The sequence below is a fragment of the Ammodytes marinus genome (genome assembly GCF_949987685.1).
Source record: "Ammodytes marinus genome assembly, chromosome: 19".
Lineage (NCBI taxonomy): Eukaryota > Metazoa > Chordata > Actinopteri > Uranoscopiformes > Ammodytidae > Ammodytes > Ammodytes marinus.
In genome coordinates, this window is record NC_137223.1 from 17511418 (window position 1) to 17583506 (window position 72089).

Genomic DNA, 72089 nt, shown 5'->3' on the forward strand with positions numbered 1-72089 from the left:
AGGTAATAATCTGGCTCATAAACCCCACTGAAGGAAATGTAAGACTCTGATTTCACATTAATATTATCAGCAAGGTATTCTGGTGGCAAAGTACGCCTCATAAACAATTTATCATAATTTCTAATCAAATTCTATTATTTTCTAAATGTATTTTGCAGAAATGATCCTACCCATGGTAAAACCTATAAATGTCACATTTTCTTTGCATGCGGTGACTGGCAAATGTGATCAGTAATGAGAGCACTGCTGGGCGCTGAGAAATCGCCTGAAATATACATAATGCTGCGTTCTCTCTCTTCATTCATCATGATGTCTCTCTGTTTACTCGCTCTCTTATCAAGTCCTCACATGCCTCTCTCCCTCTCCCTTTCTTGCCAACTTTTGGGCATTGATCCACTGTTGGAGACAACAGAAAAATTCGGGCCTATATACACACACTCTTAACGAGCTGGTGGGACAGAGAGCAGTGATTTTCAGCATTTTCCTCAGGTCAGACGGATAACTCTCCTCCATCCTGAGTGATGCCCCAGCCTCTAGGTCCCTTTGGTGTTTGATAACAGAGCCAGGCAAGAGAGGAGAACAGACTCCATCACTGAAATGAAAACCATTGGATTCTTATGGCACTCATTAATACTTTGCAGCAGTGTCTGCCTTATCCAAAACAAGAGGGAAATCCCTAAATTCTTCAAAAAGATGCCATTGTTTCCAAATATGTGGGATTCTTATTATGCGCCTGTTGTATGTTAGAGATGGGGTATTGCAAGGTGAGGAAGATTTAGTCCTGGCTGTTTATTTACTTCAACAAATGTGATTAACTTTCACTTTTTCACCCTGCAATGTATCCCCTCCTTGCCTCTCTATGCTACAATTTGAACACTGGAGGGCGCTCCAGGCTAAACCTTGCTTTTTCAGTGTGCAGAGCTATGGTGCAGAGAGAGGCTCAAAACCTCACCTAGGCCAATTTTTTTTTTCAAACGTTATTGCTTCAATCATGTAAAAATGGTTGGAGGTTATTTCATAAAAGATGTTCGACCAAAACATCCTCAATCCCAGTAACATCAATCGGTTTAAAGACCCTACTATGGTATAAAGGGCCGGGGTATGTCAGGGTTTCAGGGAAATGACAGACAAGAACCCAGTTGCAAGACACATGGAAACATTTCAGGTTCACAAAAGGTGTTTAATGAGAATTGGATGACAAACCAGGTAGAAAGACAGCGTGGCAAACAAGTCCAGTTGGGGCAGGCAAAAGGGTAGTCCAAAGCAAAATTCCAAAAGACAGGTAGAAACACGAACAGGCAGGCAGGATCGGAACACAGGATGCTATCTGAATGCTGGAGCGCTAGGTTAGACACTAGGACATCAGACAATCTGGCAACTGACTGAGGGAACTGAACAAAGATATATACTGGGGCTGATTAACTGATGGGGAGCAGGTGAGTGTGGGGCAGACCAGGTGAATGTAATTAACAGGGAGTGCAGAGCAGTTGGGAGTGGCCGGGTCTGAAATGACATGAGAGTTAGAAAGGAAAACAGACATATGAAAACAAACTAAATACTGGCTGAAGTTGTGACAGGGTATCCTTCATGCCATGCATTCAGATAAAAATACTGGCAGTTCCACAAATGTGTTAATGTGTAAAAATACCATAACTTGTTAGTCCATCTCAATGAAAATTGTAGCAGTACAAAAAATAAATTGAATATTTAAAAAAAAATAATAATTAGCCTATTTTGCCTATCTTCCTTAGGCGACAATGTATCAGACTTGTATGCAACAAATTGTTGAAATGACATTGAAATGAAATTATAACATACAGCCTATACATGTTATTGTAGCCTATTTATTTGTTTATAGAGTGGCTGAAGTTCCCTTAAGCAAGGCACTCTATCCCATTGTGTTGCCCCCAACACATAATTCATTACATGTATCAGCCACAGGGAAAATGCTTTGCATTAATTAACAATGCCCAAAGAACATGATACCAGGAGGCTATGCTATCAACTGCTCTTTGCAAACATAGTTTCTGAGGATAAAACCTGAGCTTTCCAGTGAAAGCGCTTTAAGTCAGGGAGGTGAAAGAGAAAGAACCCTTCAGTGCTTGAGGACATTTGAGCCTAAGGCAGTCACCTGATCCCTGTCCAGCCATACTAGCCTAATAGTGGGAAAAAAAGAAAAAAGTATTTTTCTAGATCTGGACTCTATTATTTTGTGTTTAGAAAATCACTTCCTAGTTGGGGTGCCAAGTAACTCTCTTGGGTGGTACGGCGTTCATGGCGTAGGCCTATTATTGTTATGTCTATTAAGGTCCTGCCCCCTGCCCCAGCTTGCCAAAACCACTCCTACTTTCGAAGAAATTGTGCCGCCTCGATTTCCGCTTAAGCCACGTTCACATTGCATAACTTGTTGACATGCTGTCAGCTGCTATACCGCGAACTCAAGCAGATCCGGAGCAGGCCAGCGGGAGCCAGTTTCTTCCTAGAGTGTGCTGCTGCCCAGAGCCGCATTCAACAGTCAGCAGAATCCAGGAACCATCACGAAATGCGGAAATGATTCATTCAAAATAAAAGTAGGGGAGCCCGGGGTTGGTTGGAAGGTCACAGAAACCAAAATGTCTGTTTTCTTTACTTGCACTCATCTATTATGTTAAAACAAGTGAAAGTCACCAACTTTTTTAGTGAGGGTAATATTTCCGTTTTATGGTAGCGAAAGGAAAAAAGTGTTTTTTTTTACTAAACATGTAATAAAACTGTCAAAGATAGAGATATTATTAATGTGTTATAACTAGTTTATAAACAAAGGAATCAGCTACATTTTACTGTAAGATTTCTTAGTTTGTGATGAGGAATGCTAGTTAGATTATACAATTTCATCTCAAATTTGGTTAAAATGTGAGCGGGGTAGGTTGGCACACCGATTTCTGGGTTGGTTGGCACATGACAAAAACTGTAAATAAATATGGTAAGCCATGTAGGCTATTATATGAAGGTCTATTTGTTTCCTTATGTGTGTAAAGGCTATGTGTCTGTCTGTGTGTGTTTTTTTGTTAATGTGTTTCGGGGGTACTGACCATCCCCTTAACAATATTGTGACCCTGACATCAAACAAAATTGTTATTTCTGCTTTGTCATCCTGAGTTAAAAGCAGGCCTTAGTTTTACACCTTCTTATTATTTTTATTACTAGGCCTATATATGGTGTTTTTCTTATTGTTCCTACCCTATAAGGATACAATTGAAATTTGAAATGTAATCGTATTGCATAATATTGAATTATATTTGTAATAAAGGCTAATCAAGTTAATATTTTCAATCTTGACCGCGGCGCTAGCAGTTGCTTAATTTACCTGGCTATCACACACACACACAAAGCACTAATAGTAGGTATATTATTGTATTTTGTTAATGAATAGACTTCAGACACATTAGGGCAAATAAACAAAACAATAGTCCTACTGATATGTTGCTTCAAATTGTTGTTTGGTTCTAACATATGGGCTGATAATCTCTTAAATGTTCATGTTTTCTGTTTATTGGTTGAATTAAATGATAAAACTCTTAATTTCGTTGTTTAATTCTTTTTAACTGTCACATTTTAACATTTTGCCAACCAACCCCATCACGTGTGCCAACCAACCCCTCGATGGGGCTGGTTGGCACAAATGGAAAACATTGCTTTAATCATATACCATCTTATTTTACAAAATATGTGTGAACAATACAACATAATAATGTATAGCTGAGACTTTAACCTTTCATATTCTGCTGGTAAGAATATTGAAATAAAAATTATGTCAGAGAAATACGGCAGTGAGTAAAAAGTGTGCCAACCAACCCTGGGCTCCCCTACATACCTGCAATGGTAGACCAAAGCTTCTTTTGGAAGTTGTATCAACATTGATGATTTTAAATGTACTCAGACTACCCCCCCACACCACCAACCCGGTGCTATTGTAGGCCTACCCGCTCAAATAGCCCACTCAATATCTTTTTAATATTGACTTCCATAATAACTGTGAATCTAAATTAAAATACATTTCCTCAATGTATTTCTTCATTAATCAATTCTGTGAATTTTTATTTCCATGTAGGCTATTTTACATTTTGACAATAAACAACCTGATCTTGAACTAATTTAAACCATCAAACCAAACCCTAATTGTCTTTGTGTGTAGGCTACTGTAGGCTGTTGCATTGTATTGAAAAAAAAGTCTAGCCTCACGTTACTTTATGATGATTAGCCTAATATAAACTATACAAAGGAGTTCAATCCATAGTTGCCTTACTATATAGTCTACTCTAAATCATGGACTATTTTAGTCCTTTATACAGCTCTAAAGAATGTTGGTCAATAAATGTTTTACTTTGAAAGTATACCGGAAGTCTTGTATTTTGTTTCGGTGAACTTCGCTCAGTTTGTTTTTAGCCAGCTAGCTAACACTCCCAAGAAGCTGCGGCTTTGTCAAAGCTTATCAGTCATCCACCGTGAGATACTCTTGATGGGATTGTACCTATCGCTGGAGAGTGTTGGCAGGTTACTTGTTGTTACGCCAGGCGTTATTGATATTTTTTGTAATATTTAGCGTCGATGAAGGCTGTTTGTTTCTTACAAACGGTGGAGCGATGATTGGCGGGGAACCGTCCGGTTGGTCGGCTTTGCTTTCTCTCTGACTGATGCCTCTCTGAGGGGTAAGGGAACCCTGTACAGTACACTGTGAACCTCGAGGCTGCCAAGAGCCGAGGGATAGCTGCCAAAAATCACTAAGGTATCAGTTATGATTTCCGATTTAGCTGTTATGTTGTTTTCCTTCTTACCAATGTTGTAAGACTTTAAGCTAGGTCTTAGACGTGCAACTTAACGATGGATAACTCGGTTATTTTTTCTCTCTATTAAAGACCGGCGGATGTGTGTTTCTTTCAGCCATAGGTTTCAGCTCCTTTCTCCTTGGTAATCTTTCTGTGTGCCACTGTCAAATATGGAGACCACTCAGGTGACTTTGGCTGTCAGAGGAGAAACCTCCCCAGGTACGTGACAGGGGTCTACACTTTATGACATGGCCTTTGACGTTGCTATGCAGAATTTTTTTATACAGCTTTTTGTAAAGTGTTGAATTGCCCCAAAAATACTGCATTTTCTCATTGTTTGAGTTGTGATGTGTTTCTGAACACATTGTCCAAACGGATAAGATAAGCTTTTGCACACATTTTTTATGTTTGGTATGTCTTTAAAAAATATATATTTTCATATTTTCCCTAAGAAATTCCCCCCGGGTGTAACATGTAATGTGATAAGTGGCCAATGTCAGCATTTCCTTTGTGTAAGAAGCAATCCCAAGTATATTTACATCAAAATATTCTCTATAAACTTTAAAGGTTGTTGTAAATGTCAGTCCCATTTGGTCTGTATACACTGACTTATCCATGCCAATTTGAACACATCTAGGGGAGGTGATTGCACTCGTTGGTAGTTGCAAAGCTCTTGGAAGCTGGAGCCATCAAAAAGCTGTGACCTTATCTCCCGATGGCAATGATGGGTGAGTTAAACTTTCTGTGCATTCATTTCCTCTCCCGTTTAAAAACATGATGTTAAAATCGTATGGCGTGTGCACTTTTCTCACTATTCTTGTCCTTGACTCCCTGTCAGAAATACGTGGACTACAACAATTGCTGTTCCCAAAGGAGTCGTTTCCAAGTACCGCTATTTCAAAGCCTTCCTTCTGGAGTCAAAGGTGAGATAATATTTGCTAATAGCTGTCAAAGATAGATAGATAGATAGATAGATAGATAGATAGATAGATAGATAGATAGATAGATAGATAGATAGATAGATAGGCCATTGCTTTAAAGGAAGTTAAGATTGGTTTGCTTTGCTGCATGCTTTGTCATGATTTAAGGTATTTCTTGCTGTATAATAGAAATCTTTAGTTAGTTTTTTTCCCCCACTGACTTTGGGACAGCAGACGGCAGATTTGCTTAAGTTTAAGCAAGGATCACTCACAAGAGTTGCGTATCGCATTCTTTGTATCTATGTCCATGTCTTAAGAAACTGTCTAAGGTCAGTGTTGAGGAATAGCTAGTCCCGGGCAAAGTGCCAGCTGGCTTGCTCTAATCAAAGCATGCAAGCATCCGCTCAGCCCATCTGTATATAGATGTACACAAACATACCAGGGATCACATTTCCCCAGAAAAGGGAAGGAAGATTCGTCAGACCTTGAAAGTATATTTTTCTCGCTTAGTATTCCCTCCCAGTTTTGGTAGGTTGTTATTTCTTTATGCGAAGGGTTGTGTTCAGGTACTGTGTCATTTATAGCCTCCCCGACCTGTTTCCTCATGTTTGTATACTGTGTTGTTTGTCAGAAACCTCACCTTGATAATTGCATAGTCTCGACTTGCTCCTTTTTACATGAATGAGATCATTGTCTTTCAACAATAGATGCAAGGTTAGATAAGGTTACATTTTCCAGTGTGCTGAGGCATTCTTGAAATTTAAGAAAGTTGAAGTCACTCCTATGTCTATGGGAAGAAAAAAAAATTCATCAGCTATCTATACACTTTTAAAAAAAAACTAATTGAAAATGTTTTTAAAATATAATTGTAGAAATTGGGATTTTTGAAAATAATTTGAATATTGTAAAAGTAAAACTGTAAATCACTAAGGTCAAAATATAATGCTACAAACATATTCTTGCTATACTTCAAGGTGACTTTATTACAGATAAAGACAGCGGCCTGATGTGTTACCGACAGAAATATTTCCGATTTCTTTCCTCATTAACAAATCCACTTTTCTGATTTTGTACTATACCGGCTCTAATTCCTTTCCCACACTCTGCTCCAAAAACCAGCCGTGAGACCAGGCTGAAAAGTGGTTCCGTGTATCTTGATATGAAAACCCTAACATTGTACCAAACATTTGGCATTGCAGAGTGCAGGTGGGCCCTGTCAAGTGATAGTCAATAAGTGGGAGACCCACCAGCAGCCCCGCACGATGAGCCCCACAGGTATAAAACAAAAAAACAATGCACTGTATGGTTGGTTATGTGTGCCATACACTAACCACCCTATAGACTCATTCCCTGCCCTAGCACAATATGATGTATCTGACAGCCGGTCAAAGCTAATGTAGGTCACTTCCACGAAAGGAGGAGGTTCATATTTCAGGTTCAAAACTGACCTTAAGACTTGGTTTGTCAGATGGTCGTTGTGTATGTTAAATTTAACATGCTGCCTTTAAATACTGCCTGTAATTTACTGGTAGCCTCTGGAGCTTCTTGCTTATTTGACTGAGTGTGTATGCTCTGTCAAAGACCAGGGACGTCACCGGCTGGAATTATCCTTGGCCATAGAGGGCACCGTAATCACCTGATAATGTGCCTCTCTAGTTAAAACACCATTGTTTTGGCCTAACGCATGCATGCAGTATGGCTAGTGCACGCAGGCATGCACACACACACACACACAAACATGTCTGCACTCAGAAATATTCTCTTTTTCTAGCAAATCCTACTTAAAACACTTCTACCACTTGCATTTTGTTACAAACATGATTTTTTATATTTCTTTTTTTTTTTTTTACATTTGATCCATGAATGCTAAATTTACCTCCATGACCACAATTTGTAGTTAAAGATATTTTGCGATCTAATCAGTCGACAGTCTTAAGGTTGAGGCAAATCAAGTTCAGAGCAAACCAGTGAACGCTTGGATTCGGCATCTTGTTTTTAAAAAGAGTTCCAACTGAGATCTAAGGCTTCCCTCTCCGTACATAGGAAGTGCTCTGGTTTGATCTGATCTTAACCTTTGTTCTGTTGACATTCTCCATGTCCTGTTTCTAATACGTCTTTCCTTTTATTGCAGCATCCCACCAGAATATTGATGATGGACAATTTGGATTCAACAGTAAGTTTGTTTAAAAAAAATTAAATTAAATAAATACGTTTTGCCAAAGAAACACAACAAAGACACTATTTACTTTTATTGCCACATTCAGGGTTACTGTATGTAAATGTCATGTAAAACCAAAGTGCTTACTGATGTGCTTAATCCAAACACATTGCTGTCACTTCATTTGAGGTTTTTTGGCTAATTCACTGTAACAGAACAAACGGTTGTTTCCTCACTGCTACTGTCGCTGCCACCAGTTCTCCTGTCAGCAGTCATGGGACACAAAAGGGGATAAACATTGTCCTAAGTTGCTTCCTGTCCCCTCCCTCACTTTTTTGTTTGTTTTGTAGATGGGGTGAATTGCGTTGACTCTGGGTGGCTGACGTGCCAGACAGAAATTCGCCTGCGGCTGCACTTTTCTAAGGTGCCTCCAGTGTCCATCACCAAGAAGAAATACAAGAAGTCACGCTTCAGGTAGGGACCACACAAGGGTCGAATTTAACACTACCCAGAGAAAGCTCTGCTTGAAAGCGACATGAGGCGGATCAGTGGATCGTTACAGTGTTTCTATTACCCTACCTGTTACCTAAATGCAACAGACATCATGCATACAGAGTTAGAATAATGCCCTTATTCTCACTCTGTATGCATGATGTGTATGCATGTTCAGGGTAAATACAATGTGATTTAGCCTATTTATTTTTGTTTTGATGCAAAGCTTATTTTTACAACAATCATTCTCCAGAATCTCTGACTCCACCTTTTCTTTAATTTTTCATTTTGCTACCTAAACAGAATCAAGCTGGCATTAGAGGGCTTTGAAGAGGAGGAAGAGGAAGAGGACGAACATCTCAGCACTTCATCTTGGCACAAGATGACCCCCACTCTGGACATCAGTATACTCAGTGCCAATGGCTATAAGTCCCGGCACTCGCAGCCTGAATGTGGCTATGCACTGGAGGCCGCCCAGTGGACTGAGTACAGCATTCACACCATGGACCCAGACAATCTAGAGCTCACCTTTGAGTTCTTTGAGGTAACGCTCACAGCACCACTGCTTCAGCCATCATGGCTAGATTTTATTTCTGTTTCCAGTCTGATCTGAATTGTACGGTACTCATTTCATAAATGGATATCCTATATATCTACAGGAGGATCTGGGGGAGCATGTAGTCCAGGGGGATGCTCATCCAGGATATGTGGGCACAGCTTGCCTCCTCTCCTCCTTTTTTGTGGAAAGTGGTAAGGACATCGGCATAGCCACACTTCCCATAATGGGTCGAAACTCCAGACAGACCATCGGGAAAGTCAGAGGTAAGATTTTTTATTTGTACAAAAACAACTCCACACTGGTTGATGATGATAATCTGAATGTATGCAAAAGTCTGAACTTCAAGTCCTTTGGCGTTAAAGTCTGCCTCTGCTTATCTGTTGACACAATGGACATGGTACCAGCTTTTTAAATTTTTTTAAAAATTTTAAACTTTTTTTTTTTTAGTTGATTACCTGGTGATCCGGCCTATCCAGAGTCTGCAGTGTGACATGAGCTTGTCGTTCACCAAGTATTGGAAGAAAAGAAGCACCCTGGATGTGGGTCACAGAGGGGCTGGCAGCTCACACGCAGCCAAGTGAGTCACAAAACCTGTGTCTTGGATAGCGTGGAGTGCCTCGCATAGAAAGCAAGATTGTGTTGATTGCGTCACAGTGTATGTCAATAGGGATGCATACTATTGTTTTTACAGGCACCACAGGGTCAGAGAGAACACGGTCGCCTCTTTCAAAAGTGCTGCAACCCATGTAAGTTACGCAGATGAATGACACATTCATTTATATTAACCTTTTTACATTCCTCCTGCCATAATTATGCCTCACTTGTGTCCTCGCAGGGTGCTGCCTTTGTAGAGTTTGATGTCCACCTCTCCAAGGATAATGTTCCCATTGTGTACCATGATCTGACATGCTGCATATCCACCAAGAAGGTACTATAAAGGCTCTTAGAAAGTGTTCACATTTGATTGTGTCTTTTGTCTGTCAATTTATTTACTTTCAATTAGTCAATCAGAAATCCCTTCACAATGGTGAGCATGCACACATTTGTGTCACTAACTACTTCAAACATTTAATAATAAATAATAAATTTTATTATTTAAAAATAAATACTACAATTTTGTGTGATTTTAAAATATTTAAAGTTTAGTGTGATTTCCTTCTATCTACTTGATAGAAAAATGACAAGACTTCTCTGGAGCTTATTGAGGTGCCAGTCAAGGACCTGACGTATGATCAGCTGCAGCTTCTTAAGGTAAAAACTATGCAAAGAAAAGAAAAGTAAAAATGAAACCATTGAGATAAAATGCTTTTCCTGCTTAAAGGCCTACTTCACCGGTGGGAATATGAAGGTGTATTGAATTCTGAGATCCTATGTAGTATACATAGAGTATTTCTCTTACTGTGACGTCACAGTAAGAGAAATGTAGGGTTAGACAGTGAGACCATAAAACACTCTTTCTGCCTTTTCTCAGGCTAGGATGAACCAATTTAATTTTTTTTTGCACATTTATACTACATAGGATCTCAGAATTCAATACACCTTCATATTCCCACCGGTGAAGTAGGCCTTTAAGTCAAAATGTCTGTTGGATGGTGGCTTCCTTATACTTATGACTGTATTTCAAGTCAATCTTTTTCTATACATTTATATATTGTTGCTCTGTTACACATGCCGACTGCTTATAACATTAACTGTCTTCCAACAGCCAATTGAGCATTTCTGGGATTCATTCTTTCTCCCAGTAGTTGAGGAGGTAGTGGGCAAAGAATGATTGCTTAATGCAAGTTATTGTTGAAAATGTCAGCCCACTGCAGCATGCTTAACAGAATGTGTAACAACATAATCATTTGTTGATATTTGGTGTAGATAGATAATGTATGCTCTGTTTTTTTTGCACAGCTGGCCCATGTCGCTGCCATAAAAGAAAACGGCCACACAGGTATTGTGTGTGTTTGCTCTAGAGCCATCACCATAAAGTTGAATGACATGTTGAAAAGCCACGTGCTTTCATTTCAATTTTGTTGCGTGCGGTATACACCGTCCCTCATACAAACTAGTTCAAAAGACTGGCATGAATTCAGTTTTGAACAAAGCTTGTTTTGTATGCCTCACTTTGCTGTGATGTAAGCTGAATGTAGAAGGTCAGTAGTTAATTAGTTTGATGCCTGTTGTTCACTAACCGAAATCTGTTCTGTTTGGTGTTCAGATCTGCTGGACGACGAAGAAGAAATCGACGAGCATCAGCCATTCCCCTCACTCTCCCAGGTAATTGACTTTATGATAAGATAATCTAATCGCTAGGAGCTGTTCCCTTTTTTAGATATATAGATAAACATTATGAACTAGGCAATTGATAACTCATTGGTTATTTATAAATGAGCGCTTTCCTTATAGCTTTTTTTCCACCCTCTTTTATTTTTTTATTTTTTAAGATTTAAAGATTATTTATAGTGCATCACATGCAAAGAACTGACCACGGGTCGGATTCGAACCGGTTCTGCCGCAAGGACTGAGCCTCAATGGGGGGGGGGGGGACACTCTAACCACTACACCACGAGAGCCCCCTATTTTCCACCCTCTTTTATCATGTTAAAGTCCCAGTAAAATAAAAAGGCATCCTTCTTGTCTTTTCCACAGATCTTCCATAGTATTCCTGAGCAAGTGGGCTTCAACATTGAGCTCAAATGGATCTCTCAGATGAAGGTTGGTATACTGAATCAAAAGGTCCAATCAATTACATAATCATTACCTCAGTAAAGCAATTAAGGAATGATATTATTTTTATGATGGCTGACTTAAAAAGTTATTGTAAGACATATTTTGATTGTAGTTTAAAATTAAATAAATTAATTATGATGATAAACTCATGTGCGTAATGTCTTTTAATTGACAGGACGGGTCATGGGACGCCAACCTATCATCGTACTTCAACATGAACACCTTCCTGGACATCGTGCTGTCCTGTGTGCTGCAGAAAGGGGGAAAAAGACGCATTGTCTTCTCCTGCTTCGACCCCGACATCTGCACCATGTAAGCACAATCAGCGACCGAGTGAATGAAGTATACCCACATTCCACTATGCTGTAGAAACCGGTATACTGTGCGGAAACGCAATCACATATTTCATACTTTTTTTTTTAATAAATCTTAATGGAGGATTAAGGTGGTTACATCATACAGGAAGTAAAACAGTACAGTAGATCCTGACCTCTCACTCGGGGTAAACGAGCCGTGAAGCATCCTGACGTTTCAGCTGCTGAGCCATCAATCGACTTGCTTTTTCTCCGTACTCGTAATAAGAGCTCCGGGTTCCGAAGTGTTAAATACTCAGCCTGGTTGGTGGATAGAAGATGAAACTTAGATTGTAAGGCTATCCGTTATTTATATAATTCAAGGGAGGGGATTTCGGAGTATCTGCATTCTAAATTGAATGCGTCAAGTCTGGAATTTCTTTTGACATGTGCTACATATGAGATGATTTTTCCTCTTAAGACTGCCAAAGTAGGGAACATGATGTACTGTGTACCTTCCATCTTGTTTACTTCCAGAAAAGTATCCATGTTAGTTGCCACATGCTTGCAGAATTTCTCATAAGAAAGCTGCAATTAAGTAAGTCACCAGAAGGATTGCTCTCTCACATTCAAAGTGAAAGAAAGGTCTAAGATCAGTGGTGCATATTCAACCGATTTCACCGCAGTGATGAAAGAGCTATCTATGACTGGGTCAATTGTACACTTAAGATCTCCTGCCAGGATTAATCTATGTGTATCTGAATTAGGGAGGGATGACAGAAGCTTATTGGCAAATTCAGCATTGTTGCAGTTAGGGACATAAATGTTCACCAAAAGAACAGGTGTTTGACATGACGACAATGACATTTCGACCTTTAGGGTCTGCAATTATATCTTTAAGTCAGAATTTAGTTCGGACTTTTCATATATTTTTAAAGGTATGAAAAGTGAACCATAGACTGTCTTTTATGGTTCAAAAAACCACAGCCAGTCTTCTCTGAAACGGCTCACAAATCCTATGTATTTGCACAAATAACAATATCACACATTAACTAGAAACAAACAGAAAGCCTCTGGAAACCTGGACTTAACTAGTAAAACTCAATAATACATGATATCAAAGTTGGGTGTCCCAATAAGCTTTTACAAATATCTGATTCAAAATAAATGTTCAAAAAAAATATCATACAACTTTGAGAAGAAGCTTTTTTTACTGTATTGTCATTTGGAGTGATACATATGCCTACCTCTTTTTAGATGCATGCAGTTTACTCTCCAAAATACACAGTTAGAAGGATTTTGTGGATTTGAGTTTACATGTGGGTCACAGAGTGCATGTTAATCCACCTTTAGTCAGTGTAGATAAGGACATATGAAGGCATCACGCATATGAAATGACTCTCCAACTGCTGCTGACATCTTCCTGTTTTACCTTCAGGGTGCGTCAGAAGCAGAACAAGTACCCCATCCTCTTTCTGACTCAGGGCATTTCAGTCAGGTATCCTGAGCTCATGGACCTCCGTTGCCAGACCACTCAGATCGCCATGAGCTTCGCCCAGAGTGAGAACATTCTGGTGAGCAGTTGTCATGTATCACAAAGTATCCACTGGATTATCAAGACTTTGTATCACTTCTTCTAAAAAAAGAAATATATATATATATATGTAATAACTTACAAAGGCCTCATATTTACACTTTGTAAGCACTTCATTTAGATAGTAATAGACCACCAATGAAACACATGTAATGCTTCAATGGGAATGCAGGATTTAAAGAAAAATGGGTAACAGTCTTTCTGAATAAGCAGACAGTGCCCTTGAGCAAGGAAACTATAGCCCACTACTGTATGTCGTCAGTCAAAACAACAGTCCACGTAGCAAAAAAGTCAGCCAGCCTATCAATTTGTGACGAGGACAAACACACTTTACCACTGTTGAAAACAAAAACACGAGTGTGAGTAGTTTAGAAGTATAAGTCATTTGAGGAGATTTTAACAAATTTAAACCACTTCTTTCTCGCTCACCTACTCCTTTTAGGGGATCAGTGCCCACACGGAGGAGCTGCTAAAGAACCTCAAATTCATTGAGGATGCCCAGTCCAAAGGCTTGGTGGTGTTCAGCTGGGGAGAAGACAACAACGAACATGACAACAGACAGAAGCTGAGAGAGAAGGGAATTGATGGGCTCATCTATGATAGGTAGGTTGAAATGCAGCATGCTTATCTGCAACTGCCGTGCTCTGGGTTTTTTTTAGACCACAAACACCTATTTTCTGCTGATGTTAAGCTTCAAGCAGCAACTTGTTGTTCAAATTCCCCCAGTCAAAAGTGAAAGGTGAGCTTAAATAATTGCTACTTCTAAACCCATTTTTCCTGTTCTGCTTATCATTATAATATTGTTGTGTTTGAAATAGCCTTTCACCCAGCCACCTGCGCACTAGTGCAAACTGTTCAGTACACCCTGGGCTGTTTGGTCTCTGTTGTGACTACACCACATTCATTTGGGGATAGTGTTTGTTGGTAAGCCTTCTTTAAAAAAATTAAATAGAATTGGTACAGTCGTTCATTCTGGGTACAAGGTTATCTAATAAATCATGGCCACATGTTAATCACTTGGCAACTGCCATCGCTGTTGATAACAATTATTTGATTATTCATTAAATATGCTATGCGTGAGTGCTAATGCCGTTGCATAAGGTTTGCTTGCAGGATGAAAGAGAGTGTTGCTCTGGTGGAGGCAAAGCTGTGTTGTCAGCAGTGTTGTGTGTGCTTGTTCAGCCGGTTCACTTCTGTGTTTCGCAACACGATGACCTTTGCTCCATATTAACATTTGCACTTTGGCTCAGACTTTTACACACACCCTGCAGAGAGCAGACTTTACGCTTTGAAACCTATAATATGACGCATTCCCCCCGCAGATTGCAGATGTAACTTCATTCAACTTCTCAAATATAACATCTCCAGGTTGTTGTTATAACTGTGCCCCTCTTTCTTACAGAATCTGCGACTGCTCTGTGCCAATATTTGACCCAAGTTCTACAGATACCCGTAATTTCTCTCTGATTCCTGGCTGCGTTTTGTTCATTTACTCACCGACTTAACACTCCGTGGCTGGCTTTTAGTCCTCCCCCAACCCCAACCCCTTATATACAGCTTGAAAGCCTGTACCTCCTCATTAATAAGGAGCAGGAACAAAGTCAAATGTTCTTTGACAATGATGCAAGACGGCTGACTTCTCTCATATCCTACACCTTAATAGAACTTGATGTTTCAGTGGCAATGATAGTTTTGTAGTGTCGGGTGGCATGTTTGTCTGATTGGTCAACTGCCATGTTAATAATTATTATGGCTGGTTTACCTGCAGCAGCAAGGTCAAGTCCTCGTTTTAATGCATGTGTCTGGTTTTGGGTATGCGTTGGAAGGCCTCTTTATGTTATGCTTGGTATGATATACTGGTTAAACAAACTGTCTTAAAGCCTATGAGTGCAAGTTTTATAACACTGAACCAGCTTGACAACTAGTATCCATATTTTCTTTGAAAGTGAATGGGATGGATGGTCTCAGACAACGTTGATCCAAGAGACACCTGCACTCGAACCTCATGTTTGGATTATCACCTCTTAATTTGTTTGTTTTTATAAATATGTTTTTTACATTTATATTATTTTGCACCTATTTTGGTTTCAGACAGTCTGCTCGTTACGCACTTAGGATTCTTTACAAAAAAGGGTGATTGCACTGGACTCTTTGTGTGCCTGAAAAATAGCTGTATTACTCCGCCTTCAAAATCCTCTTATGAGTGAGTTTGTTCACATTAAAAGATAAGGTTGATACCTCGCACTATGAGTGATTGATTGAGCTCATTGTGGAGAATACGTGCTCAATGACTTGGAAATTATTTTGTAGCTTATTTAATGTCATGTAACACATGAAGGACATTCGTTAAAATAAGCCTTCAAGTGAGACTCCCTGAATGTCAAGATGGCATCCGTTCAACTCCTTAAAAACAAAAACAAAAAGACTCCTTATCACTGCCAAAAATGGCAACCAGTACAATCATCCCTGTAGTCAAAATGACTGCAGCGGTTTTCATTAACAAGAATGCATGTAAAGATCAGTATGGAGCTACTTTTATGGTATCATAACAACTTTGCCAGTTAGGTTTGTGCACTGGAGCATTATTTTTCTTTGCATCTTGTCCAATGGATATTCTACAATTTTTTTTATTTTACTTAAATATCAGATTTGATCTTTAAAAAATGTCAAATGAGAATCTTTTTTTTTTTATGACTTATTGACTGAAAATTGCTGTCAAGTGTTTCTAACTGGAGGATGTCTTTTTCCTGTAGTATCTGTGATGAGAAGGCGGAGCAGCCAAACATTTTCAAGGTAGAGGGGCAACACACCCTGGGGGAGGTGATCACAGAGGAGACCATGAAGAGTTGCACCTGCTCCAGCTACTCCATCCCCTGCGCCATCACTCCCTGCGTCACCTCCAATTGCCACAGAGGCAGCGCCGAGTCCGATTCTGGCCTCAGCTCCTCATAAAACATCACTCAACTTCTACCATTGTAAATGGACATCACTACTCACACACACACACACACACACACACACACACACACACACACACACATACAGACAATAGGACTAAGGTGGGACCTTCAAATAGAAAACCCATATGTGCTTAAAAAGAACTTAGGGTTGTGTATATATTTCCCAAAAAATATTGAAGATTGTGAAAATTCATCGTCATGCATGAGTAAAACCACTTAAATCAGCTTTACTCAATTACAGTTTTTTTTTATGTATGCTTTTATTGAAATAGCAGGATCTTTCAACCAAACAATAGGGCAGCATTTTTTTTATTTGTTTTTCTTCTAGTGGAACATTGTCAGGCTAGGTAAATTTGAGTTTATAGTGGATATTCATTTAGCCAGTATGTTGCATCAGGGTAATAGTCTAAGTGCTCTTTTTTTATGGGTGTAAAAAGTGACATAACAGATGTTATGTATAAAGTTTTATGATGATGCAGGATAATGCTGTTTTTTCTCTTTCTGCTGTTGCACCTTTAAGTGAGCATGTAGCCATTTGATCTAAGTGTCATTTTCCCCGTCTCACATCACAACAAGTAATAGTTACTCATCGCTATTTCAGCTTTAACCCATTGATGACTATGGCAATCTAGGATGCATGTCCTTAATGCCTGATGGTTTTCTGGAAAAATACTACGAACTGTCAACGTCTACCAAAACCTTAAAGGCCTACTTCACCGGTTTGAATATGAAGGTGTATTGAATTCTGAGATCCTATGTAGTATAAATGTGCAAAAAAAATTAAAAACGGTTCATCCTAGCCTGAGAAAAGGCAGAACGAGTGTTTTTTTAACCCTATATTTCTCTTTCTCGTGACATCACAGAAAGAGAAATATAGGGTTTAAAAAAAACGTACTTTGTAAATATTACTGTGATGTCACAGTAAAAGACATCACAGTAATATTTACAAAGTCATTTATTTTTATTTTTTTTTATTTTTCACTACGTCGGGAAAACTGTGTCAGTCACCAAAACATACTCCTCCTACAGTTTTCGCCCGATTTGGACGAAACCAAAAGCATTATGCTCTACCGACTCCCACGAGCAAAAGTTTTATAAATAATTTGTCTACGACCATCGGAAGACCAAATGGTAGCGCTTTAAAGATTTGCACATTAGCTACCATTTTTGCCTTTTGGTCTACATCGCAAAAACTGTGTCAGTCACCAAAACACACTCCTCCTACAGTTTTTGCCCGATTTGGACGAAACCAAAAGCATTATGCTCTACCGACTCCCACGAGCAAAAGTTGTATAAAGAATTTTATAAAGAATTTTTCTACGACCATCGGAAGACCAAACGGTAGCGCTTTAAAGATTTGCACATTAGCTACCTTTTACCAAACTGCTCCTAAATCCAAAACGATTCATCCTATTAACACCAAACTTCACACGTGTTTGTCCTATGGTTCTTAGGTTGGTTCTACTTTTTCCTTAAATTGCTCCAAAAGGGGGCGCCATAATCACACTTGAGCATCTTTCTCTGCGATTTTTTTGCCTTTTGGTCTGTAACTCCCAAACCAAACATCCCACATTCAAAAACTTTACATTCCCGGATTCCGTGAAGCGAGGGGCCGGCGCCGCGGACGACACCCCGATCCCGAGTCGCGTGGGAGGCTTGGCCCCCGTTCACAACTGCTTGCAGTTTTAGTTTATTTTTATTATTTATTTAATTTATTTTTTGATTGACGTGATTTTCGGCAAACCACACAACTTTTGGGTGGTCACGTGGTCTTAAAAATCAACAAAACCCACCTCATGTGTATTTGAACCAATGACGGTGCATTCTATGCTGCACACGTTATGAAAATTAGCTAAAGTAACAATGCTGCGCTACGCAGCAGCCGGCAGGAGATACAATGTGGCGTCGCACAGCAGCCGTCATCAATGGGTTAAGAATCACAGAAATCAGAGCATCCATCGTTGCGTTAGTTTAGCATGCTACACACAGTACAAGAATATGCTCAGTTGTATGACGAAGCAGGTTGACATAAGTGAATGCTCATCACCTAATGGTGGTTAAAACAAACTTTTTAAAAAAACTATATGATAGTTGTCATATTGAATAGACTATTAAACGCACTTCCCCATCCTCTCCACAACCGCTGCTTGTAGTCCTTCAAGGATTTAGAGCTGTTATTTTAAATTGCATACTTGATGTACTGTATCCTTTTCTTCTTTTTATCTACTTGAATTGAGGAAAATCAAAAGAATGTTTTATTTGTACATAAATACCACAGCCTTATCGGGAACAAAAAGAATCATGTATGGTTCAGTTTCTTGCCTTCTGTTTCAAAATCACCAATTACCTCACTCATTATTGATTAGAATAGAATAGAGTTGAGATGTCTTCACACAATGAACCAATTTCCTGCCATTACATGTTATTTAATTTCACAACACCCATTCTTGTTGATGTATGGCTGAAAATGCAATGTAATGCTGCATTTTAATCACAGCGAAAACAAATCCATTTATAGCTTACCGTCTGTATATCGGTTTCATTACTCAAACTAATGATGGAATCATGCATGAGTGTGTATATCTGTCTAAATGAAAAACCAGGGGACTGACTAAATTCAGTGTTATATTAACTGAACTGCCACTTCAGGACTGGAAAGCAAATGCTGTTGTAAATAAAATCCAAACCTATATTTGTTTATGTTGTCCATTACTTTTTTCCTCTTTCACATCACTTGAGCATTTTGTCTCTTTTGGGTACTTTTTTTTCTTTTTGTCACAGGCTCTTCTTGCTTTTCAAGAAATACATTATGAATGTTTCGAATAACTGGGAAATTGAAGTTCTCTTGCCGAACTTGTTTCATGCTGAAACTACTAACTAATCTGGACAGAGTGACAGAACATCCGAGTTATTCATGAAGAGAATCCATAAAGGAAAGAATCCCAATGTCTTAAGTCTTTCTGAGTCAAGTGTTCATGTGGTCCATGTTTACACCAACCTTTGAACTGCTGTGAAAGGACTATAAGCTTTTGATAAGATACATTAACTTGATTTGTATGACTCAAGACTAATACAAATCTTAAACAGATAAACCTTTGAAATCATTGCTGCACCAAACAAGAACATTGGAATTTGTCCCCCATAAACTACATTGGAACCACGAAAGTGAGGGATTTTATAACAGCGACTCCGGACAGGAGGATCACAGTAATAACCTGTTTCAAGTGCTCAAATGGCCAACTGACTATTGTTTTGACACAGACTTGTGTGAACAAACTGAACCTATCCTTTAATCAGTGACGCATTTAAATCAGATTTACCCTGCTAATTATAGCCGGCTATTTGGTGTGTCTCTACAAGCCAATAGCCGGCTACACCCATTGCTAAGCCATTCGTTAACCATTAATAAGTAAAACAAATGCACCCTCCTTTGTGGCACAGCTGATGATGTTGGTGTTCTTTCTATGGTGAACGCCTTGGGAACTAGTTTTTAGCACGGACCATGAAACTGATATACGACTCTTAGGCCTAACTGATCAATGTTTTTATTTGCAACAGTGTATGCTATTGAATTTGTGAAAACTGCACATTGTAAGGCAATTCAACTTTGAACTTCACACAGCCGATTCAAACAATAAACTCAAGAATTGCATTTAGTTCTGATGCTTTCCTATAATGAAGGGTGGGAATCACTTCAGTTTTTGACCATTGAATAATATCTCTGATAAATACCAATGGACTTTTTTTTATTTCAAAGCCTGTGCTGTGGGAGCATTTTTCGGACAAATGTGAAGTCGACTGTGCAGCAGCTTTAGTGAACCTGCAGCAATGTCCCATGTTTCACCCATCATCTGATCCGACAGGAATGAGTCCCAAATACTTTAACTGAAAATTGATGCTGTGAAAGAAACAACATCGCCCTCATGTTCCCCTAAGGCTCTTTTGAAGGTATGTGGATGTCCCGGTGTGACCTTATCAGTCTATGGGTGTGCCCAATACTGCAGTAAATGGAGACCTCTGCACCTGGCTGTGACATCATAGGATAATGTAGGTCACAGAATGGGAGAAGAGTTCAATCTCTTATGATACATCCAGAATACAAGTGAAATTTGTATTCTGAGAGAGAGGGAGAGAGAGGGTGAGGGAGAGAGAGAGAGAGAGAGAGAGAGAGAGAGAGAGAGAATTCAAATTGCGTTAACTCAGTAATTTTTCATCCGATAAACTTCATTCCACATTTTACATGTTCAGCTCCTACAGGACATTACATGGTAATATCCTGATTGAGCTGAACACAGGGCTGGGGGTTTGAATCCCCGTTCCAACACCAAATTTTAGACTTCACCGGATTTTCTTAAAAATTTGCACAGATGTTGAGTATGACTCAGAGATGACATCACAAGAGTTTAGAGGTCAAAGGTCAAATTTCAAGGTCACTGTGACGTTGCCTTTTGTGACTGCATTATCTCATGAAGGCTTCCACGGTTTTTCTTCAAATTTTGCACAGATGTTTATTATGACTCAGAGATGACATCACAAGAGTCTAGAGGTCAAAGGTCAAATTTCAAGGTCACTGTGACATTGCCTTTTGTGACTGCATTATCTCATGAACGCTTCCACGGTTTTTCTTCAAATTTTGCACAAGTGTTGATTCTGACTCAAAGATGAACTGATTACATTTTGGAGGTCATAGTTCAAGGTCATAATTCATTACTCAATTCAGCTAGAAAGTCCATTCAAACTTCCAAATATTCCACATTTTTCAAACATTCAATTTTTCAACCATTCTGTTGATTCAGATATATTCATCCTTCGTTCTTCATCAACATTCAGCAGTGAAGCTTCAGCTGCTTCAACATCAGCGTCAGCATTCACACCACAATTTCTTCAAGGAATTGCAATTCTAGTTCTTTTCAATATTGTGTTTTATAAATGAATGATTTGTACATTAATTATAAAGTTTTCCTTTGAAACGTAGAAGAAAAGTATTTTGCATATTTGGTAGGCCTAATATTTAATAGCCTATGTAATTTATTTATTTAAGTGGGAAATCAAGATTGGAAAGAATCCCAATGTTTCAAGTCTTTCTGAGTCAAGTGTTCATGTGGACCATGTTTACACCAACCTTTGAACTGCTGTGAAAGGACTATAAGCTTTTGATAAGATACATTAACTTGATTTGTATGACTCAAGACTAATACAAATCTTAAACAGATAAACCTTTGAAATCATTGCTGCACCAAACAAGAACATTGGAATTTGTCCCCCATAAACTACATTGGAACCACGAAAGTGAGGGATTTTATAACAGCGACTCCGGACAGGAGGATCACAGTAATAACCTGTTTCAAGTGCTCAAATGGCCAACTGACTATTGTTTTGACACAGACTTGTGTGAACAAACTGAACATATCCTTTAATCAGTGACGCATTTAAATCAGATTTACCCTGCTAATTATAGCCGGCTATTTGGCGTGTCTCTACAAGCCAATAGCCGGCTACACCCATTGCTAAGCCATTCGTTAACCATTAATAAGTAAAACAAACGCACCCTCCTTTGTGGCACAGCTGATGATGTTGGTGTTCTTTCTATGGTGAACGCCTTGGGAACTAGTTTTTAGCACGGACCATGAAACTGATATACGACTCTTAGGCCTAACTGATCAATGTTTTTATTTGCAACAGTGTATGCTATTGAATTTGTGAACACTGCACATTGTAAGGCAATTCAACTTTGAACTTCACACAGCCGATTCAAACAATAAACTCAAGAATTGCATTTAGTTCTGATGCTTTCCTATAATGAAGGGTAGGTGGGAATCACTTCAGTTTTTGACCATTGAATAATATCTCTGATAAATACCAATGGACTTTTTTTTATTTCAAAGCCTGTGCTGTGGGAGCATTTTTCGGACAAATGTGAAGTCGACTGTGCAGCAGCTTTAGTGAACCTGCAGCAATGTCCCATGTTTCACCCATCATCTGATCCGACAGGAATGAGTCCCAAATACTTTAACTGAAAATTGATGCTGTGAAAGAAACAACATCGCCCTCATGTTCCCCTAAGGCTCTTTTGAAGGTATGTGGATGTCCCGGTGTGACCTTATCAGTCTATGGGTGTGCCCAATACTGCAGTAAATGGAGACCTCTGCACCTGGCTGTGACATCATAGGATAATGTAGGTCACAGAATGGGAGAAGAGTTCAATCTCTTATGATACATCCAGAATACAAGTGAAATTTGTATTCTGAGAGAGAGGGAGAGAGAGGGTGAGGGAGAGAGAGAGAGAGAGAGAGAGAGAGAGAGAGAGAGAATTCAAATTGCGTTAACTCAGTAATTTTTCATCCGATAAACTTCATTCCACATTTTACATGTTCAGCTCCTACAGGACATTACATGGTAATATCCTGATTGAGCTGAACACAGGGCTGGGGGTTTGAATCCCCGTTCCAACACCAAATTTTAGACTTCACCGGATTTTCTTAAAAATTTGCACAGATGTTGAGTATGACTCAGAGATGACATCACAAGAGTTTAGAGGTCAAAGGTCAAATTTCAAGGTCACTGTGACGTTGCCTTTTGTGACTGCATTATCTCATGAAGGCTTCCACGGTTTTTCTTCAAATTTTGCACAGATGTTTATTATGACTCAGAGATGACATCACAAGAGTCTAGAGGTCAAAGGTCAAATTTCAAGGTCACTGTGACATTGCCTTTTGTGACTGCATTATCTCATGAACGCTTCCACGGTTTTTCTTCAAATTTTGCACAAGTGTTGATTCTGACTCAAAGATGAACTGATTACATTTTGGAGGTCATAGTTCAAGGTCATAATTCATTACTCAATTCAGCTAGAAAGTCCATTCAAACTTCCAAATATTCCACATTTTTCAAACATTCAATTTTTCAACCATTCTGTTGATTCAGATATATTCATCCTTCGTTCTTCATCAACATTCAGCAGTGAAGCTTCAGCTGCTTCAACATCAGCGTCAGCATTCACACCACAATTTCTTCAAGGAATTGCAATTCTAGTTCTTTTCAATATTGTGTTTTATAAATGAATGATTTGTACATTAATTATAAAGTTTTCCTTTGAAACGTAGAAGAAAAGTATTTTGCATATTTGGTAGGCCTAATATTTAATAGCCTATGTAATTTATTTATTTAAGTGGGAAATCAAGATTGGAAAGAATCCCAATGTTTCAAGTCTTTCTGAGTCAAGTGTTCATGTGGACCATGTTTACACCAACCTTTGAACTGCTGTGAAAGGACTATAAGCTTTTGATAAGATACATTAACTTGATTTGTATGACTCAAGACTAATACAAATCTTAAACAGATAAACCTTTGAAATCATTGCTGCACCAAACAAGAACATTGGAATTTGTCCCCCATAAACTACATTGGAACCACGAAAGTGAGGGATTTTATAACAGCGACTCCGGACAGGAGGATCACAGTAATAACCTGTTTCAAGTGCTCAAATGGCCAACTGACTATTGTTTTGACACAGACTTGTGTGAACAAACTGAACATATCCTTTAATCAGTGACGCATTTAAATCAGATTTACCCTGCTAATTATAGCCGGCTATTTGGCGTGTCTCTACAAGCCAATAGCCGGCTACACCCATTGCTAAGCCATTCGTTAACCATTAATAAGTAAAACAAACGCACCCTCCTTTGTGGCACAGCTGATGATGTTGGTGTTCTTTCTATGGTGAACGCCTTGGGAACTAGTTTTTAGCACGGACCATGAAACTGATATACGACTCTTAGGCCTAACTGATCAATGTTTTTATTTGCAACAGTGTATGCTATTGAATTTGTGAACACTGCACATTGTAAGGCAATTCAACTTTGAACTTCACACAGCCGATTCAAACAATAAACTCAAGAATTGCATTTAGTTCTGATGCTTTCCTATAATGAAGGGTAGGTGGGAATCACTTCAGTTTTTGACCATTGAATAATATCTCTGATAAATACCAATGGACTTTTTTTTATTTCAAAGCCTGTGCTGTGGGAGCATTTTTCGGACAAATGTGAAGTCGACTGTGCAGCAGCTTTAGTGAACCTGCAGCAATGTCCCATGTTTCACCCATCATCTGATCCGACAGGAATGAGTCCCAAATACTTTAACTGAAAATTGATGCTGTGAAAGAAACAACATCGCCCTCATGTTCCCCTAAGGCTCTTTTGAAGGTATGTGGATGTCCCGGTGTGACCTTATCAGTCTATGGGTGTGCCCAATACTGCAGTAAATGGAGACCTCTGCACCTGGCTGTGACATCATAGGATAATGTAGGTCACAGAATGGGAGAAGAGTTCAATCTCTTATGATACATCCAGAATACAAGTGAAATTTGTATTCTGAGAGAGAGGGAGAGAGAGGGTGAGGGAGAGAGAGAGAGAGAGAGAGAGAGAGAGAGAGAGAGAATTCAAATTGCGTTAACTCAGTAATTTTTCATCCGATAAACTTCATTCCACATTTTACATGTTCAGCTCCTACAGGACATTACATGGTAATATCCTGATTGAGCTGAACACAGGGCTGGGGGTTTGAATCCCCGTTCCAACACCAAATTTTAGACTTCACCGGATTTTCTTAAAAATTTGCACAGATGTTGAGTATGACTCAGAGATGACATCACAAGAGTTTAGAGGTCAAAGGTCAAATTTCAAGGTCACTGTGACGTTGCCTTTTGTGACTGCATTATCTCATGAAGGCTTCCACGGTTTTTCTTCAAATTTTGCACAGATGTTTATTATGACTCAGAGATGACATCACAAGAGTCTAGAGGTCAAAGGTCAAATTTCAAGGTCACTGTGACATTGCCTTTTGTGACTGCATTATCTCATGAACGCTTCCACGGTTTTTCTTCAAATTTTGCACAAGTGTTGATTCTGACTCAAAGATGAACTGATTACATTTTGGAGGTCATAGTTCAAGGTCATAATTCATTACTCAATTCAGCTAGAAAGTCCATTCAAACTTCCAAATATTCCACATTTTTCAAACATTCAATTTTTCAACCATTCTGTTGATTCAGATATATTCATCCTTCGTTCTTCATCAACATTCAGCAGTGAAGCTTCAGCTGCTTCAACATCAGCGTCAGCATTCACACCACAATTTCTTCAAGGAATTGCAATTCTAGTTCTTTTCAATATTGTGTTTTATAAATGAATGATTTGTACATTAATTATAAAGTTTTCCTTTGAAACGTAGAAGAAAAGTATTTTGCATATTTGGTAGGCCTAATATTTAATAGCCTATGTAATTTATTTATTTAAGTGGGAAATCAAGATTGGAAAGAATCCCAATGTTTCAAGTCTTTCTGAGTCAAGTGTTCATGTGGACCATGTTTACACCAACCTTTGAACTGCTGTGAAAGGACTATAAGCTTTTGATAAGATACATTAACTTGATTTGTATGACTCAAGACTAATACAAATCTTAAACAGATAAACCTTTGAAATCATTGCTGCACCAAACAAGAACATTGGAATTTGTCCCCCATAAACTACATTGGAACCACGAAAGTGAGGGATTTTATAACAGCGACTCCGGACAGGAGGATCACAGTAATAACCTGTTTCAAGTGCTCAAATGGCCAACTGACTATTGTTTTGACACAGACTTGTGTGAACAAACTGAACATATCCTTTAATCAGTGACGCATTTAAATCAGATTTACCCTGCTAATTATAGCCGGCTATTTGGCGTGTCTCTACAAGCCAATAGCCGGCTACACCCATTGCTAAGCCATTCGTTAACCATTAATAAGTAAAACAAACGCACCCTCCTTTGTGGCACAGCTGATGATGTTGGTGTTCTTTCTATGGTGAACGCCTTGGGAACTAGTTTTTAGCACGGACCATGAAACTGATATACGACTCTTAGGCCTAACTGATCAATGTTTTTATTTGCAACAGTGTATGCTATTGAATTTGTGAACACTGCACATTGTAAGGCAATTCAACTTTGAACTTCACACAGCCGATTCAAACAATAAACTCAAGAATTGCATTTAGTTCTGATGCTTTCCTATAATGAAGGGTAGGTGGGAATCACTTCAGTTTTTGACCATTGAATAATATCTCTGATAAATACCAATGGACTTTTTTTTATTTCAAAGCCTGTGCTGTGGGAGCATTTTTCGGACAAATGTGAAGTCGACTGTGCAGCAGCTTTAGTGAACCTGCAGCAATGTCCCATGTTTCACCCATCATCTGATCCGACAGGAATGAGTCCCAAGTACTAGCCTACTTTAACTGAAAATTGATGCTGTGAAAGAAACAACATCGCCCTCATGTTCCCCTAAGGCTCTTTTGAAGGTATGTGGATGTCCTGGTGTGACCTTATCAGTCTATGGGTGTGACCAATACTGCACATTGTTCTACTAGTACCAGGTTGAGGTTAACTTATTTTACCTATAGGCGACTGTTCATTTTTCTTTTCAATATTGTATTTTATAAATTAATGATTTGTACATTAATTATAAAGTTTTCCTTTGAAACGTAGAAGAAAAGTATTTTGCATATTTGGTAGGCCTAATATTTAATAGCCTATGTAATTTATTTGTTTAAGTGGGAAATCAAGATTTATCTTTACAGGGATGTCGAGTTGTAATGTTTTAGCGCCCTCTGTTGTACATAAAAACAAAGTACACTAAATGTGTTTTTTTTAGGATTTTTCGGACAGTGAGATATTTTATTTTATCTTTAAAGAAATAAAAATAAAACGTGATTTGATACTGTTTAAAAAAAGAAATGACAGCAAATAAATAAACGTCAAATAAACGTTTTCGCGACTCACGGGATATAAAAATAGTCTCACGTTTCACTGGGAGTTGTAGTTCCTTTTGCCCGGAAGCCAACCGCGCCGCTCCTGTGCCGCACTCAAACTCCCGCGATGCCTCGGTGCTCAACTAAGCCACTGGCAGGGGCACGCCCACACTAAATAAACCCGTCGACTGTAATCCTCTCTGTGTAGGCAACATAGCACAATTCTCTGCGGGTATTTTCTACCTCGCCACACATTTGTTCCAAGTAAAAACGAAGACATGGACAACTCTGGGAAAGAGAAGGAGGCCATTCAGTTAATGGCCGACGCTGACAAAAAACTCAAATCCCAAGGCTCTTTTTTGGGAGGGATGTTTGGAGGGTAAGACAGCACTGCACCAAAGAGCAAACAGCTAGCAAACGTTAACGTCAGCTGCACAGCTGGCACGCAGCCTATTTTTGTGTTGACGCCACACACATTCGATTAGTTATCTAACTGTTTACCAGCAGGTTATTGTTGTTTAGTTAGAAATGAAACCAGTGGGAGACACGTGGCGTAGTACAATAATCCATGCATAGCAGTTAGCTAAATTAGCTGTTACTGTTATTGTAAACTAGCCTGCAGATCACGACTCCCCATAGACCAAAATGTAGCTTAAATTAGAGCTACGCAGTCAAAAAAACTTAACAGATGAATGCAATTTTAGTGAGATCTGATATCTACTTTGACCGTGTTTTAAACCTTTCCAATAGTGAAACCCAGTCGTCACTTTATGCAAGCTAGCATCTATATTAATGTGGGCCTACATGATTATGAACGGTCAATTCATTAAGGCCTATGGTTATAACATTTCATTTACATTACAGGCAGAGAAGCCAGTTAAAAAATATATACTCTGGGTGAAAAGCCACACCATTTCCATTGTCAGAATCCCCATGGCAGTGGCCTAGCATTTACTGTTGGACACAGCACAACAGTGTGTATCGATAAGATTCGTAGAGGATAGAGATTGAGGCAAACCTCCACTTCATCAGATCATGCTTCACTTTGTTTCAGATTGAGATTTACGATTTAGATTCAATTTGGTTGTCGTCACAATGGTTATAGACACTCTTACTCCTATGGTACAAGTGACCTTGGGGAGATCATTAACATTTTGTTATACTGTATATATCTAACAAATGCATGTAATTTATATTTGAATGTTTGATCGTGTTATACTTTGTTGGATTTCACTGATTATTTGTTTTATCCATCTTTACCTTTGTATGCCGGTAATTTGGTACCTTTATGAAAATGTGTACTGTAATCACTTGTGATTCCCCCCCCCCCCTCCTTTTTTTGTCTAGTGGACCACACAAAGTGGAAGAAGCATGTGAGATGTACTGCAGAGCAGCCAACATGTTCAAGATGGCCAAGAACTGGAACGGTGAGATGAGAAGCTTTTTCTTTTTCTTATTTTTTTTTACTGAAGATATTTTATAATCAATGTAACAAACTCACTGGAGAAGATGTAGTATAATGTGCATCAAAGAAAATCTGGGCACTAAAACTACAAAGCACAGCACTTTTGAAGATGCCACAGAGAGGAGGAAAAAAAGGAATTATGTGCATAAATTAGAGTATAAAGTATGGAATATGTGTGTTAAAGTTTCTGTCCCCCTCCTCTTTCCTCTGTCCTCAGCCGCTGGAGGGGCATTTTGCAAGGCGGCGCGCATCCACATGCAGCTGCAGAACAAACATGACTCCGCCACCAGTTTCATCGATGCGGGAAATGCTTTCAAGAAGTCTGACCCGAACGGTGAGACTGCATGCAAAGTCTAGCTAACTTTGATCGTATTGAAAAAACACGGCACAAACGCTGACACAGAATAGGCTGCTGTGTAAACGGTCTGTTCGAGTTGAACATTTAACACAATGTCTAACTGTTCCCTCCTCTTCCCTTTTTAATGCTGCCAAAAGAGGCAATCAAGTGTTTAAGTGCTGCCGTCGATATATACACAGACATGGTAAGATACACGTAGGAGGGTCAATCTATGTTGTGATCGACAGTAAAACTCACGTATATTTTTTTTGTTTTTATGGCTCAGACTACATGTGACCTCTAATTTCCTTTTGACCTTTAGTATTAGTCCTGGATATAACATCATCGAGATGACTGAAAATCTAATCAAATCTTTATACACATTGACGTAGCAGGCTCTCCTCGGCCTTTGCCTGCCACTCACAGATTTTACTTTGGGGCTCTTTGTCAATATGTTCACAGCACACAAATTTATTTAGTTTCACACCGATACCTTGATCAATTGGCCTATCTTTTTATTCCAGTTAACGCGGCACCGCTGCGACCCTGCAGTTACACTATCTCCTGTCCACCCATGTTATTGTCACTGTCTTGTATGTTTCTTGGAGAGGTGTGTACTGAAAAGGCAAATTTCATTGTGCTGTAACGGTGCATATGACAATAAAGCTATCTATCTATCTATCTATCTATCTATCTATCTATCTATCTATTAAATTCAAAAGCTAAAACCTTGTAGATGTGAAGGCCCAGGCTACTATTTAACCTAGCCTCTCTGAACTGACAATGTAACATTTGCTGACTTGAAAGGTGTGTGTGGATGGATCTGGTTAGCAACGATTTGACTTCTCCTATTGTTCTTCCGCCTCCAGGGAAGATTCACCATCGCAGCCAAACACCACATCGGTATCGCAGAGATCTACGAGTCTGAACTGGTGGATATCGAAAAGGTAACACCACATACAGTAACTGCAGGGCAGGCTACCTGGTCAGTTAACACAACAAAACATTATTAATACTACCATTATAGGGCATGTATCTTTGGAGGAACACAACAGTATTTGTTTTGTTTTTCTTTGCTAAAGGCTATTGCACATTATGAACAAGCAGCAGACTACTACAAAGGAGAAGAATCCAACAGGTACTTTTTTCTCACTGTTTGTTCTTCTAGAATGAAACATCGTTGTATATCAACTGACTTTTAAAGATGCCATGTTTGTGTGTTTGAAAATAAGGCAAAAAGTGGTTAGAAATGTTTATATGCATACGTTCACCCTGTTAATATAACGGTCTAAGGCCATGTCCACACATACACGGGTATTTTTTGTCACAACCAGACACCAAAACTGTAGCATTTTTAAAGGTTTATCCAAAGTGGAGTTTTTGGAAATCTCGTTTTGCCTGCATTTGTAGGGACATGTAACCGGAGGTTTTCAAGTTTTCGAGGGGAATCGTCCCAGAGCAAAAGTGAATCAAAATAGCATTGTTTTCGCTGATGGTCTAGTTTAATGATACAAGTCATTTATAATCGTCAGAAAAATTTGACTGTTTCGTTAACATGATTTAAAAGTTCCTGGTACCCACTTTAAATGGAACGGAGCCATTGTTATTGTTATTACTGACACTGGCGCTTTTCCTACTATCACAAGTAAAAAGTTCTGTCCCATTCTTTACATATTCATACATTACATATTCTAAATAGGTAGCTTTGATAGTTTGTATCATATTAAATGTGTGATGTACCTATTTTTGCTGTGTAATTTTTCCTTAGTTCTGCCAACAAGTGTCTGCTGAAGGTGGGGTCTTACTGTGCTCAGCTGGAGCAGTACCAGAAGGCCATTGAGATCTACGAGCAGGTGTGTACCATCCGTCATGTTTGCACATTATCAATCAACACCCACGTTGTGATGCCGATATTTGTAATACATGCTGTTTGATTTGGATGCATAAAGGTTGGAGCCAGCACGATGGACAACCCGTTGCTGAAATACAGCGCCAAGGAGTACTTCTTCAAAGCCTCCCTCTGTCATTTCATCGTCGACGAGCTCAACGCTAAGGTGACTGGATACTTTTTGTGGTTCCCTCTCAGGATTTGGGATGGGGTGTTGTTGTAGAATTTTAACACACTGCTTCTCCGCAGATTGCTATAGAAAAATATGAGGAGATGTTCCCGGCTTACTCCGACTCTCGAGAATGCAAACTGTTGAAGGTAAGTTGACGCAAAGGACTCTGAGGAATACCATGGCTTACTTTTCTCCTCAATCTATTCTGTTTCTGAATTATTATTTCTTCCTTAACAGAAACTTCTTGATGCTCATGAGGAACAGAACAGCGAGGCTTTCACAGAAGCAGTAAGTCTTGTACAGAAACACACCAAAGAAAAAAGTTCCCAGGTTTTAAAGCCCAGCTTTTGTTGATCACAGGGCTGAGCCACATTGCTTCAGGTCTTGTAGTTGAAGTTGAAGGCTGGATCTTGGGTATCCATTCAGTCTCTCAGGACTGTGTGTTTAAACGTAAGCTGGTACAGACTGATGGACTGCATTGCTGTTACCATATAAAAAAATAGCTCTTAAAGCTACAGTGCGGAACTTCTCTCACCCCCATGGGTAATTCTGAGTAATAACAACAACACTCTCAGCACATCTACATATTGGTAAGCCTTAGGTGATCGTGCATGGATATTTCCCTTATGTTGTATGTCAAGTTTTTTTCTTAGCAGTAGAATCAACAACTTAAACATTTTGTGGACGTTTTGGGGGATGTTTCTAAGCTACTGCACTGCAACAGTGTCAGGCGGAAACACCAATTTGTATAAACTGGCATACCGAGAAATAAAGAGGGAGTTTTGTGGAGCTGATAGGCTTAATCAACTTTGTGTCAACTACTTTGGCAATGGCTCGAATGTAACCGTCATTCATTTGTATGGATTTAAGATTTAAAAGATTTCTCCTCATCTGCAGTATGTTACGTTTTCATGTCTAAGGTTTGGAAATATACATCAATAGGCTATTAACCTTTTTAACATGGAGGCCAGGGAACTACAGATAAAAAGTTGCCAGAAAAAATTCTGGCATTTCTTATCCAATGTTTGATCATGTTTTCTATTAATTTGCACTGTCCCCTTCTTAAATATACTGAATTGAATTAAACACAGGTGTGTAGTTTATACTGCACACATATGCAATGCTGGTTCGAATTTCTTCTGAAAATAACCAGTAATGTGTAACAAATAAAGCAAAATTTGTCATCCTAATTTAGGGAAAACCTGCTTTATCTCTGTGTTCCCTTGCCACCCTGCAGGTTAAAGACTACGACTCGATCTCACGCCTGGACCAGTGGCACACAACGCTCCTGCTGCGCATCAAAAAGACCATTCAGGGTGATGAAGGGGATCTGAAATGAAAGGAACCCAGGGGCACTGAGGAACAAATCCATCATGCATGCTTTCTCTCTCACACACACACACACTCACACAGACACACACCCTCTTTTCACTCACCTCACTGTGTATAGCATCTGGAAATGAGTGTCCGCTGATGATTTAAAGTATTCCACCGCTCACTGCTACACTGTCAAGAGTAGTCCCTTTGCTTTCCGTACGAGTGTATCTGAATCCAGTTAGAATGTAAATCCTCTCGCCCTCACCTCTCTCTAGAGGATTGCTGCATACCTTTTTTTCTGCTGAAATCTGTCCCGGGGTGGGGGGGGGGGGGTTTCAGAGCGGTATATCGTATTGAAACTGATGTTAGTATGACAAAAAGTACCGCATGTTTTGTACAATTATCTTTTCCTAGTCAGATGCAGCTTATTTTCTTCTTTTGTAAACTTTGTTAGTGTAAATTTACTTATCATTTTAAATGTTTTTAGTTTGTTGTACATAAGATTATTATAATTGTGTCTATGGATTTCAGTAAATGTACCACTATCTGAATTTCTTTTGTATTTGTTTGGAGAGGAAGAGAAGGGATCAAATCAATGCCATGATTGTTCTTAAAACTAATGTCATGACGGCTACAAAAGTGATTTTTTTCCCCCACACAATCACTAACGAGGATAGACTCTTCTAGAGGAAGGGCGACGATATGCACCAAGTGTAGACTGTTAAACATTTGTGTCTAATCATAGCCGTACACTTTCATACTTGCATAACGTTAGTAGGATTTATTATTTCTTTAGGTTTTTGTTCATGTAATAATACTTTGGCTGTTAAAATCTGTACGCTGTGATTTATAGTTTGCCTGTGCAACAAATGTCATTTTTGAATCAAAAAAGCACTGATGTAGAAACTCCTTATTTCCAGGGGAAGTTAATCTGTGGGGGGGGGCAAATGTGCAGCTTTAGTCGCTCCATTTCGTGCCGTGTCGTGACGTGAATTCATCATCAAAAGGTTTTTACTACTGCGGTGCAACCTTCCAAATGGCCAGTAGTCCCAAGCATGTCATTGTGTTTCTAGTTTAGTGTTGTGAGAACATTCACATCGTGTGAGCCAGACCAAAGTTTTTACTAAAGGGTCAGTCGCCCTGCGTATCCAACTTCTTCCGGGTGGAATGACAATGGGACCTTGGATATGATCTGTATGCTTGTGCGAATGGACAATAATAAAGGTATATCTCCCGACTGTGCTCTCCTGCCTTTTGTCCTTACCACCCAAACAGCAATGTTATATTTATAGCAATACACCTTCAATCGTCTTTTAGGGTATGTTATCCAATGTTATACAAGATTGCGCCTCACTGCTTGCAGATGTATTTTTCAGTCAGCACTGAATTGACTGCTAACAACAGTAACAACGACAACAATCTGATTTCAGTTACTCAACATAAATAAATACCTTGAAGTGAAGTTGAAGTGTATCTTAAATAATGCACACATATTTTCTCATTGAACTTGTGAATTCAGTGGCCCAAATAACATCTGTCTTCTAGCTTTTTGATACGTAAAAATTGGGCCATACACTTTTATATCAAGTTCAGGTGATATTCCAGTACTGTGCATGTTGTGCAAACAGATATATAGGGGGATTATTATTTTATATTTAGCATGTCATATTAACTTTATTATTCCAGATTGGCTATTTTGTTCCTCCATTAAAATGTATTAATATGTTGTTACTTGAGTGATGAGACGACTGAATACAATATGTATTGCTTTTGTTTGAACTGATAACTAATCAAGTTCATAGATTCCTTTGTTGATCTTTCACAATCCCGTGTGTGACATTCTTGCTGCCACTGTAGATCTGACTGTAACCCTATACCAAAACATTAGCACTACATTGGAGGAGCTTGTTGGTTAAAAATCAATATTCTGTCACACTGATGTACATAAGCTAGATCTGACATAAATGTGTCATGTCCTTTGACAGTACTGATCAAGTGTCGACAATGCAATAAGTGTGCATGTGTTTTTTCATGCCACTATTGACAGATGAAAACTTTTAGCGGCTACCTATTATTTACTATCTATGGCGGCTACATTGCATCCATATTCACAATACTGTATAGATGGTAACGGATTCAAACGTTGAGTTTAGTTACCATAAATCAAACAGATTTGGTTTTTCTTGTCACATGCGAGCTATGAAAGAAAATGGGAATACAATTGACATATTCAGAGGTGGTCTTCCTTTAGGCTTTGTTATTGCAGGCAGCTGTATAAATCCTTATAAAAAGTTGTTTAATATGCAATAACCTGCTGAACATTAACAGTTTGAAACGCAGCTGTGTTTATATGGAAGTGGTGCCACACATTTGAATGATTTAAGCTACTTAATTTACATTCTGACCGTCGTAAATCATCATCAGTTGCCAAAACGATGCCGTCAGTGCACAGGGGAACAGGTGTGGTAAAATGTACTGAACCTCCTCATTGCATGTAATAAATTGAATAATCACCTTCATTTTATCTGTAAATATTTAATGGGATTTATGCCACATTTCAACCTATATATTATGTGGATAATGTACAATATTAACTGATTTATTATAGCTAATAATACCGTTGTGATTTGAAATGAATACCCAGACATTCCAAGAGAATAGGAGACAAGTGAAAATGACTTCAGAGTCCGATGATGATGAAACACTGGAAGAACACACATTCTGCATGGCTAATTTCATTGTATACTGTATATACATGAATATCATTAAAAAAAAGGGATTTGAAATGGGATTAACTAAATTAATTGCTTAATTTATATCCACATGGATTGTCTTGGCTCAGCTATTGTCTGACACAGTTTCACAATCTTTTTGACAAAGATCTTCGGTGACAATCACAGTCTGGATGTCGGGGAGCAAAAGATTGGTTTCAGAAGAAGAGGCGGTTTGATCTGAAAGTGGAGCCAGAATGGTCTGGGAGACGGCAGCTTCCAGGACAGACGAGGTAGAGATAGTGGGGATTTCCATGGAGGAGACAGATGCTAACGTGGCGGTGGGTACAGACAGAGAGGTGGAGGAGGAGGAGGAAGACAGGGGCATAGTAGTGTGAGCCATGGACACCGGTATGGAGAAAGGAATGGTGGATCCGTCTAGGGAAAAGAGGCTGGCCCCTGTGGAGTCTGTGGTTACTATGGGCTGGATATGGGTCCCGTGCGGCACCTCGGTGTGTATGACGGTGATCCCTCCCATAGCTCCGTGGCTGACCAGTGCTATGGCCCCGTGAGTGGTCCATTCAGGGGGGATGGTGACGGTGTCGGCCGGTGCTACCATGGAGTCAGTGTGGGCTTTATCGGTACCGCCAGCAGTATCAGTGCAAGTGTCAGTACCACTAGCAGCAGTAGCATCGCTATTGTTAGCAGTGTTCTTTTTCTCCCCTGCTCCTGCTTTTTCCGTCTTTCCCTTGGTGGGACTTTTGGCTTTCTTATCCTCCACATTTCCCTTCAGCACCACCAGGTAGGTTTTCCAGGGAGCTTCTGAGTTATGAATCTGATTAGTTGAGAAAGAGCTCATGTTATTTTTTTAACACTGCCAAAGAGTCCATAAGTGGTACAAAGTACTTTACACACCGGGAAATTGATCGGGAAATAAACATGTATTGGTGGACATTTTACTAAAGCCATATAACCTTAAAAAGGTGCAGTCTGAGATTCTGGAGAATGCTTGTCCACCTTTTTTCAAAAGCGGTGAATATCCATACTGTGTGTGCGAAGAACAACAATCTGGTGTTGATACACAGTCTCTGCTCTGTAGACCGGTATGTAAACAAATGTAATGTTAACAGAGGGCCCGTCTTAGCTAGCAACATACCAGTTTACAGAGTCTAGGCTGTGTTATAACACTGGATTTTTCTTTTTCAGCACACACACACCGCACAGACAGGTAGCGGATCGTGAGGAGGTATCCACCGATTTTGACAAATTATTTTGACATCAAGATTTCTCCAGAATTGGACCACCTTCAACAATGTTCTTTTTTATTTATAATTGTTTCTATCTTTGGTCCGGCCACAGTACAAGTTTGATCAACTCTGTATGGATACAGTTAAATATACACTTTCTTATAGTTATCATTACAGTTGGATAAGCTCTGCTGCTCACCATAGTGTGCCGGCGAAGTGTGGACTTGTCTGTAAACGTACGTTTACAAAGTCCACACATGTAAGGTTTCTCTCCAGTGTGAATGCGCTGGTGCCTCTGGAGGGCGTTGAGCTGGGTGAACTGCTTGTCGCAGTCTTTACAGCTGTACGGACGCTCACCTATCAACAGAAAAGGAACAAACATAAGCCAGAAAACACACAAGTCAAACAGGGAACACCAGTAAGGAAAATAAAAACACAATAAAAAAGTGGGCTGTAAAAGTACATTATGCCTCCAAATTAAAAAGAATAAATATGTCTGTGATTTCCACAATTACCTGTGTGTATTTTCAAATGCTGGTGGAGGGAATTCCTCTGAGTGAAGCCTCGACCGCAATGTTCACACTTGTATGGCTTGGACCCCGTGTGGATGTTGGAGTGGTGTCTCAGGTATTCTTTAGACGCAAAGCTCTTCCCACAGGACTCGCACATGAAGGGTTTCTCTCCTATCGGAACACAAAACAGCCAAGACAATGATGTTAAACCACTTTTGAATGGTATGTGTGAAGATTGATTTCTATTTATTTGGCAGCAGGCTTCAAGCCCCAATTTATGAGGATCAGTCAAACAAAAAAATACTTTGGAAAAGATATCGCTCTTACCCGAGTGTGATCTCTTATGATAGGCCAACATGTGCTTCTGGGTGAACCGTGATTCACACTCGTCACAGGCAAATGGCTTCTCTCCTGTGTGAGTCCTACAAGTAGTGAAACGGACTAGCTTAGACCACAGATATTTTATACAAATTCATATATTTTATAAATATGTCAAATTAGGCTCAAGTCCAGGTATTTGTCAAAGAGTGAAAATAATTACTGACTCAACTTACAATTAATTCTTAAGATTAAACCATGACACCTTTTTTGGGTTACAAGCATCTATATAACACCCCTACAATTAAGGATGATCTGACCAGCAGTGTACAGTACCTGCGGTGCATTTTGAGGGCAGAGTTCTGGGTGAACCTGGACCCACAGTCAGTGCACTCAAAAGGCTTGGTGCCAGTGTGCGTCCTCTCGTGCAACAGCAGGGCTGTTCTGGAGCTTAGCGCCTTTCCACAGTCAGGGCAGACATGGTGCTGATTGCTCCGCTCATGGACCTAATAAAACAGCAGAAAAATATCCAATCAGGAAAAAAAAAATGCAGATAAAAGTGACTCTTAATGCATAAGTAAATAACATTTTGCATATATTTATCATGGTAATAATACTGTAATAAGACATTTAGGTGAGGGGTTGTGTGTGTGGAGTCCTCACCTGTCTTTGATGGCGGACAACGTCCTTCTTTCGTTTGAAGGTCTTTGTGCACGAGTCGCAGGAGAAAAGCCTCTCGCTGTTGTGGACATGCTTCTCATGGATCTTGAGGTTGCTGCGGTTGGCAAAGGTTTGCTGGCAGGTCTCACAGCGATAGATGATATCTGCCTTCACCCCGTGGTACGTACTGGGAAAGAAACAGGTTATTATAGCTCTATCAGAAGACTAAGCAGCAGCTTGGTTGTTCAACTTTAAAAAACAAAAGCTATCAGATTTTGTACTGGATCTTGAAGCCACTTTTACTCTATTCCCATCTTGTTTTGTTATTTAAATGAATCAGAACATGAGTAACATGACAGTCAATGTTGGTGTGTAACCTAATTCCCAACTGACCAAAACCTGCATCTGTCTGATTAGTGTCAACACTGAGGTCCTTGTATAGCACACAAGACCAAAGTCCTATAAGATGACACATCTCCCACCGTATTGCAGTGCACACACTGACTCCATTAGGAGTCAACAACATGGGGTTGTGAACTATTTTCCTGCCATGTAATGGTTGCTTGGCTCAAGGCCCTGGAATAAAACACTTGGTTTTCTACTAACTCAACAGGCAATTACACCCACAGGCAGCATGATGTCTGACTGTCCTACCTGATGTGCTTCAAGTAGCTCCTCTCATAGTGGAAGGTCCGCTGGCACGTGTTACACTCAAACTGAGCTTTGGATGATCTCTTTATTGTCTTCTCGGACTGTCCCTCCTCTTCCTCCTCCTCCTCCTCCTCCTCCTCCTCCCCCAGAGATAACAGCAGGGAGCTTTCAGGATCATTACTGTGCATGTCATCGTCGTCACATGCCCAGTCATCGTCCATGTCTGAGACTGGAACTCTCAGCCGTGTCCCCCCGTCTCCTTTCTCTGGCTGAGCGTCCGTCCTGTCCTCGTGCTCCTCTGCGTCTTCATCGTCTCCACTGTCAAAGTCCTTGTTGTTTCTTTTAGTGACTATACGCCTCTGGACAACTTTGCGGCCAGACAACCTCAACTTCAGCTTTGTTGTCCCTTTGGTTTTGCCCTCCTTGGCCGTTCCCTTCTTCACCTTTGGTCTTTTCGAAACGTCGTCTTTCTCTGGGCTTTGCGGAGACAGCTGCCGCTTAAGGGACACAGAGCTTATAGGCTGCTGCTTCGTCTTCTTCTTCCCTCTCGTCCTCATTTTGTCTGCATTGGCTTTCTGTAAGGCAATACTACACACAACATCTGATGGCGATGATGCTTTTTCCTTGGAGGGTTTCTGCAGGATGCCGGCACTCATGGCCTCGTGGCAAACATCGGACAGGTCCTTACAGTCCAAGAGACACGCCGTCGCTTGGACTTCCCCGATCTTGTCCCGGGCCACCTCCACCTTACCTGTGTACACAAACTCCACGAACTTGGAGAAATCTTTGGGGTGCATGTTGGAGAGTGATAGTTTGTCTCGGGTGGTACTAGCGTCCTGAGAGAGGAGGATGTCCTTGAAGTAGCCGCTGGACGCTGCTAGGATCACCTGGTGGGCCTGGAACTCCTCCATTTCACCCTCGTAGTCCACCTGCACCGTGACGTCACTCAGCTGTCCGTGCAGCCGCAGCTGATGCAGCGAGGACAGCAGGTTTTCATAGTGGGACTTGGAGGTGAGCTGGATCACTTTGAATCCCATGATTCATGTGTGCTGCTGATAAAAAAAGAAGAAAATATTGGTGTGCCTTGCGATGCTTAACATACTTAACCAACGTTGCATTGAATTTTGGGTAATTTGTGGTTCTCGTGCATTATCGTTGGGGTTACTCTTAGTGCGTTGAATGTAAGATAGATAAAATCTGCTCAAAAGTAAAAAGGAGCAGCTAATGTAAAGCGAAGTGCTGCAAGCTCGTGATAAATAATGAACCTCTCTGACACAGGGTGCTCCTCAAAGCCCAGTCAGTGTTTAAACCCATATTGTTGTGCTTTTGTTTTGATTACGTTCACTGCAAGGGTTAGTTACTGCTAACAGTAGCATCACACACATGATACAAGCTAGGTTTAGCTAACGTGAACTATCAACACAAAACAAACTGGTCAGAATGCGATAATAAATTGAATGTGCGACGCATCGAACACAGCACTCGAGTGAAGTTTCAGCAGCAGCAGCAACAGTCAGCTAACTACACGCCAAAACAGAGCGTGAGTTTTCTTACCGTAAGGTCGGTAAAATGGCAGCCCCTCACAAATGATGTTCCCCACAGCGGAAGGTATTTCCTGTAGAAGTCGCTGCCGAAAACGGCTCACGTCTTTTCTGACTTACCGACATCCGGTGCCGAGGTAGCTGATTTGGGATCGGTTTTTCAGTTACGTTTGCGTTGAAACGTTGCATTACCGAGTAAAACCACTGCTCCTGGATCATTTTAGCAGCTTTGTCGACTAAAAGCGCAGAATGTAATCGCCTGAAAAAATAGCGCCTCTGACATCTGTGTGAACGTCTTTTACTGTGAACGTTACATTTGAGGCTTTACTGTGAAGCTAATTAAGCTAACAAACATCTAAAATAACACATTTAGGAGACTTTGCCTTATCTTCCTCCAAAATACTGTCTTTCCTTATGCTTTTTTCTACTAAAGGCTAGTCTAGCTCTCATTGCTGTAGCCTACATAAAAAAAGTAAAAATGCTTCATTTCCTTTTTGCAAGCTAAGTGTAAAGTAAAGGTATAAAGCAACCTTAGCAGTATTGCAGGTATTTTAAATAGTAGGCCTTATGTAGGTTAGTACATTTTGTTTGGGGTTACCTAAACTCTATAGCTGCAGTTTGCTCTGGCTGTGCACAACTACCGTAACTCCAATACTGATAATATCTCCTCTCAGTGTTTATTGGTACATTACTGCCTCATACCCACACGGGGGCGCTGTTGCACAGAACGACATGAAAGGATGCAAACTGCCATTGTTGGATACAAAAAAGGCAGTTTATCCTATAAATTGTATTTTCTTCTTCATTGTGTCAGTTTCACACAGACAACACTTATTCTAGCATAGAGTTTAGGCAGACATAGCCTTCTAATTTTTTATTGAACTGACTGCTTATGTTGTGGAGGCTATATACTCATATGATAGTAGCCTAAATAGTCATTTGTAGACTAGTTGTATGAAAATGGTTCCAAAAACAATACAAAATGGCCAAGCTCATTGATTTACAGTCATACCGGCATACACCCCCCCTCTACAGCGTTGCAAAAAGCATGCTGTCATTCCAAAGGTGTATGGAAAGCTACTTGAGGATTCACTGGGGCGCTGTTCTGCAGCTGCCAAGGGTTTTTCTTTTTTCCTTCGAGAGAAAATCCATAAACCTTACATTTGTCTTAATGAATTCTGCAAGCTAGCAATCTGCTCTGTTCCGGTGACTCATACTACTCTCTGGACCGAGGCTATGCAGACTTTAACCTGGAACACTGTGTTCGTCTGGCTTTTATTACATTATACACTCCTCTGCCATACACATAATACCATATGTTATAGATTGCACTTTTCACACAAGTCCTGATTCATCTTTATATTAAATACACATAACATCTGCAACTGCAGTGATCTGTGACTGTATGCTCACAGAAATTGAAATTATTTGCATAGATATTAATATGGTGTAAAGTATTACTGCGAGAATAAGCCTATAGGCTTTAATGGAATACTGAATTACTATGTGCAAATTAATGAGACAAGTCAAACAAATGAATTCTCAGTATATTGCCATTAGTGCATTAGGAAAGCGCTTTTCACTTTGGGCACAGGAATGCAATCGCTTTTTTTCAGTGGATTCTATTCCTTAAATAATAGAATCTTATCTTCTTGTGAGACAGTCATAGCAGTAATGACTCGACAGGTGACATTTTCTGTTTTCTTGTTATGTAGCACACTGTAGCGTGACATGTACAGAAAAGTTCAGCAGCACTTTCAGTTTATGGGTCATGTCGTTGTTAAATATTAAACCCCAGCTGTGGTCTGTGATTTTCTCACAGGATGCTTCGTCAGAATGAAGATATGGCTGACAGGGGAACAGACTTGAGGTTTTTGCGTGTCATCATCACTTGAAATGTGTAATCAAGACCGATGAACATGTGCTGCATCACTGACAAAACAAAAGGTCAAACAGTCATAGCAGAAATCTGCAATCTTTTAATCTACTTTCAACAGTGATACCGCTTGGCCTTTTTAAATGACTCCAGGGCCTTTTTTGTTATTCAAGAGAGAGAGAAAGAGAGAGAGGATGTCATGAAACTATACAGTCAAAGGGTTTAGTGTTGCTGCCAGTGCATGGCATGCTTGATATAACCAGCTGCATTAAAAGTCTGTCCAGTAACAAATGGTTGTCAGTGCAGAAGATGAGGTGCAAATGCTTGTTGAAAGGCGACGGGCTCAGCAAACAAAACATTCTGCTGGTGTTTTTGATGCTATGGGTAAACTCCTCCACACGGCCGAAAATATCTGTGCTGACGTCCCACAGCGCTCAAACAACGTGACAAAATGTGCACTGTGTGAGACAGAGAGAGAGAGAGAGAGAGAGAGAGAGAGAGAGAGAGAGAAAAAAGTAAAACTCAAAGCCAAGATCGATTTTGAATTTGAGGCTAGAGAGCACATACTCCATAGAAGAAGAAAAAAACTTGATTTAGATGCAATGTAAGAGTCAGTCAGTCAGTCAGTCTGTGTCCTTACAGGACCTCTCCACAGCTCCTTAACAAGGCTGACTCATAAACCCAGCAGATGAAACTGAACCAGCGATGGTAAACACCAGAACGTTACATGGACGTGTGGACAGTTGGTCCAAGAATAACCGCAGTATTCTCTTTTGTGCCTTCCCACATAACCACACAGCTGATGCCAGACCGAAATCAAAAGCCAGTCCAACAACTCAGTCTTCTGTGGTGTCCTTCCCTTCTCCTCCAGTCGGTGAACTCGGTTAACACATAACATGTTTTGTGATTTTCTTTTTCTCTCATTCTCTTAGAATTATATTTCAACAGACATCAAATACTTTAATTTTTATTTATTTTTAAATCAATGGCGTGTTCTTACTTTGAAGAAGTGAAGAAGTTTAATCAACGTTATTGATTCAATGCAGATTTGGAGAGTGGCTTAAGTTGTTCTAGTAATTGGACATGCATCTCCACCCATATTTATGTAAGGAAAAAATTGGACTGGATTCAAATATTGTACGTGTTTGTACAGTCCTTTCAAGGCCAATGCTGCTACGCCAGGATACACACAGCAGTCCCGACCTGTCTGTGGTAGTCTTCAACCTAACTTCTTTCCCCATTGCCCTCCTCGTTTCCTTTTTCACTTGCTGGAGGTCACACCACATTCATTCACTCTAAAATAGGCTATCACTGGAACCCTAAAGCCTCATCATCACTATTGCTGCATTGAAAAAAAAGACATATGGTGCCACAATGTTGTGCTTTTTCTTGGCCAAGACATATGAGAAATCACAGCATTTCAGCAAAATGTATAAGCAAATGTTTCCGTGCTGACATGCACAACAATACGGTGCCAGTGGTACATTTTATGCCCGCCAAACATCAGTGTGTTAGCACTGACAGTGCCGGGCATTTCTGCATGCATTTCGTTCACATTTAGCTCCTAGCACCGCAGTGCCTTAGTATAGCTTTGAAGAGCAGCTAGCATGGCTTAAGAGTCTTGTTGTAAAAATTATTTCTTACTGCAACTGTATCTTCACAAACAACTTAACCTACACAGAATTAATCCAGGGCAAAAAAAAACCTATAATATGAATCTATCTGTCCCCTCCCTCCCCACCGAGCCGAATTGGCTCCATTTCACTGAACAGAGATATGTTTCTCCTTGTGTCAGCCTGGTTCGGAAAATACTTTCCTTTCATTGATGAAAATATATATGGCATTCAGAGATGAAATTACTTTCCAAACGGCCTCTGACTCACCATCTCTATTCCCAGTGCTCTCTCAACGGTACCCTCCCTCCCTTCCCTGGCCCCCCTCCACCTTAACTCGTCCTTGTGCATGTTCTATCTATTGTAACTGTATACAGCACTTAGCACTTCAGACGGCAGACAAACCAGCTCAAGGACAAGCGCCCACTCTTGCCATGCTCATAAATAGACCATTTGTCCAGGCTTACCAATCACCTTACCCACGAGGCCTGTGTGTGGGTGCTTGTGGACATTGTGTAGCTATCACCAAAATAGATTCTCCGCTGCTGCCATGTGAGGGTGGATTCAGGGGCCTCCAGCCCTTTACAGCCACTTTGCACAGGGGAAAGCATTGTTGTGTTGCCTTTGCAAATGTTTCAATGATGACTCACAAAGTCTATATCCCTTACGTAATGTTTGATTCTCATCATCGGGTTTGCAACCTGTAGCAGCTCACTAAAACAGGTGGTGTCACCTTCTGTGGACCCAGAATGCAATGCGGCACGCCCCGACTGTGTGTGGGACAGGAGCGTCAGCACATTCCTGGAGAGCTGGTTCCCCAGAAGCAACAATTCCTCCTTCCTCCCTTTCCTTCCTGCCGCCCCTCACGTCCTCTCCTTGGGTTCCGTGGATTGCATCACCCGTCTGCCTCCTGGCCTCCTCTGCCTCGGACCCTTTAATCATGTACGGCAGACACACGCACGCATATGCACAAAAGTCAATGTGTGCGTGCAGCAGACACACACACACACACACACACACACGCACACACACACACACACACACACACACACACACACACACACACACACACACACACACACACACACACACACACACACACACACACACACACACACACACACACACACACACATTGTGGGCAGAAGGTACCCTACAGCCCTCAAACTGGTTTTGTGGTTTCAGTTGGAATTTTATGGTTGGGTTGAGCAGAGGATTCTGGAGGCTTTCCAGCTGCCCTCCAAAGTCTCCTCTCCCTCATCTCTTTGTTCCTTCCTTCTTTCAGCTTTCCTCTCTTTTTTTACAGTCCTCCTCTCTTTCCTCTCCCTTCCTGCTTCACCCACTCGCCCTCAAGGTCAGAAATATCCTGTGGTTTAGGTCTGATCCCCTTGGATATGCCTTCTCTCTCTCTCTCTTTCTCTCTCTCCCTCTTTCTCTCTCTCCCTTCCTTTTCGTCTGGCTTCTGCTCACTCGGGGACTCACACACACTTACTGTAAGCATACCGCACTACTCTAAGCGTTCCCATACAGGAAACACATGCTGGAATCTGCAAAGGTGGGTCTGGTTGCCTTGCGACTATACTACACACACTCACACACACCTACACGCACACACACACACACAGACACACAGACACACATACACACACACAGACACACACACACACACACACACACATGCATAACACATACGCCTGCCCTCCCACCAGGAGTGAAAAGGCTACCACGAACATGTAACATACAGGAAGCTAAAGAATTTTCATAGTTCTCAACACTGAAGTTCATCACAGAAATATCTTTTCTATTTTCAATCTGACAGTTCCATAACAGTAAATTAAAGCCACTGATTCTAAACTGAGTCACAGCCAGTTGCTTCTTGTATAGTAGAGGGACCGCATTGTCTGTGGCCAGGTTTACCCTGTTCCTCTGGGTTCACCTATTCTAGTTGTGTAACATGGCAGAGGTCCAGCTCTTGCGTAATAACAGGGGCCTTGGCTGGCTGAAGGGAACGCCAGCTCAACCATTCATCCTTTCCTATCCGCGGTTTAATGGAGGAAAACAAAGTCTTGCCCAATCAAAGGCCTGGTCCCAAGTCTCTGGAGTGTGAGCATCGGTCATGGTCACACAGATGTTGAGTGAAGGTTTTTCTCTGGAAACTAATGCTAAAAAACTTTGGTTCACTCCATAAAGAAGAGTTTCTTCCCATTCAAGTCTAATTTTTTTTTTTTGGATAAATCGCTTTATCCAAATATTCATTTAAAATTTTTAAGGCGAGACACCCACGTCATCGGGGTTAAGGAGAGATAAAAGGTGCTTCCTATCGAACATAGGAAAAGACAGCACTGTTTCAAATGAATTCGACTCCACTTTTCCTAACCAACGTCATTGCGCGACGGCGAGTATTGCTGACGTGAGTCACTAGTGTGAAACTACACTAGCCTATTCTCCGAAAATTGACTACAACAAGCGCTCGTTTGATCCATGCGTTCTTTTCATATTGATTTTAATCAGGTTGTCGCCAACAGAGTGAGAATCACTCCCATATATCCCAATTCACATGTGGAATAAAAAGAGGCTACACTTATGTTGATGTTGAAATGAACTGCCCCCAGTAACTTCATTAAATGTGAAGTTGGTATTTTATTTTCTTATGGTGTAAATTATGTGCTACGAAAATAACTATTATGATGTTGGTTTATGAGTTCTTTATTATCTTTAAGGGGGAGGGGTGGGGAAAGGAGATAGTGGTATGGGATACCACTATCTCCTTTCCTTTCGCATAGGTTGGTTCGGAGTAACCTATGCTAAAGGAGGGTTAAAGGCTGAATCGAGGCTCCTTTCCTATGCCTTTCCTAAGCATTTTGAGAATTCGAATCACCTATCCGCCGAGTACTTCCAGTTATTCTCGATAGGAAAGGAAATTTCCTATGCGTGCGTAAGAATCAACAAAACACAGACTACCTTGCAAAAAAACATTACTCTTTAGCACGACTAGTGGCCATGAACTCTACAAGGAACCTTTAATATAAATCATTTGTGAAAGAACCGCATCAGACTTTTGCTTTAAAAAGTGGAACATGGAGTGAGCATTCTGTGTAGAGTTATAATGGCTTTTGCAATCGTATGGGACTTTCCTTGTTATTTGTATCACCCGTTTGCATGCCGAACACCCTTCTGGTGTATTTGGCCTTGAGCTTAGTCAATCACATACGGACACACAATCTCTGTCTGGCATATTTTGAAGCGCGGTTTTGGATCAAGGCCTTAACTTTGCAGAAGAAGGACTCTACTGGTCAAATAAACTGAAAGTTCTCGAGAAATGCTGCACCCTGCTGCTCAGTCTTGGCTTGTTGACACAACGGCTCAAGACAGATTGTTTTTCAAATACGCAAGCGGTTGTCAAATATACAGAGTCAAATGAAGGTCTGTGTTCTTTGTACGGCATTTGTCCATTTTCTTTGGGTAGTCTCCCAGAAGTGGAAGAGACCACAGACATGAAAATACCTATGTGAAATTGAACCCAACCATACGGCCAGCTGGCTCAACCCATGTAATAAAAGCCTTGTCTGTAGACATACAGTAAGATAGCCGGACACATTTTTTAAATTAATGTTATCACAGCTTAATTATTTATATATTTTATCCCTACAATTAAATTGCTGTTTGATTTATGGAGCCACATTATCTTGCTTTCAGAAAAAGGGCTTCGTAAAATGAGATATGTGGGTGAGAAACTGAGGGAGGTATTTTGCTTTTATAGTTTCTGAGTCTCCAAGCCTTGAAGTAAGATCTCAAAATGCTGACCTTCTCCGTTTTGACTCTTTGTGGATCATCGCGAAATCCCGGTAATCCTAAAAAACACAGCTTTGCTTTTGTTTTGTATGAACCCCTGCTCTCCTTCAACATCCCTCTGAAAATGTCCAAAAATGGAGAGGAGAGAGGAAAAAGAGTGGGGGTTATTCTGACAGGCTGCTCCAGCAATGAGACCCATGACTGACACATTTACTCTGGAACAAGACAAGTATGTGAGTGTGTGAGAGAGATAGACACAGTGAGTGAGAGAATGAGATGGATAAGGCACACACACACACACACACACACACACACACACACACACACACACACACACACACACACACACACACACACACACACACACACACACACACACACACACACACAGCGTGAAGAGGTGTCTCTTTCTCTCAGCTGAGTGAAGTCACAGGACTGAAGCTCTGGTCTACTAATTTCATTCCATCCAGGCTGGCGTGGAATTTTGCAAGGGGGGGCACAGGCATCTCAGCACGACTACAATCTCGTTACATCCTGACTGGAAAGCCCTCTGCTACAGACACTGATGTGTCACTTTGTACATAATGAGCTCTCATTTGATCTGCTGCCATCCAAATGGCCTTCCGTCTGAGACAACTGTCACTGTTTATCCCTATTATGAAGATAAGAGGGCCGTCTTTGGTGGTTTGCTGGTGTCACATGAGTGGAGTGTGGAGGAAAGTGTCAGGGACGAGAAGAATGATTCATAGTGTTGTTCTATAATTGAATGATGGAGCATTCATCCTGGGCACGACGGTGAGATCATCTCCCACCATTAGACCTACAGGGGCCTCAGAAACTGGACTGTAGGACTGCAGCACTGCGCACAGACCTTTAAAGCACCACACCAGTGCTTTTGCGCGTCTTAGTCCATTAGCTGTAATTTGCAAAGTTTTCACTTTACAGCCGACTGTTTTCCAAAGCAGACCACAAGTGTTAAAGATTGAAATCCAACCGTATACAGGAAGCCACTGGTTTCCATTACACTCCATTGCGAAAGTCATTTGGCAGCAGTGTGAAACTTCAATGAAACAGCAATCAATCACTCTCAACATTTACTCGACTTCATTGTTCTTGTAACTTTAACTTTACTTGACGGTGCGTTCAGGACACACAAGAATTAGGGAGTTTTGAGACCTGGCAAGAACCTTTCAGCCAAATGTATCTTTTCCCTGGCTAGTCTCAAATTTTAGATTTTTCAAACACACTCTTTCAATCCCATGTTTTTCAGGAGCCAACTCTTAAATCAAGGAAGAAAAGAAAATGTGGCACCGTGTCTCGACATCTGGCACCTGCATTGCAATCATCTGACTTTTCACAATAGTAAAATAAATTTTTTGTTAATGGAGAACCGATCTCAAGCAGGTGTCAACAGAGGATAATCTTTGAAAAAATGGCTAACCATAATGTGAATAGCATATTACATATTGCATATATAGTAATGCATTTGTTGGGGGATTTGCAAGAGACATTAATAGATAAGACATATTTCAAAACATTTTCTTTTGAAGGGTGATCATCACTTCACATCACTTCATTCACTTGTTAATAACAGATTATACCCTGTAGTACCATGCATCATCATGGGCAAGATAGATAACAATGCAGTGATTTAGGAAGGTTCTTTGTGTGAGAGGCAAGATAAGAGAAGGTGCTTGACCTCCCTTAAGAAGGCATCTGTATGCTGTGTGTGCCCATAGTCCAGGACAGGCTGTCCCTAATGTGAACAACACAGAAATATCAGATCAGAGCTTGGTAGATTAGTGGCCAGCACTGAGATGATAACTATGCTGTACTGCCACAGACATTGTAAGCCTCCTCTGAGGTTTGCTTTGCTTTAATTCCTGGTATCCTTTTACATAACGCATCCAACAAAAAGATCATTCCAGTTGGAGACGATTGAAGTCAGATGGTTGCTTTGATTGCACATCATTAGTCGGGCGTAGTGTTATTGTGTGTCATTGTGAACACTTACTGTATGTGCATGTGTTTGTAAGGCAGTAGGACAAGTAGTGTGGGGGTCACCTTGACTTTGCCACTGCAGTGCAAATCAGTAAGTTAGAGAAGGCAATCTTTTTTTTTTCCTTTACATTTGTCTAGTGAGGCCCACGTCAGAGCACAGAGAAGCAATTTACCCTCTCAGCATTGCACAAAGTAAATACACAAGCTGCAGTCATAATAACCCGGCCTCCCTCCCTCCCTCCCTCCCTCCCTCCCTCACTCTACCCCCTCCCCCTTCTCCTGTGTGCACGAGTGATAAAAGGCACATGACCAGAGAAAAAAGACCACTGGGTACACACAGGTAGATGGACAAAATGATCCAGTTTGCTTCATTAGAGGAGAAAACGTAATGTTCCCCGGCGGTGCTCCATACCAGGGCCGGGGTTGTCATGGAAACCAAGCAGCATTGTCGCAGACTGTTTCCGTGGGGGGAACTTCTTCTCCTCTGTCTGTCGCTACACATTTGCTCTTCATCAGGGACACTCAGATCACCGATATTATTCTACACCACGAGGCGATGACTCATACACATCTTTTCATTTTTTTTCCACCCTTTGCATCTGGAACAAAAAGGGGTGGGAACACAACAATGCACGCACACGCACACACACACACACACACACACACACACACACACACACACACAAACACACAAAGGCACACACACACACACACTAGGTTACGAGCCCGCACACACATTTCACTTTTATGAAACAGTAGGTCAGTGTGCGCGCACACCCCTCCATACACTGATACATAAAAATGCAAACATGCACAGAAGTGTATTTTGAAATCAGTTGGATGGTATGCATTTAGCAACATGTACTATTATGATACAAAGATGTTGCCCTTTGTGACATGACAGATGTGCACAGCGCCATGCAGCAGTCGTCATTTCCGAGCGGTTATCTTTTGTGTCTTTGTGATTTGGGCTCTTTCGCCTCATTACATATCAGGTAGATTATGCAGCCCTAATCTCCCTTTAGTACGGCTTCAGAACAGCTGATGTGCTCAGTGTGTTCCCTGCTTATCTAGGCCACCAGATGTCAAAATCTGGAGCCCTTATGAAAAGTAAACAGCATCCTCATTGCCAGACCAGGGAGAGGAGATGACTGATGTGAAGGAGAGAGTGGCAAACTTTGCAAAAGGGGGGAGGATATGTGAAAAGAAGGGGGGTTAGTGAGAGGGGAGAGGTGCAAGTGTTTGCCTGATAGATGTCTCAGGTACAGCAAGTGATTTCTATTTGAATCCAAGATAGGGAGCCAAACATGCTCAGGCCGGTGTGCACAATCACACACACACACACACACACACACACACACACACACACACACACACACACACACACACACACACACACACACACACACACACACACACACCCTGAGGTGTGAGGTAGAACAAAGTGATGACTGACCTACTGTTTCATCGTTCTACTGCCATTTCCCACAGCTGTTTCATCAAAGCCTTTATTCTGGCACCTCTTCATTTGACCGCCGGGTAGGCACACACACACACGCATGCATACACACACACACACACACACGCATGCATACACACACACACAAATACACAAACAGACGCAGCGCACACACAGACCCTTGCACACACGCACGCACGCACCCACCCACACACACACACTATCCACCCTTTTTTCCTTGCTCCCCCGCTCTTTAAACAGGCTTTACCTACATGTGGCTTGACTACATTTTACATTCCGCACATGGGTGTATGGATGGAGGATAAAAACATGTTCAAGACATTTGATGTGAAGTTTGTGTCAGAAAAGAAAGTCTTTAATCATTACGATCCCCCATGGCATCTTCACTCAGTTGCCCCTCCTCCATACGTTCAAATCATGTGCTTTCAAAGTTAATGATTCTCAAAGAAACCATATGTGATGGTCCATGTTTCTGCAGCATTTACAGTATTCTACAAACACACTGGATTTAATGTTGTATAGTTTAAATCAGCAATAGAAATAATATTTCAGTTTTCACTTTGAAACTGTAGCATGCAGTTGTTTCTCTATGATGAGACCAACTGTTGGTAGCCTCAGTCTTGCACCAGCAGAATCTTAAACATCCAAATTTCTCGAAATGAAGCCCACAAGCCCACAACTCCTGCTTTCTGTCATTAAGAGAATGCAGCTGCCTGGACCCTGCATTGCTTGGCTGTCATTTTTCAAGCTGCCTTTTATTTGGTCCACTATCTGCTATTTCAAGTAAACATTTCAAGATTATGCTCTGTTTGTAGAGGAGGAAAAACGAATTATTGCTAAATCTGACCTAAGTCTTATTAGAAATTGTCTTGTTTTATCATGGACGACACTATGTTATCTTTAATGAATCTGGTAAGAAGTTAGTTATGTGACTGCCTCAGCATCACACCTTTATTTGTCAGGCTTATGCGCCAGCTGTCGCATCCATGTATACAATCAGCATTTGTAATTTTGACCTTGGAAATTCTGAATCTACTCTATCTATCTATCTATCTATCTATCTATCTATCTATCTATCTATCTATCTATCTATCTATCTATCTATCTATCTATCTATCTATCTATCTATCTATCTATCTATCTATCTATCTATCTATCTATCTATCTATCTATCTATCTATCTATCTATCTATCTATCTATCTATCTATCTATCTATCTATCTATCTATCTATCTATCTATCTATCTATCCGATTTCCAACTACCTGTATATCTTTGCAACTGTAAAAGTGGTTCAATGACCTTGACCTTGTGAAAAAGGGCTGGAGCGTTGGCGTGCATGCATAATTTTTCCCATCCTTTGACCGCCCCTCTCCAAAACCATCTGTTTCCATCTTCCAATGCATTAAATGAATTAATGAGGTGTGAAACTGGCTGTTAAAGTCACTGTTTGCAACGTGTGTGGCTGACTCCGTAACTGAACAGCATGTAACATGTAAAGGCAGCTATTTTGTAGCCAACTGCAAATCAAACATCAGCTAACAAGAAAGGGAGAGCGAGTCCTGTGTGAATCTCACTGGAGTCTACAGCTCAGCGGTGCATAGCTGATGAGTTTCCTGTCGAACTGCTTCCAACCAGCCAGCCGCTCCCTGGCAAACCAGCCTGCGTATGACTCATCACACGGAGCATGTGATTGTTCTCTTAGTGCACATGCACACGCACACGCACACGCACACACACACACACACACACACACACACACACACACACACACACACACACATGCATACAGACACATTTATCTGCAGGGGGCTTCCCTCCCCAAATGCGCATTTCATGCCTTACGAAATCCCTGATAGGCATACAGAAAAGGGAAGCCCTTTGTTTTATGCGTTTTGCGCATGAGTGTGTGCATGTGTGTCCATGTTTGATAGTGTTTATATTATTGTCGGTGTGAGTGAGTGAGTGAATAGGGGTGTGTAGATTTTCCTGCAGGGACACCGTTTGATGAGGGATGAGTCATCCAGATGGAGACCCCGAGGAAGACTGGCAGCTTGGTGATTCACCCTGCATTAAAAAAAGATATGTGTGTGTGTGTGTGTTCTTTCTAGTGTGTATCTTATTTATTAATATTCTGTGTGTATATCCATATGAATGTGTATGTATGTTCAAGCACTTATGAGGTTGCTTGCCAACATATGCTGTCATGACACGTGTGTGTGTGCTTGTGGGCGCGCATGCATGAACGTGTATATATTTGTGTATGTATGTGTGTGTGTGTGTGTGTGTTTGTAGTGGACAGGTGCTTTGAGCTGTTTTTGTTTATCTTCCTGCGGAGTGGGGTGAGTCGATATGTGCATAATCAGAGAAACGCCGCAGGGAATTGTTGACTCCATTAATCCAACACGCATGGAAAGCGCTACTCATTCCACACCACACAACCCCCCCCAAACTCACACTTCTTATCAGTCGCCTGAGAGAAATATGAGCGGCATAATGCAACACGGATGCAAGCATTGGAATATATGCGCAGGTGGGATTGAAGTGATCTCATTATTTTCTTGTCTGATCCGTCTATACCTTCAAAGCGGAGAGAGGACTAAATCAAACATGTCGGAGGCACATAGAGGACCTAATTGATATTCTGTTGGCTACGAAATCTGAATCTTGTTTATTATTCAAAAGTATTTTGTCTTTTGTCTGAGATTTTGTCTGGCAGAATTGTGATTCATTTTGATCAGCCACTTTTTTGCAAACTTTCCCGAAACGGCTTCTGACGACGACGACACAAGTTCTCGGTAAACGTAGATAGCTTACATCAGACTTCAAGATATAAAATAAACATGAGGCTATTTTCTTTTAAACACAGAATAATAAACACATAAAGCATCGTGACAAATGGCGACAACTTGGTGCTTTGATAACACAGGCACCACTCGCTACCAATCGTTTAAGGTCAGCGGAGGCCAATAAAGGCCTGTCATGGATACACCGTGCACGTTGTGGCATTCATGATGAGTTCACAGAGGACGTAATGAACGATCGTCAGATGAATGCGGCTGTGGTTGGAGCCGTCAGAGTCTATCTCTTTACATTAAGATGATTGATCAGCAAGGCGGGATGGCTTGGCTGATGATGAGGCAGTTATCTAGTCGAGAAAGCAAGGTCATTAATCTTCCTGCGTTATGAGGATGCAGGTGTGTGTGTGTGTGTGTGTGTGTGTGTGTGTGTGTGTGTGTGTGTGTGTGTGTGTGTGTGCATGTGTTTGTGTGTGTGTGTGTGTGTGTGTGTGTGAGTGTGTGTGTGTGTGTGTGTGTGTGTGTGTGTGTGTGTGTGTGTGTGTGTGCGACAAGGTGCCCATGTGTGGCTTTTTGATCGGTGGAAGGAGCAAAGCGTTTGTTCGCCACAGCATTGATGAAGATGTAGTGTATTTCGTTATGACACATTCTAAGATTACTGATCATCAGGAGAGGAGCAGCTCTCGTGGGTATATGTGTGTGCAGGATAGGAACGTGGATTGCTTAAGTTGAGGAAGCCAGCAGGCTGATCTGTAGATCATTCAAATTGTACACAATAGAGGGCTCCGAGAAGGTCCTTGGTGGGGGCAATTTAGGACAGTTTGGTTAAGATTTAACTAATTTATTGGCCCCTGGCTAAAGGGATTGTCCTAAAGTTACTGTATCAGACTTCCTGGCCCCAAAAGGCATATCACCTTCAGGTGATGATTACCCCAGATGTCCTCTGAAACCGTAGGTCAGAGTTAGTTAGGGTCAACCAATCAGGAGTTAGGCGAGGTGGAGCTTACTGACCTAAGGACCAATCAGCTCACTTAAATTTGCAGGTTAAAGGCCACCACAATTCAGGAAGAGACAGGTCTTTTAGTATACAGGAACTCTTCATAGGTTTTTTAGCTTACAGGAATTCTTCATAGCTTTTTGTTTTATGCATGTACCTCTATTCATTTTTTGGCTAAAAACACTTTAACTTTTTATTGGCTTCGTTTTGACTGCAGGATGACTTTTGTTGTATTAAATAAAATAATTGTTCCTGAAGACCTCCTCATCTGCCTCAAACTGCGTCTTCTTTCATCAACCCACTACCAACGCCGTTTTTCTGAGTAAAGGCCGGAAAATATACTGCAATGTATCAAAAAAAACAAAAAATGGGAACACTTTGTCTCTCCCTGTGAATCTCTTAAGTCTCTCACATGCACAGACACACGCCAATTTGCTCTCCCGTGGGTCACCTTGAGCCGCACAAATTGGCTTTGGTTGGTCGAGGTCTCAGTGCTAGCAAATTAGTCAGGCGCTGCATCTCGTTGAGAGTCTGAACTCCACTCACTCTCCCAACTGTCTTTCTAAAATAATAATAATAAAAAAATGCTCTCCCTCTTTTGTTCTCTTCCTTTAGTCCCCTTCCCATTTTCTGTTTTTGCAGCACTCTCTTTTGTTTTCTCCTTTTTCTCACTAATTCCCCTTAGCTCGCCCTCCCCATTCATCAAATGTGTATCTCTTTCTGGTTGTATTTTTGTCCGTCTCCCTATCCCCTTCACTCACTCACCCGCCTGTTCCTCTTTCACCGCTGATGAATGGAGTGGAAAGTTCTCCCGCAGTATCGCTAAACGCAGCTGCCGTGGCATTCTCATTCATTCCGAAAAGGTTGTTTAATACGGTTCCGCTTTTCAACTGCTATTCTTCCTTTCGCTGTTAATGTGAATGCATTACTTCAGCTTTACTTATCGGCGGCAGCAGTGAATGAGCTTGTTTGCTCGGGCCGACAAGCAGGAACTTGGGAATGTGCTTCCATTTAGGGAAGAATGATATTGCTGTGTCACCAAAGTAGCCGAGGCTATTCATTTCCCGCAAGCTATATAATGTCAGTGGAAACAACAAGCACCCATTTTGTAGCTGACATCAGTATGCATTTATATTAAAATGGGGAATCAGGAGTGTGGTAACAATCAGGTGTGTAAACAAAAAGCGCATCAATAAGGTCCCTTCCCCCATGAATGCCAATGAGAATTAATTACACGCTGGGAAATTTGCATTTAAAAATTAGTGTTGGGTTTGGCATTTTGATTAGCAGCTGATGTTTACATCCTGGTTTGTTAGATTCGCGTTATATTGATCCTCTTTTACCCAATATTGCAAGAACTCATCCTTCGTTCCCTATATTTGCAATATGCACATTTCAATATTTAGCTACTCGTTTCTAATTAGCTCAATTCCGTATTTTTTGTTTTAGAAGGTATAAGTATCACTTTGTGTATGTTCAAATCCACCAATAAACTGCTATTTTAGTTACTTAATAAGGGACCGTACACACACATCACGATTAAGCAGTAGGCTATACAAGTGATTCCAATGAATCCCTCTGAAGGACCCCAGTTCTTCTGGTGATGGCCTATGTGAAGCTTGACTAATTACGCTCAAGTAACTCATCTAATAATGATCATCACTTTCTGTGAAATAAGAAAATAAACAGTTATAAAGGGTAATTCAATTGGCCTAAAAACTGGTTGGCAAAACAGGTAGAGATCTTGAAATAGTTGTAGTTATAGTTAGACTATAGCCTTATAAGTAAATACACTCAACAAAAATTTAAACGCAACACTTTTGTTTTTGCTCCCATTTTTCATGAGATGGACTTAAAGATCTAAAATTCATTAAAGATACACAATATTACCATTTCTCTCAAACATTGTTCACAAATCTGTCTAAATGTGTGATAGTGAGCACTTCTGCTTTGCTGAGATAATCCATCCCACCTCACAGGTGTGCCACATCAAGATGCTGATCTGACATCATGATTAGTGCACAGGTGTACCTTAGACTGTCCACAATAAAAGGCCACCCTGAAATGTGCAGTTTTGTCTCACAGCAAAATGCCACAGATGCCACAAGCATTGAGGGAGCGTGCAATTGGCATGCTGACAGCAGGAATGTCAACCAGATCTGTTGCTCGTGCATTGAATGTTCATTTCTCCACCATAAGCCGTCTCCAAAGGCGTTTCAGAGAATATGGCAGTACATCCAACCGGCCTCACAACCGCAGACCACGTGTAACCACACGAGTAGCCACTCTGAAATGTGCATTTTTTTTGCTTTATTGGGGGTCTGGGGACTCAGAACCAGTCAGTATCTGGTGTGACCACCATTTGCCTCATGCAGTGCAACACATCTTCTTCGCATAGAGTTTATCAGATTGTCAATTGTGGCCTGTGGAATGTTGGTCCACTCCTCTTCAATGGCTGTGCGAAGTTGCTGGATATTAGTGGGAAGTGGTGCACGCTGTCGTATACGCCGGTCAAGCACATCCCAAACATGCTCAATGGGTGACATGTCCGGTGAGTATGCTGGCCATGCAAGAACTGGGACATTTTCAGCTTCCAAGAATTGTGTACAGATCCTTGCAACATGGGGCCGTGCATTATCTTGCTGAAACGTGAGGTGATGTTCATGGATGTATGGCACAACAATGGGCCTCAGGATCTCATCACGGTATCTCTGTGCATTCAAAATGCCATCAATAAAATGCACCTGTGTTCTTCGTCCATAACAGATGCCTGCCCATACCATAACCCCACCACCATGGGCCACTCGATCCACAACATTGACATCAGCAAAGCGCTCACCCACACGACGCCACACACGCTGTCTGCCATCTGCCCTGAACAATGTAAACCGAGATTCATCCGTGAAGAGAACACCTCTCCAACGTGCCAGATGCCATCGAATGTGAGCATTTGCCCACTCAAGTCTGTTACGGCGACGAGCTGGAGTCAGGTCAAGACCCCGATGAGGACGACGAGCATGCAGTTGAGCTTCCCTGAGACGGTTTCTGACAGTTTGTGCAGAAATTGTTTGGTTATGCAAACCAATTGTTTCAGCAGCTGTCTCAGTGGCTGGTATCAGACGATCTTGGAGGTAAACCTGCTGGATGTGGAGGTCCTGGGCTGGTGTGGTTACACGTGGTCTGCGGTTGTGAGGCCGGTTGGATGTACTGCCATATTCTCTGAAACGCCTTTGGAGACGGCTTATGGTGGAGAAATGAACATTCAATGCACGAGCAACAGATCTGGTTGACATTCCTGCTGTCAGCATGCCAATTGCACGCTCCCTCAATGCTTGTGGCATCTGTGGCATTTTGCTGTGAGACAAAACTGCACATTTCAGGGTGGCCTTTTATTGTGGACAGTCTAAGGCACACCTGTACACTAATCATGATCAGCATCTTGATGTGGCACACCTGTGAGGTGGGATGGATTATCTCAGCAAAGCAGAAGTGCTCACTATCACACATTTAGACAGATTTGTGAACAATGTTTGAGAGAAATGGTAATATTGTGTATCTGGAATGAATTTTAGATCTTTAAGTCCATCTCATGAAAAATGGGAGCAAAAACAAAAGTGTTGCGTTTATATTTTTGTTGAGTGTAGTTGACATGCTTAGGCTATCATTATGTAATGAGTTAAAGCTGGGGTATATGATTTGGGGGAACATAGCAGTTGGGATAGAGATTCAAATCCAAATACCTCAACCGCTCCACTTGTGTTCTCTCTGGTCCCTCCCTGACACGCTCTACACCAACAACGTCGGTGCCAAAGTGAATGGACAGTCCTAACAGCCAATAAGAACGGAGATATACAATATAATATAATATAATATAAGATAATATAATAGAATAGAATAGAATAGAATAGAATAGAATAGAATAGAATGATAGAATTGTAATAGAACTGCATTATAACAGTGTCAACATTTGATAGTGTTAAATAGGCTAACATTCAGTTACTGTAATAACACATCATTAACACATTGTTGCATGACGCCTATCGCTTGGTGTGTTGACAAATGAACCCAGGCTACTTGAGCTCATCTGACATGGCAGTGGGTGAACAGCTGACTGAAGGAGGTCGGGTGGCACAATATTTCTTCTTTTTGTACCTCCAGTGGCTATCAGTTTCAGAATGCAGAGATAGAGAGTGCAGCAGACTGAAGCAGGGATCTCTTTTGATCAAGACCAAGTGAGTCCTCATCTTTTGTCTTGCCACTGGCTGCGTTGGCATGGAAACCTCGGCAGAGCGGGGAACACTGTGGTCGATCAGCAAATAGGTCACATGGAGAGGAAAACAAGCAAAGACCCACACACACACACACACACACACACACACACACACACACACACACACACACACACACACACACACACACACACACACACAGTCAAAAACATGTGAGGCAACCCCTGTAGCATCAAGTGCAGTGTTACAAAGTAAAGACACCCTTGACCTATTTCACCACCAGGCGAAAAGACTGAGCCCCTCTCTTTTGCATAACATGATTATGTGGCAACAGACTATACGGATAGAAGCATAAGCCATGAGCTGTATGTCTCACACAGTGCATGACTTTTTTTTGTCCATTGCAGAGGACACTTTCACATTTTACCTTACTTTCAAACATTCCTTTTAAGTCATTTATTATTTATACCTTAAATGGTTATCGCTTGTGAAGATGGAAAAGCCATTTGGAAAAGAAGGTGCCGAGAAAAGTGTCCATATAGGAGCATTTGCTAAATGAACTTAGAGGCAGGAAGAAGGTTAGGCAGTCACCAGAGCTTTCCTACGACTGGCACCCACTCGAGGAAAGCCCTGCGTGATTCATTACTGGTTAGAAGAGAAGGATCTCGGAAGAACAGGAGAAAAGAAGAGAAGAGAAGAGAAGAGAAGAGAAGAGAAGAGAAGAGAAGAGAAGAGAAGAGAAGAGAAGAGAAGAGAAGAGAAGAGAAGAGAAGAGAAGAGAAGAGAAGAGAAGAGAAGAGAAGAGAAGAGAAGAGAAGAGAAGAGAAGAGAAGAGAAGAGAAGAGAAGAGAAGAGAAGAGAAGAGGCAAAAAAAACTATAATCTATAGTCCTCCTGACCAAGTCTCTGCCGGAGACGGTGTACTAGGCTTTCTAAGACTTGCATTAAACGTCCATGAGGCAATCAAGGATTTAGTGTTACAGGCGTTTTGTGTGTGTGTGTGTGTGCGTGTGTCTGTGTGTATGTGTATGTGTGTGCGTGCGTGCGTGTGTGTGCGTGCGTGCATGCATGTGTGTGTGTGTGTGTGTGTGTGTCTTGGTCCACTGCCACATCTTGGTGACCTTGTAAAAGTATCTGCAGGGCAACGTGATGCAATGAAAAGATCATGTTTACAGCAACGAAATCAGTGAAGGCAAAAAAAGAGTTCGCAACAGAAGGGAACTGCAATTAGTGGTAAATAGTGACACAACTGATGTAAAGAGATATAAAGATTGCACACACACACACTCACACACACACACACACACACACACGCACGCACGCACGCACATATACAGAAACAAACACACACAAACGCACGTACACACACACACACACACACACATGCAGACACACGCATTTCCGAGTGTCTGGCTGGCTCTCCTACTTGGTCGAGGGCTGGCATTCAGTTACATCATTCTTCAGAGAACGGAAGCTCAGATTACAGGAAAGGCAAACACAGGCCTCTGGGGTCTGTGTGTGTGTGTGTGTGTGTGCGTGTGTGTGTGTGTGTGTGTGTGTGTGTGTGTGTGTGTGTGTGTGTGTGTGTGTGTGTGTTTGTGCGCGCTCGCTCTCCCTGTATGCTCCTCTTATATAACCAATCAGAATGCCCGACACGTTTCCCTCTATGGATGCGATTTCGTTTGGGTTCAGATTTCATCATTCAATTCAACACACAGTCTCGGGGCTGTTTGTATAGTTGAGATTTGGGTGATGCACGTGTTTCTGAGCAATATACTTGTAAGCATCGTACTGAGACATTCCTTTGTTAGTGTGGTAGCTTGATTAATTAATTAAAATATTTAAATGTGGGTTTGGAATTCTATTAAAAATATATCTTGGTGATATTAAATGTAATAATGGTTAATACAAATTCACAAATTGCAACACAGAGTTAAATGAGCCAATAATGTGCAAGTGAAATGTAATGTGTTAATAATAATAATTTCAAAACAAAACGGTTTTCACGCTGCAGAGGTCATTCGAGATCTCTGCGCCTTCCTCGCACAAGCAGAGCCTTCACATCAGCGTAATCTTGGCTGAAAGGCAGGAGCATATTAGAGCTGGATTTCTCCCTCGGTAGATAGATAATATTTCCAGGCATTAGAGCAGTATTCGCCCAATGTCAGGCTGCGATATTACCATGGAGACACAGCAGCCCAAAGCATCATCATCCCCGGGCGGGTTGAATGGGTGACAGAGTAGAACTCAGGACAGGGTGCACCACAGTTCACCTGGCATCTCCTCCCATGTCTTCGCCACTGAGCGTGTGAGTTAGATGAGTGCTGTATAATTCACAAGACCAAATGGGCTCGCAGATGCTCCAAAGTCAATGGTACATCAATAATAACTAGCAGCAGGGAGGGTCTCTCAATTTGTCTCTCCCAAATCCCCCTCTATGGATGTCTCTTTGTCTATAAGTCCCACTCTGTCCCCATGTGTCCCCCACCCCCCTTCCGACACACACACACACACACACGCACACACGCACGCACAGACACACACACACACACACACACACACACACACACACACACACACACACACACACACACACACACACACACACACACACACACACACTTCAAACTGTTGGGATTGATTTTAATCTCTGTTTGAGTCTGCTGCTTCTTATGGATGGGTACTACAGAGTTCTGTACGCCGCTGCTGACGGTTGTCCACTCTCTGCCACTCAAAGCTTTCCATGCTCTGATCCTGCCGATTTGAGCCGGCCCCCTATCGATTATGTGTGTTGCAGTGCTGCGGCTTATAGGGAGAGTGCCACCGAGGCACCATCTACATGACAGACTGTAAGTAGACATGCTGCCCTTTTAGGCTCACATATCCACTTACATGTACTCAGACGTTACAGAATCAGGCTAAAACAGGAGGACTGGTGCAGCCTATGACTACAGATAACAGTCTAAGAAAATCTGAAAACATTTAAAATCTAAGTCTACGTATTGCTCGATAGGCCTACATCATCTGCATATAGGAGTGATTCTCAACATCTTAGCCCCTCATTTCTCTAACAAAAGGTGTTGGGAAACAGTGTTTGCAATAGGTCAACCCTGGCTTCTCAAATCCTCAAAAACCCCATCACAATGCTACAATGTAAACATGCATTCTCTGGGAAAAAAATTCTTACCCCATGGTTCACGTTTTAGCTTGTTATTAGCTTTCAGCCGTATCCCACAGTCATGTCTTTTAGCAACTGGCTAGCTTAGCTCAGCATAAAGACTGGAAACAGGGGCAAACAGCTAGCCCGGCTCTGTCCTACGGTCAAAATATTGTACAAACATTTCTCTAATTTACATGCTTTACCTCATTAGCCTTATCCATACAAAAACCCAAGTGCAACATATTTTTTTTAGTTTTACCAGTTATATGTGCTGGCATGTGGATTGTGATCCCGTATGCAAGAGCAAAGGAGGTTTGAAAGGTTTGTGGTCCCTAGGCTGTTATGGTCTGACAATCCAACCCTTCTGGTGGTCTCTGTTGAGTTAGCGGTGTCCGTTTTGGAATAGGTCCGGAAAAAAGATTTTACACTTGCTGACATTTTTAAATGTCATTTTTAATGCTGTAACCACCATAAACATATTCCCCTCACCTCCATTGTTCAGGAATGAAGGCGGTCATCTCAGAGATGCATAACTCAAAACAGCGGACAAACAAAACCAATACAATCTGTTGCAAGATATCATTAAAGATGAGTAAGAACATGATCCTTTTGTGAGTTGTACATTCCAGCTTTCAGCTCACAAGACAGTGGGTAAATTTAGCTTACAGTGCTCTAACTGTGACACTGAACACTTCAAAATGAGACGTTGTCCAAATAAAAGTCTCTGCTTGCATCCACACATTGATATGCTGACTCTTTTGCCCAAACTAGGCCATCATCCCACATGACTTCAGAGGCTTAGGAAACACACACACACACACACACACACACACACACACACACACACACACACACACACACACACACACACACACACACACACACACACACACACACACACACTCACACACACACATTGTATTCTTTCTCAGCAAGGATTCACCGAGCATAACAATCTTTTTTTGTCTAGAACAGCAAGTTCTGCTCTTAATTAGTTCAAGCAATAGTGCACTTCGGCCCTCAGGGTTTATTAACACAGAATCAGATTGAGCCATGATTAATCTGTACTGTGGTGAAATTGAAGCAAAAGGGCACGGCATTCTACGTACTATGGACTGCGATGTAAGACACAAGCTTGCTGAAGTCTGAAGGCTAATTCACAGAAGGACAGGACAAAATAAAAACCTCCCCCTTAGTGAGTGCCGATTTAATTCAATCCCCGGCCTGGAGAAGATTGTCTCTCCAGCTCTGTTTTCTCCTTTCTCTCCCTCTCTATAATGCAATTCAGCAAGGTGACAATAATGTGGCCCTCATGCAAAACCTGCTGGCCTTATATGCAAACCACAGTCACTCAACTCGGGGTGAAGAAGAGAGGGAGCTGATAAGATGGCAGTGATGAAGGGGAGCACGCTGATGAGCGGCTAGAGGTTGACACGAAGGATTCTAATTTCAATCGCGAAACTCTTTCATAAATCATACGTAGAGACCGTCATCTGTGAGCCTGCCAGTGCAGATGTTGTCCCTCCTTTTTGTCTCTTCAAGAAAATGTTGTGCGTCTTGCTGTCTGTTATTATCTTCTCCCTTTTTAAAATGATGATAATGCCCTTTTTAATGTTCGTACTCCCTCCCCGACTCTTTTGCGTTTTCTATCAGTCAGTGTCTCTCTAGCTGTGTCAGCCACATGACTGTTCTGTGCCACTATGCTCCCCAACTTTTCCACAAAACATCACAAGTATCATGCATTTTAAGACAAAGGGGAGGTGGGAGTGGATTGAGCCGAGAAAGACTGAGATAAACTTTGACTTTTTGAGCTCTTGAATGAATAATCTGACACGAGAGAGAAAGGCAGAAAGGGAATAAGAAAGTAAAAGCCCTCTCTCCTCTTCTATGACTGCTGTGATGTGGTGTTAGCAACCAGGAGAACGTGTTCATCCAGGCAAAATAATACAGTCAAGGTAATGTTGGCAAAACAAATAACCCACACATGATCCCGTTGGTGTTTTGGAACTTCTGGACCTTTGATAATGACACAACATGAAATACACTTGCTTGTCTTCTGTGCACATAATCTTCTGTTGACAATACTACCAGTTTCAGAGGAGCAGGAGCTACTTTAAAAGTGCAAGGAATCAACTTTTCCTAATGGAAAAAAGATGGGCCGAATTGTTATGAAGTAGAAACGTGTCTGCAAAGCAGAAGTACATTGGTAATATTAAAGCTGTGATAAATGTCCTTACGTGGGCAACATAACAGGCATATTATCCTCTTTCACATTGTTATGCTAATGCTTTAGCAAACAGGATACTATGCAACATTCCTCCAAGTTACCTGGCAAATAATAACTCTCCTTTAGCTCTTTTTTAATCTCCACCAACTCCTGAATACAATATATGTTCCAGCTAGACCCCAGCTAAGAAGATTATCTTTAAAAATTAAATAATAACAATAAAACTTTATAGTTTTGCTCGTTTGAAGCTAATGTTCATATGTGACTCTTACTGTTCTGGGATTGTATACCTTCATGGTCAAATGCACTTTTTGGAAGTCGGTTTGCATAAAAGAAAGAAGTACATGATGTACTGTCTGCATCACAGTGTGACTTACCCAATAACTTTGACATTATTCTGTCTGTGCCAAAGGATTATTTCTCAATGTCAAATGATGTAAATCTATGTAAAGTATACGCAAACCATCCAGGAGCCATGCACACAAGCCACTTTTGAACAAATCATTTGTCTGTCCTCAGTGTGTGAGATTATATAAGAAATCAGAGATGAATTGAATTACCTCAAAGGTTTGCATATTAATAAACATTGCATAGATTTAAAAGAAACAAAGAGGCAGAGACCCAGTTAGTGATATTGTTACCAATGTTTTCTTGGAAAGGAAGAATTTCTTTTGCAATATACTGTCACTTAATGGCTATTTGCCACCCTTTACTGCAATGCAGTGTATCACCATCACAACAGTGGTTGGGAATCAAACATTTCATCTTATCTCACTGTGATTAATATTGGAAGCAGAGGATCTTCGAAAAAATAAGCTTAAAACTGTGTTGTGTCAGTGCTTCAACAGGAGCAGAGTTAGATGGCTGAATTATTCACCCAGGCATTCTGATTAACAAGTGATTAATCAGTCCTTCCATTGCCAGCCAAAATGGAAACACAATCTTCCAACTCAGCAGTACGACTGGTTGGTATATTTGACTTCAATCTCATTATAGAGGCATACATCAAGTAATCTTCTGCTCCTATGTCTTCCTATTTGTCTCTCTGTTACACTCTCCTGCTCTATCTTATTTTGTATTCCCTCAAATATGCAAAGGAAGCATTTTCCCATGTGCTGTAATTAGCACAAAATATGCAAAGCAGATCAAAAGTTGGAATTTAATAAGTTTCAAATTCACAACAAATTAGGTTTTTATTGAGTTGTTTAATTGCAGACCCTCAAAGCTCACATTGAAACAACACATTTATACAAAAGATTAAAGAAAAAGTTATTAGACTGCACCTTACCAGTAACAGAATGTATTATTGAAAGTTGGGAGAGAGGTCAGACATGAGCAGGCTCCTATTTTTATCATGCGACTGATGATGTGTAAATACATAGGAAACTTAACCGCTGCTATCTTCGCTGCAAGAGATCTAATATCTGTAACTTAGAATCATTCTGTGTGTACGTGTGTCCGTCACTGAAACCCACATCCATTTATGAAACTAGGCCTGAGTCACACCCAAACACATAGATGCATTACACACACACACACACACACACACACACACACACACACACACACACACACACACACACACACACACACACACACACACACACACACACACACACACACACACACACACACACACACACACACACACACATGCCTAAGGCTCAACCAACAGTTCATGTGTGTGTTTATGAGCACTACGTGGGCATGATTGTGTAGGTGTTTGCCAGTGTGCGTGCACATGCACATACATGTATGCCTGACTCCTTGTTTGCATGTCAATGGGTGCTCGTGTCATTACGAAGGCACACATCATTTATTCCCTAGATGATTTGCTGTTGCCAAGCATAAGCTCTTCAGGGGTAATGCATTACATTTAGCTCATAAACTATGTTGCTAATGAGTCAGGGACAATGGTAATGTTCCTCTGGAGAGTGGCCTGGTTTTTCAAGCGTTTGAGTACGACTGGCTGGTTTAAATAGGAGGAAGAAGGAGGAGAGAAATGGCGTAAGTAAAATATTTAAAAACACTGCTCTGCTATTATTTTCTTCAGCACTTTTCATCTTGGCGTGACCCCGACGACGACCCCTGCAGCATGGCGTTACAGAGTGATGGCAGGAAGCGCTGTGGTTATGATGATAATTGCCAGTCGTGAGAAAACAAGAGAGTTCATTGCCAGTGGTGGGGAAAAGCACAAACAAAAAACCGGAGGCCAACATGTTAATTTAGCACCCGCTAACCACACTCCACACCCATTTGCACGCCTCCATCGCAAACACATACGTACACCCACTTGAGCTCATGCACACACAGTCTCCCAGCTTTCATTGGAATTGGATTAGCAGAGAAGAATCAGTTTGCCCTCTCTTTTTTTTCTTTTCTCAAGTACTGAGCAGCAGTTCATATCTTGCCTCTGCCTGTCTGAGTTGGAGGAATGAATCCGGCATAGCTTCCAAGAAAAGAATCAATTCCCATCCATGCGTTAAAGCCACCCTTAAAATGGAATGGTTGAGTCCCAGTGAATTACACGGACACATGTAGAGTAAGAAAGAAGGTGATAATTAGTGTGTCTGTTGGCGACAGCACGCAACATGATTTAAGCTCTATCTTACCACTGTCAGGCTATCATGCTAAACACGTTTTGAAGATTAGCATGAAGCCTCTGTTTGATCTTCAGAACATCTGTTTTCCGTCTTCTTGCTTTGTGTCACTGTGGTATAGCAACTCGTTGCTGAAGGTTGCACATACTGTACAGTACATGCTTGGGCACTTTTCTCTGAAACCTTTACCCTCTTATCTGTTCAAGGAAATCTCGTCATGTGCCTCGAAGCTTATTTCGGCGCTGGAGCGCAGCTTGTTGTCTGAGGGGCCTGGAGTGAAGTCAGTCCTCATCAGCAACAATCAAGGTGAGGTCCCTCTCCGCGGGCAAAGCCCAGCCACCAGCCACATGTTTCTCACTCTCGCCCAGCCTTGCATCATGTTCTGATCATGGCCACAACAAGAGACACAACGCTGGCGAGACAGCGGGATGCGCAGTGCTTCGGGCTGAGGCAAAGACTGCAAAACTTTGCATCAGAACTTTTGGGTGTGTCCAGGTCAGGATTGCTAAAGAAGTTCCAGAGAGAAAGTCAAAATTAACGTGTATGCGTTCGTTGACATGCCAAACTTTCGCAAATTTCCTCTATAAGCTAAATCTTGTAGTTTTTCCAAATGGCCCACAAAATTATTGATCGCCGCTGTTCTGCAAGCAGGTGCATCACAGGTCTGTCTGCTGTGAATCTGTATCAATCTGTGATGAATGGGAGTGCTCTGGTAACTCCCCCCATCAGGAGACAGGCTTTCCTGTGGCCCTGTCCATTAATGCATTATAAATGAGCCTGCTAGCATCTTCACAGAGACATGTGAGGCATGTGAGACACCACAGCGCTTCCTGTCTTCCAGTAAGGAGCTGGTGGTACGCCGCGTGACCTGGCCGGCAGGAAACCATGTGACACAGCAGTCCAGACCACCAGACCAAAAGACTTCCACGACACAACACAATGCGCGCTCATAAAAACTAATGTCGTAATCATATATTTTTAATTACTTTGCAGCTCTGTTTTGACTGAGGTGAAGGAAAACTATCCGGCACATTTAACTCTACAGTCAAGCCACTTCCAGCACTTATTATACGTTGTGTATCACTTCTAGCCTATTGATCATTCAGTAAGACGGGTAATAGCAGGGCCTGCATGAAACTTTCATTATAAGTGTTCAAAGAAGTCACAAGTGATGGGTACACGGGCCTGTTCTCTGTTTGAGTGACGCACCCTAATGGCTGGCCTCATTTGTCTCAGGGCTGTATCAAAGGCTTGATTTTGGGAGACTTTCTCCAGGTATAATGCAGTAAGGAAAATCCTGTCCTTTTCATCTGTGGCAAAGTTACAGTGATAGCACGTTTGATGTCTGAGCCAAGAACTCTCAGCGATAGCACTGCTGCACTTTGAAGTTGCTTGTTGTGCAGGCAGGCACCATCGAGAATGAATTTAATGTCCTGATAGTTTCAGTTAGTCACATGATGGGGCCAAAGCATGAACAAAAAGGGCCGCGCTTGGAAATGGTGGGGATAAAGATTTATCTTTTACAACTCCAGGCTCTGTTCTCTTGTGTGCCACTGCATGCTTGCTGATGCTTTATCATGTCCTGTGCTAACGGCTGCCGATGGCTATCTATTACAGACACGGAGCCTAAATAGAGCACGCACCACATTAGGTAGACTCGGAGAAGGAAAGGGAGACTGTGCTGTGTGATCCACTCGGTAAAGCCCCAGAGCAAGCACAGTGGTTACATGAACGGCAGCTATACATGCTACACAAGCACACACACACACACACACACACACACACACACACACACACACATACACACACCACACCACAAGCACACACACACACACACCTGCGCAAACACACACGCAACGTTGCACTGGGAGAGTGGGAGCCACAATGGAAACTGTGAGTCATGAACACTCTTTTGCCATTCTGAACCTAAATCACTGTGGCATTGAGTCACTACAGGGCTTCCTGTGTGTTCATTTGCGTGTCTGCCTGTGTGAGTGTGGACAAGCTCAGTGGACTGTATATTTAAAGATGTATGCGGTTTTTGTATGCATGTATAGTCTCATCTTGTTTTTTGTTTGTTGTGTGTGTGTATGTGTGTGTGTGTGTGTGTGTGTGTGTGTGTGTGTGTGTGTGTGTGTGTGTGTGTGTGTGTGTATCTATTTGAATGCAACATATATTATATGTTTACATGTTCCAAGCGTGTGTGCACATATACATAAATATCAACCATGAGAGGCAATCCCTTTTATGAGAGTGGTGGTAGCTTTGGGCCTGCATACTGTATCCTGTGCTGCTGAAGTACTTGTGTTGCAATGGTTATGGAGAGAAGAGCGAGAGAAGCTAACCTGTACTCCTAAGCGTAGCCCTGAGCCCAAACACGTGTCTGGTGGGCAGCTTGTCTTACAGATCTTGGGTGTAGGCAGTCAAGGATGCCACAAATAGCCACAAAGAGGGGGATTTTTATTTCTCTCTTATTACCATCTTTCACATCTTTCTCAAGCTCACCCTTCACGTCTCGAGAACCTGTTCGCTTGCGTCCCCTGTTCTGAACAGCGCAGTCCACTCTCAGAACTCCAATGCATTCTGATAGCACATAACAAGGTTGACAAGTCAACACAACCCTGGTCAGCGATCACGCAATTTCCATGGAGATAATGAGGGCTTTTAACATTCCTGTTGCACCAACAAGATTGTGCAAACACACGCAGGCAAACGCACACACACGCACACACACATACACACACACACACACACACACAATCACAACACACACACACACATACGCACACACACTCTCACACACACACACACACACACACACACACATACACACACACACACACACACACACGCACAAACACAGAGTTAAGGGGATATACAGCGGGCATAATGACCTGTAACAGCACTGAGATGTGTTTGTGGTTGCATTGACTTGATAAGCAGGATGGCTACATGAAAATGAATGCCATGATAAGGTATTGTACATTGTGCTCCTGCTTCCTAGCCTTGATCCACTTCAATTGTGATGCTATCGCACAGCACTTGGCAGCTGGCTAGCACTCATGCTTGCCACAGAACGTGCATAAAGATAGCATTTATAGAGTCACCATCCGGATGTACTGCAACTCATGGAAATGAGAAAAGAGCTGTTGGGATTCTGCTGAGGGAATGGAACTTTTTTTTGGCCATAACAGTGTTGTGGAGTTCACATTGTGGCCGTTCTCAGTCATTTAAAGCAATCATACTTATTGTGTGGACACCAAACATCCTTCTGAGACCACAGCAAAATGTTTTTAGGCATCATAATTGCCAGTTGTTGATCAGAAGTCATCTCAGTCCAAGCCGGGGCCCCGAATTGATTCAAGAATCTGTAGGAGTGATTATGAGACAGGAAGGTGGGAGGCTTTGAAACTGAAACCAGACCAAATGGAATCAGATGCCTGTTCAGCCAACCGCCATCAGCCCACTGCTGGCTGCCTAAAAGCTTCTGACCTTTGAGAATTAGACGGATATGGAAATTGATGCTTACAATAACAGGTTTTTGAACGAACACGCGGGCCTGCATTACAGTGGCATGCCATTTGAATACACACACACACACACACACACACACACACACACAGGTGGTGGTGATTATGCAAACACTCAATAATGTATCAACGAATATCTACACAAATGTGTTGCAATCCAAAGGTGCATGGCAGCATTCATTCAGATTCAAGTGCATGCAGTAAGTAGCTTTTTCCTAACAGGCGCGATCCACCAGATATATAGAGCAGGTAGTAACTGAGCATTTTGACTCTGCTCCACTTCAGGCAGGCAGGAGGAATGAAGCGGCTGGGTGCCTCAGATGACTCATCCCCATTGATGAGCTTAACAGCCATCAATTCCACTCTGGGGAGCAGGGCCCAGTGCTCTCCCCCACCCACCGCACTCCTGCCTGGGCTAGGCTTCCTCTGCACTCCCCCTCTCCCAGCAGAAGGCCTGGAGCTTAAATTAGAGTTCTGGCAGCCGGCCATGTGAGAGAAGAGCACTGAGCAGGCAGCAGCCATTCATTCCTCTGGAAGCCTGAGTCACATTCATTGTAACACAGACGGGGCTGGGGGCTGGCTCAGAGCGGCCCTATTAGTTTTTCCACAATGGAGCAGAAGCGTTCCATCACAGTTTGAGAAAAAAAACATGCTGCTAAAAATGCAACTCAGCACAAATTAGAGACGTGGCATCATGTTGGCAGTAAAAGCCCCAATTAAAATATGGCCCGGGAACATTGCGGTATGGTGTTCCCCTGTGGTTCTCTCTACATTACCCTCTTAACTATATACAACCAATTAAAGGTACAGTCAGTGATTCTGAACAATAATTGTTGTCAAACTCACTTTTGTCAAAAACAATGAATATCTCCTTATGATCTGCTACTTGTCTGTAAAAAAAAGAAGCTCTGTAAACGAAGGGGGCACACCTTAGCTAAGAATATGCCCGTTTACAAAGACTAGGCTGTGTATTAACACAAAGTACTGACAGGTAGCCAAGATACTAACTAAAAAGCATTCTCCAGAATTGCTGACTCCACCTTTAAAGGCCAACATTTTAGTCTTGAGGGTGTGGGTGCAAAAACATCCATAGTAAGATAGGTCAATAATAAAAAAAAAAGTAAGAAATGGATCGGACCAAAATTTCCCAATCCAGCTATCCAACAATTTGGACTTCAAGTACCTATAATGGTTTGAGAGTTGGTTCCACATACACAGATTTTCGGGGGGTATTGCTAATTCCATATATCATTTGCTTGTGTTACCTCACTGGCTATTCTCTCTGTTGCTGTCCTCAATGTGTCATCAGCTTAGCAACACTACCCACAAATAATGTTTAAATAAATCTCTTTGGAACGTGGGAATGTTTGGAGTGTCAGGGCCTCGCAGCAGTACACCTGAAATCGTAACAAAGTAAAAGACTCATTACACCGGCATGTGCCATCCATTATCTTTCTTTATATTTGATATTTTTCTTTCATTCCGATCCCTTTGTTTTTCCGTGCCTCTGTGTGTTATCAGTGGCGGAGGAGATTGCTTTTGGGTTTGCTCCCCCATTTCTTTGGCAGTTATTAGATGTGAAGTCGGAGAGGTCGACCTCAACATATTGCACAGGTTTGCAGAAAGCCATCTGTTAGAATTCATATGATGTGGCGGCCCGCTGGCACTCACAACGCATTT

The 72089-nt window shown here is 41.3% G+C and overlaps 3 protein-coding genes across 4 annotated transcripts; 2 read left to right on the forward strand and 1 right to left on the reverse strand.

Annotated features, from left to right (window-relative positions):
• Positions 1-4453: 4453 nt before the first annotated feature.
• gpcpd1 (glycerophosphocholine phosphodiesterase 1) lies at positions 4454-18568 on the forward strand. 2 transcript variants are annotated; one of them, XM_080048153.1, is made up of 20 exons: positions 4454-4765; positions 4896-5024; positions 5443-5533; positions 5644-5728; positions 6925-7000; positions 7857-7898; positions 8234-8357; positions 8679-8919; positions 9035-9197; positions 9382-9511; positions 9626-9680; positions 9770-9862; positions 10108-10185; positions 10834-10873; positions 11141-11199; positions 11572-11637; positions 11828-11964; positions 13384-13519; positions 13982-14142; positions 16293-18568. In XM_080048153.1, exons 2-20 carry the CDS (start codon positions 4976-4978, stop codon positions 16489-16491), a joined length of 2025 nt encoding a protein of 674 aa, XP_079904279.1. In that variant the 5' UTR covers positions 4454-4765; positions 4896-4975; the 3' UTR covers positions 16492-18568. The 2 variants fall into 2 exon arrangements, with proteins under 2 accessions (XP_079904279.1, XP_079904278.1); XM_080048152.1 differs by having other exon boundaries at positions 4921-5024.
• An 8917-nt stretch (positions 18569-27485) lies between these two features.
• On the forward strand, positions 27486-33649 carry napbb (N-ethylmaleimide-sensitive factor attachment protein, beta b). Its single transcript, XM_080047912.1, has 11 exons — positions 27486-27668; positions 28637-28716; positions 28972-29088; positions 29250-29296; positions 29961-30038; positions 30174-30229; positions 30860-30944; positions 31041-31145; positions 31229-31297; positions 31389-31439; positions 32389-33649. The coding sequence occupies exons 1-11, from the start codon at positions 27568-27570 to the stop codon at positions 32488-32490; spliced, it is 891 nt and encodes a 296-aa protein (XP_079904038.1). The 5' UTR covers positions 27486-27567; the 3' UTR covers positions 32491-33649.
• A 1278-nt stretch (positions 33650-34927) lies between these two features.
• Positions 34928-40153, reverse strand: gzf1 (GDNF-inducible zinc finger protein 1). The gene is made up of 8 exons (XM_080047601.1): positions 40122-40153; positions 38571-39619; positions 37920-38103; positions 37593-37762; positions 37266-37360; positions 36942-37109; positions 36626-36783; positions 34928-36014 (listed from the first exon to the last, which is right to left on the reverse strand). The coding sequence occupies exons 2-8, from the start codon at positions 39602-39604 to the stop codon at positions 35307-35309; spliced, it is 2517 nt and encodes an 838-aa protein (XP_079903727.1). The 5' UTR covers positions 39605-39619; positions 40122-40153; the 3' UTR covers positions 34928-35306.
• Positions 40154-72089: the final 31936 nt, after the last annotated feature.

Coding starts and splice junctions, on each gene's coding strand:
- gpcpd1 (XM_080048153.1), top strand. CDS start 4,976: ATGGAGACCACTCAGGTGACTTTGGCTGTCAGAGGAGAAACCTCCCCA. Junction 8,358..8,678: donor TACAAGAAGTCACGCTTCAG/GTAGGGACCACA, acceptor CTACCTAAACAG/AATCAAGCTGGCATTAGAGG. Junction 11,200..11,571: donor CATTCCCCTCACTCTCCCAG/GTAATTGACTTT, acceptor TCTTTTCCACAG/ATCTTCCATAGTATTCCTGA.
- gzf1 (XM_080047601.1), bottom strand. CDS start 39,604: ATGGGATTCAAAGTGATCCAGCTCACCTCCAAGTCCCACTATGAAAAC. Junction 38,104..38,570: donor AGCTACTTGAAGCACATCAG/GTAGGACAGTCA, acceptor TTTCTTTCCCAG/TACGTACCACGGGGTGAAGG. Junction 37,110..37,265: donor TCATAAGAGATCACACTCGG/GTAAGAGCGATA, acceptor GTGTTCCGATAG/GAGAGAAACCCTTCATGTGC.
- napbb (XM_080047912.1), top strand. CDS start 27,568: ATGGACAACTCTGGGAAAGAGAAGGAGGCCATTCAGTTAATGGCCGAC. Junction 30,230..30,859: donor AAAGGAGAAGAATCCAACAG/GTACTTTTTTCT, acceptor ATTTTTCCTTAG/TTCTGCCAACAAGTGTCTGC. Junction 31,146..31,228: donor TCGACGAGCTCAACGCTAAG/GTGACTGGATAC, acceptor GCTTCTCCGCAG/ATTGCTATAGAAAAATATGA.